Here is a 61,181-nt window from a genome sequence, read left to right on the forward strand (position 1 = left end):
GGCCTTCCATGGGAGATCTTCAAAGTCTGTCATACCATTTGGAGCAGGGCCTAGACCCTCCCCCGTGTGTCTAGGCTGAGAGAGTATCCCTCTATGTGGAATGGGCTCCCAAAGTCTATTTGTGTACTAGGGATAAATAGTGATCCACTACCAGTGGCCCCATAGATTGTCCATACCTCCAAACTGACTTCCTCCTTCAGGGGATCTGGAACAGTCCTATGCTGGTTTCCCAGCTATCAGTCTGGGGTCCATGAGCAACCTCTTGTTCAGGACAGCTGTCCCTGTGAGTTTCTCCAGTCTGGTCCCGACCCCTTTGCTCATCACTCTTGCCCCTCTGCAACTGGATTCCAGAGTTCAGCTCAGTGTTTAGTTGTGAGTGTCTGCCTCTGCTTCCATCAGCTACTGGATGAAGGCTCTAGGATGGCATATAAGGTAGTCATCAATCTCATCGAAGAAGGGCATTTAAGGTAGCCTCTCAACCACTGCTTAGACTGTTAGTTGGGGTCAACCTTGTAGACCTCTGGACATTTCCTTAGTGCCAAAATTATCTTTAAACCTGTAATGGCTCCCTCTATTGTGGTATCTCTTTTCTTGCTCTCCTCAATTCTTCCCCTGACTAAATCTTCCTGCTCCCTCACACCCTCCTCTCCTTTTCTCTTCCTCCCCCTCTCTTTCTTCTAGTTCCCTCTCCCCTCCCCCATGCTTCTTATTAGCTCAGGAGATCTTGTCCCTGTCCCCTTTTTCGGGGGAACATGTATGTCTCTCTTAGGGTCCTCCTTGTTTTCTAGCTTCTCTGGTGGTGTGGATTGTAGGCTGGTACTCCTTCGCTCTATGTCTAAAATCCATATATGAGTGAGTACATACCATTTTTGTCTTTTTGTGACTGGGTCACCTCACTCAGGATGGTTTCTTCTAGTTCCATCCATTTGCCTGTGAATTTCGAGATTCCATTGTAGGTTTTTGAAAAGTAAATATCATGGCCAAAAGGGAAAGTTAATTTTTAGAAAATAATTTGTGAGTGAGTAATTCAGCAGTAGGAGCTTATGATTCATAGGTGGGAAACGAAGAGTGAGCAGAGCTCTTGTACAGCAGGAGAGAGTCCAGGTACGGGCTATTGCCAAGGATCCCTATCTGGGGGTTAATAAGATGTTTTTTTTTTGTTGATGGATGGGGAGCACATCAGACCATAGACCTCTCAGGTCACTGGTCCACCTATAAGGTGTCTAGGTGCCTCCAGTGTCTTTTGTTTGTTTGTTTTTTGGAAATTTTTAAAAATAAACTTTTATTTAAATTAAAAACAATTTTATTTTGTATACCAATCCCAGTTCCCACTCCCTCCCTCCCATGCCCTCCCAACCCCCCTTCCCACCCCTGTCCACTCCCCAGGGAGGGTGAGGCCTCCCATGGGGGATCATCAAAGTTTGACACATTCATCATTTAGAGAAGGCCCTAGGCCCTAACCTGTGTATCTAGGCAGAGAGAGAGAGAGAGAGAGAGAGAGAGAGAGAGAGAGAGAGAGAGAGAGAGTATCCCTCCATGGGGAATGGGCTCTAGTGAAGCCACATTATGCAGCAGAGCACCCTTCTGCCATTTTTGACCTCTAACCAGGACAGAACTAAGGTCATTGACAGATTCTGGTCAAGGATAAGAACCAGAATATCTTGCTTTCAAGGTTCCTCTCCCTCATTTTGCCTGACCAATTATTCTATTCTCATCAGCATCACCACAATGTCCCCATCCATCATGGATGACAACCTCATGGAAGCTGCATCAGTAGTCCAGTTTCAGTTACCCTCTGCTTGCTCATATACTCTAATATCTTAGAAGATTATGTGCAGTTGTTGGGGTATAGAAAGGAGTAAAGGCTCGAATCCTAGGTTAAAGTCCTGTTAACCCCTGTCATCCCTTTATTATGGCATGTCAACAGTTCTATTACAGTTACTATTGACCTTGCTAGCTCTGTATCATTCTGCTTATTTATGGCTGTGGCTGCAGAGTCAAGGTTATCTCTGCTCTGATAATAGATGTTTAAGTTGTGCCCAAAGAAAAAGTCATACTACAGCAACTGAAATTTGAGCATTCTGATGTAGAGGTGGGAGGATTACAAGAAGTTGCAGACTAGTCTAATCCATTTAAGTCAAACCCTGACTCAAATAAATAAAACACAGCTAGTTAGCTAGATAAACAGACAGATAGATGGGAAAAACAAATTAAACAATAGTAGTAGTTACTTTTCTATTGCTTTGGTATAATATCCTGATCAATGCAATTTAAGGAAGAAAGAATTTATTGGACTTACAGTTTCAGAGGGAGTGGGGTACATGGTGGCAGGAGTAGGAAGCTGAGAATCACATTCTCAACCACAAACATGAAGTAGAGAGGGAACTGGAAATAGCAAGCTATGAACACTTAAAACCCATTCTCAGTGATGGAACTTCCTCCACTGTGGTGGAATTAATTTAAGATGTGTTACATTTATTTATGCTGTAGAATATTTGTTTAATCATGCAAAGACATGTTATATTTGTTTGATTAAATAAAATTAACCTGGGGTCAGGTGGATGAGTCAGCAACTAGCTGACAGGAAGTAGTAGAGAGGAACCATGGAACCATGTGTTGCTAGGGTTCTTACGTGGGGGATGAGCTGAGCAAATTAGGAGCTGAGTAGTTAGGGAGACAGGAGCTTGGAGAGAAGGTGAGCTACTTGCTCTTCAGCCTCTCTGAGTTAGCAGAATTTCACCTCAACCTTTGAATCCTGAGTTCTATAATGGGGTAGAGATCTAAATAAAGTTCCCTTTAGGGGTTTGTGATTGAGCTATTGCCTGAGGGAATAGAATTCCCACCTGGATGCTACTGGCCATTGCAGAGTTGCAATTACCCATTAGGTCAGCAGTTGCTTAATGGGAAGCTACTGAATTTAGCGAAAAACAACACTCCATTAAATCAGTGCTACATCCTCAAACAGTTCCACCAACTATGGGCCAAGAACTCAAATATCTGAGTCTATGGGGGACATCTTCATTCAAGATGCCACTACCACCACCACCACCACCACCACAACAACAACAACAACAACAACAACAAAAGTGTTATAATAAGAAATATTATTTTGAGGAATTATAGTTTGTAGAATGATGTAAATAATGACTAGGCTGGATTTAGCTGGGTTGGTTCTACTCATTAAGAATATAGAAATGCATCTGGGTGGTTGTGGCATGCCTTTAATCCCAGCACTTGGGAGGCAGAGGCAGTAGAATCTCAATGAGTTTGAGTCCAGCCTGGTCTAGAAAGTGAGTTCCAGGCCAGCCAGGACCGTTACACAGAGTCCTGTAAAAAAAAAAAAAAAATAGAAAGGGCACAAATGAAAAAGGGAAGTCACAAAGTTGGTGCCTGATGGTGATAGCGAGGTCTAAATTTGACAATAAATCCTGGCAGGGAGTATTATGAACTAAGAGTGAACATGTTAGCAAAAGTGGCATTAAGAGCTCATAATGGGATAGTATCCAACTATCCCATTATGGAATACTTTAAGTCAACATAGGCTCAGTAGCAGCGAGACTGGGGAGATTCAAACAGAACAAAGAAGGATAGAGTGGGCACAGGGGCCATGGCCATAGAGATTTCAGACTGAAAATTAGGTGGTATTTAGGGAAAAGTCATCCATATCGAAGGCAAAGGAAGTCAGAAAAATCAAGTGCAATGTGATATCAAAGGCAAGGTAAGATGCTCTGGTTGCATCAGGTTTAATTTTCACTGATGACCTAGATTTACATGGTAGAACCCTTGTTCAGTTAATGCTTCACAGTCTTTCCCTCATATTGTGAACTGCAATTGCCAGAAAAAGGTACACTTGGGGGAAAAATTCTATAAGTTTGATTAATTGACTTCGGAGATCTAGAATGTTACAAGTTTGAAGCCAAAATTGTCTTGGGCTAAACTTGGCCCTCTAAATAGACATTTATTGTCTATCTCTGTGTCCTAGAATCCTTGTGACTGTTAGGTTAATCCTTCTGGAATGAACAAACAGCAGTCCAGTTTCTACCAGCCCTCAAGCTAAGAATATATTCAGATAGTGTCTGAGGCCTGTGACAGATTTCTATGCTTTGCTTTAACCTGCCAGTTGATGTTTCTACCAAGGTTTTTGAAAAATGCTTTGATTTACAACCTTTATTCTGTTTCTATAAAAATATCACAAAACTGTTACCACATTGGAATATAATATGAAGGTAACTTGAGTCTCAGCCCTAGGCTATGGTCACTTATATGTGGCTCTAGAATGAACTCCATTTCTTTTGAAGTGAGAGTTATTTTTTGTATCAATATGAATCTAGTTAATAGAGCTTATTACATAGACTTTTAAAAAACTTAAATGTATTTAAGTTTTTTATATCACCATTTTAAGTGAATAACATTTCACTATAAAAGATTATAACCATTTTTAGGGGATGAAAGCTAAGTCACACCATGTAGACCAATTTGGCTTCTGATTCACCGACCTCTTTCCTCTTGGATTCCTGAATGCTGCAGTTACAGTTATCCACCATATAACCATCCTATGACATAACTTAGATAAAGACAAAGCAATGTTATTAAGTTGTCTATCAAAGCTTGTGCTTTTGGGAGACTCTGGTATTGGTATCCACCACCCATTTATTAAATATTAGATGATCTTGGTTTTGGATCACTAGTGATAAACACTAATAACAAGTAGACTCTATCTCTTTAATCAGAAGAAAATGGAAAAGGAAAGATAACATCTTGTTACTATTTAATGTTATCTACTCTCTGGTTTAGACAAAGTATGAAAATTTCTCATATTGCACTCAAGATCATCTCATGTTCCTCACAAAAATTGTCTTATATATCACATTCTGAGAGATGCTACTCTATAACAAAACCTGGGACCATGATTTCTATATTTTTTAAGTCACTGTTTTATGTGATGTGTATGGGTGACTTGGTTTCATGTGTGTCTGTATACCATATATATGCAGTGTCTGAAGGTCAGAAGAGGGTGTAAAGTCCCTTAGAATGGGAGTTATCTATGAGATCATGGGATCTCCTATGACTGAAGTTATAGAAGTTGTGAGATACCATATTAGTGCTGGGAACTGAACCCTGGTCCTCTACAAGAGCAGCAAATGCTCTTAACAGCTGTGCTATCTCTCTCTCTCTACACACACACACACACACACACACACACACACACACACACACACACAATTTTTCTAGATTTTTTTTGGTAAACTCTTGATCTGTGAAGGAATTATTGCTGGTCTATGATATATTTAAAATTAAAAAATACATAAAATTTCCCTAATGTCAAGTTCATTCCAATTATGATTATTGTGAAGGTTCTCTTAAAATGTTTACCCATGAAATAATAGTAAATGAAGGTATTTACCTAACTTTATGAGAAAAGACATTTAAATGTTTTAAAAACTTACAAATGCCCTTGAGTCTGTTTGTTGTTGACATTTTTGATTGGTCCACACTAGTTTTGGAAATCATTGTTTAGACTTTTAACTTTGAAAATCTGTAGATTATCTGGTTTTCTTTGTGTTTCCTTTGGGCACTGAGGTCTTCTAACCAGGTTTAGAGAGAGCTTCAGAGGAATACTCATTTGTCTGTAAGACTCCCTCCTGGGGAGTGTGGACACTCATGTGTGAGGCAGTTCTATCAGGGTTTGCTGGGCACCTCTGGTGGGGTTTCAGGTTCTTGTGTCTTGAAACAAGGAATGAGAGACACTTAGGTAGCAGCAAGAAAAGTAAGAGCATTTATTAAGAAAGAATAAACTTTCAATAGAGGAAGCAGGGTAGACCAGGGGAAAATGTCTAGAATCTTAAAGGGATGTGCTATAAAAACCATGGGAGCTTTTATGCCTACAGACTTTGGGCTCATTTGCATAGCATGGGCTTTTCCATGCATTCTTTTCATGATACATATAATTTTACATGAATTTATATTTCAATCATTAATTGTCTCAAAGCATATTAAATCTCCACCCAAGGAGGTAAATTTTTACTATTATTAGTCATAGGTCACCTTTAGACACTTGGAATGTCTCTGTACCTGCGCCAATGGCTCCAGCCAGTTCTAGTGGGTCTTGAACTGGGAGTTTCCAACCTTCTTCTTTGCCAACAGGTTCTTTTAGATGCTAGTTTTTCAGTCTTCTTTTAAAAGTTTTGGAACCCCACTCCTCATCCTCCTATCTTCCTCAGTAACTTCATTGCCTTCTGTGAATTTGTCAAGGAGGGTATTCCATACCTCCACCTGTATTGAATTCAGGGCACTTCGCATGACAGGTAAGCAGGCCATTGACTGTGGATGCTTCCAGCCTGTGGTCCATTTCTTTTAAATGACTGTGATGCCTTAGACTTTAGTCTCAGATCACATGGAGTCCCAGAGACAGAGAGTCTGTGAGCAGAAATCATTTTTTAATTAAAAAGCCATTTTATATTCTTCAAATTATAATCTCATGATGACTAAAGCTATAATTCGTGTTTCATTTAGGAATTAAAATAGAAATCCAAAGGCAGCAAGTGAGGTAATGCCAACTGTGTGTTGGCATTGGCATGATTTCATGTGTGTTGGCATGAAGGGAGTTGTAATATTCCCATCTTATTCTTCAGTCTGGGGGTTCTGCTGTTGCTTCCTCATTCATTCCTGGCTCAGGCAATTAGTTTCTTTTCTTTCTTCCTTTTTCTTTTTTTTTTCTTATGAGAGTAACTAAAATTTGATCAGTTGATCAAATAACAATTTTTAACCTATTTTCTCTGTTTTTCATATAGGTGCTTTTTCATGGACTTTCACTTTGGTTATTATTATTTGCTATTTTCTACTTAGCTTTGGTCTGATATTTCTAGTTTCTTCTAAATTCAGGGGGCAGAAGATGTTTGAATATTTCTAAGTCATTAAAGCCACACATTTTTCTCTAAGCATAGAATCAACTTATTCCTGCATTGTAAATATTTTTATTTTTCTCTATGTAATAGTGTGTTTGACATCTTATGAGTCTTTTCTATGTGGGTATAGACCAGTCAAGCTTGTATTTGTTACTCTACTGACAATACCAGAATTGCCATTTGAGACTTTTTTAAAGAAAGAAATGCATTGACAGAAATCATACACCAAATATTTCACTCTTTAAAGCATGCAATTCAGTATTTCTTTTAGTAATTTCATAGCTTCTCAACCATCACAACCGCCAATTTATGTCATTTATGTCATTTTCATTGGCAATAGAGAAATTCTATTATCACTCCCTAAGACCCTTCCCTATCCCAACGATCCTATGGCCACTTGCTTTGTCATTAGCTTTGTGTGTTCTTAATATGTAAGCAGAATCAAATATTATAATATTGTGAGCAACTTCTTTCACATGTCCAAGGTTCATCTATGTGTGTTTCAAATACTTTGTTTCTTTATTATTGAATGATATTATAAGAACACACTGTGTATTCTTCATCCATCCATCTGTTAATGAACATCTGGATCATTGCTATTTTATTCTAGATATTACAATTGATGTTCTAAGAATATTTTCATGCAAGTTTTTATATGGACTAGTATTTCTCTCTTGAGTGTATGTGTAGGCGTGGAATTATTAGGTGATAACTCCCATGTTCCACTTTCTGAGAACTGCAAGATTGCCTCTCAGCACAGTTGAGCCATTTTATAGTACAATAAGCACCATGTGTCTTTTGTATGCATTGTACTTCTGTATTGAGATTCCCTATTTATCAAGCTGAGGCAGCATGAAAAGGCAGGGAAATTGTGGGGACATGGGAAGGGAACGAGTCCTTCATCCTGGAGTCTGATTAAAGCTTGGGCCAATCAAAAGCGAAAGTCTCAGCACAATGAATAACATTTGCTGTGAAGGCTGCTGAAATTACAGTCCTGTCATATATAGATATTATATATTAAAGTAACAATGAACCAGGTTTAGGGCCTGAATGTATATGGTATTGGGTAAGGTTTCATTCTTCCTCAGTTATCTCTTGAGAATCTCACACAAAATTCTTGACTTTACAGTGAAGACATCTTGCCTCCCTTATCTCTGTGTGTGAGGGTTTTACCTTATCAATAGTAATCCTGACAGACATTCCTTAACTCTGGAAACTCATTCAAGTTTCTTCCCAATCCTTTAAAGATAGCAACTTCAGTCCCTACCAACATTATACAAGTGACTTCTGTAAACACTCGAACACATATACAAAAACAAAGAGCTAGAACTTCACAGCGAGTTCATGCTCATCCTTGGTTGAGAAACCTATACTTATCTAGCAACTCTGTTTCATAAACTGTCCAGTTTTGAAATTATTTTCTGCAGTGAAGCCATGACTGCCACTTTGGCTTTAGTTAAGGTCCCTAAAAGTCTAGGAGTCTGCTCAGGCTGCTGAAGATGACACTGTGGAGATGTCTCCTGTCTCCTGTATATGTCACCTAAATATTGACAAAGTCACTGTCATCATCACATTTTCAATACCTTATTTTAGTGTGTGTGTGTGTGTGTGTGTGTGTGTGTGTGTGTGTGAGAGAGAGAGAGAGAGAGAGAGAGAGAGAGAGAGAGAGAGAGAGAGAGAGAGAGAGAGACCTTTTAAAATCCTTTTTTTACTAACTCCAAGATCTGGGTCCACTCAGCTATTTTTTTTATTGCCTTTTTTGTCCCCCTGAGAAGAATCCACACTTTGTTACTTCAAAGTTTCATTTATTCTTAGTGTTGAAATATGAACTTACTTATGTCAAGAATTCCAGCAACTCTGGGATCTGAGCTTATTTTCCTGAGGGTTTTTTTTTTTTTTTTTTAAGTTTTATACTAGGACTTGGTGTTTGGTAGCTGATGTCTCTACTTTTCATTTTATCTTTGTTGTGTCAAGTGTGACTGTCCAGGTGTCGCCCCACTGTACGCACAGCTTACTGTTCTGCTGGAGTTCATGAGGAGTTCAGGTAGAACATGCAAAGCTAGCTAGCCCTGCTTTTATCCACTGGACACTAAGTAAGTTCTCTTTTCTGTTTGAGCAGAGATCTATGAAGTGCCTAACTCTCACAGCTCTTCCTGGAAACACTTACCTCCTCTAAATTCCATCAACTTTGAAAGGTAACTGTCTTTATTTTTGTAGAATCCACATGATGTTTAATCACATTCTCTTCTTGCTGTCTTTTTTTTTTTTTTTTTTTTTTTTTTCTTTTCTGAGACAGGATTTCTCTGTTTAGCTTTGGAACCTATCCTGGCACTCACTCTGGAGACCAGGCTGGCCTCAAACTCACAGGGATCCGCCTGCCTCTGTCTCCCAAGTGTTGGGATTAAAGGCGTGTGCCACCAACGCCCGGCTGTCTTGTTTTTTTTTACCCAGTTACATAATAAGCTGTTTGAGTACGAGAGTCTGTCCCTCATTGTATCTAAGGCTGTATCTGACGTACTAGGTATCCATGTCCACTTCAGTCAGTTGTTTCTCTAGATTATCAAGAATGAATGAAGATGTAAAACAGCAGCTCTGGGGGACACAAAGGCAAATCTCAGTTCTTTTTGTGTCATGGCTTTCCTAGAACTGACCAAGTTTCTACTTTTCAAATCACCTCCCAGTCCATCTATCCCTGCATGCCTTTGGTAACTGTCTTCAGGGATACTTTTTTTTCATGTGAAATTTTCTTTGAAGTATGATTTTGTGAGGTTCCTAGCCAACAAATAACTTGTTCATCTGTTGACAGTTCCCTGTAAAATGTCTCCAGCAGATGCATACATCACCAACCGTTACTGTCCAAATGGCAAGAATTTCCTGGATTCTGGAGAAAGAACACTATCAGGACAGATAGCAAAACTTGATTCCGTATTATCTTTTGTCTAAATCAACTCCCAAAATCTCATTGAAAGTCGGAACAAAATCTTTGGGTCTTACAAACTTTAGACAGAACTTTTTGGACTTTCCAGCCTAGCAAGAGTTAATATTTCTCCTAAGGATGTATTTTGAAAAGGAAAATGAAAATTAAGAAGGGGAGTGCCTTGGCCCTGCCCCAAATGATGTGACAGACTTTGATGATCCCTCATGGAAGGCCTCACCTTCCCTGGGGAGCAGAAGGGGGATGGGATGGGGGGTTGGTGGGGAGCATGGATGGATGGGAGGGAGAGGGAACTGGGATTGATATGTAAAATAAGATTGTTTCTAATTTAAATAATAAAAAAGAAGTGGGTCTTTGTCCAGCATTTAAAGGCCTGTTGTTCCAACCTGAGAGAAAGAGAACCCCAACGTGTATTTTTTAGACGTCTTGGCTGTTTCTTGGAAGTTCTCTGAAGATTTTAACTTAATTTCCCTGGAGATTTTAGTTTGTGACTTTAATTTCACCATGACCTTCACAGATCCTTATTTCAACAGGGAAGCTCCTTTTTTACTAGTTATTCTTCCAAAAAAAATAAATAAATAACAGAAGACTTATGTATTTAACATGTTGCCTTCTCTATACACACACACACACACACACACACACCTACACATAGACACATATATACACACAGACACATAGACACATGCAAACACACACATACACAGAGACACATATACACAGATACATACACACACACATATACAGACACAGACACACATACACACAGAATGCTTCACTATCTAATTATATATATATATATATATATATATATATAATATATATATTATATTTGAAATCTCAAACAATACTTTTTGATGATTTGAACTATGGGGTGAAAGCATACAAAACAAATATGAAATAAGCACATTCTTAATGTCTTTAGGTTTTAATTTCCCCATTTACAAAAAATAAAAGAGCTAGACCAGAATATCTAAGGAGGTTGCTTCTACTCCATGGTTTTATGACTCTTCAGAAGCAGCTGATTAGAGCCGACACAGTGGGTTGACATCATACCAGGCAGTATGAAATTCTTGACACCCTCAGTGGAATTTTCTTGTGTTAGCTAATATAATCATATCATATACTGATTACACTGTTCTTTCTACTCCTCCCTGCCCCTCATAAACCCAGGTTGTTGCAAATTACCTTCCTAAGGTTTAGACTATGGCTTGGCTGCCTTCTTAGTGACTCATTTGAATGCTGTGTCATTACCTCATTTCGTTCATTGCTCATTTAATCAGGTGCTTCTATGGGATGGCAGTCTCTAGAATGTAAGAAGAAGATTAGCAGTCAGAACAGGAAGTAGATAAATAGGTGCAATCTGCTTAGCTCTGCCAACAATAGGGCAAGAAAAAAAAAACAAAAAGCTATAGTCAGGTTTCCAGGGAGCACTGAGCCCTACCACAACCTGGGGAGAATTGCTGCCTCCTCTTCATGACTTCATCACTTGCTTTCATTCTCTCTCTCTATAAAGCAATAACCATGTCAATACTCTCTCCCCCTCAGGCCTTTAAGAAGTTCTTGCTTTCTGCTTGCTTTGATCACACTCTTCTCTTCTACTCTTTCAAAAGAATATTAACATTTTCTTTTTTAGTTAAAAAGAAGACAAGAAACCTTTACTGGCTTTACTTCTACTTGTGCCCACCTCTCTCACTGACTACAAATTGTTGGAAGTGATGCAGCCTGATGAAGACAGCTTGAAGACTCTTCTGTAGCAATTGCCTCCAACTGAGACACTCCCTCCAGGAGGGAGGAGAAAGGTACAGGAGACTTGGCAAGTAAACAAATGTCCAAAGTCTGGAAAAGCTGCAGCACAGTACACAAGACCCTTTGCCAATGCCACCCAGGTTAGAGATGCTTAAACAGTTGGTAAGAAGAGACTCTTTTCCTATGACCGGTCTGCCTGTGGGAGACTTCCCAGTGTGTGGAGCTTCCTGCAAGCCCTACTGCGAGCTTCGAAGATGTTGATTGTGAGCTGTTAGCCAGGTAGGAGTGGACTTTTTGGTGGTGCTGCTGTCTTTGAGTCATCCACACTCCTAGAGGCGTTTTCCTATTCATACTCCTGTAAGTAACCCCCAAAGAAGCACATTGGTTCACACAACATACTCCATATTCATTTGTAAACATACTTCTGCCAACCAGTCACTTGTTACTAAATATTTCTTAAGCATCTATTGGGTAGTGAGCACCGTGGCTATGGAAGCAAAACAGACAGGCTCTCCCAAAGGTACATTCTTTAGGGAATCACCAGATATAAACTGATTGACAAGCATAAATAATACCAGAAGTGATTAGCATTATTCAAGGTTCTCACAAGAAACAGAGATAATGGAATAGATAGATAGATATTTTTATGATTTAAAGGTTCCAGAATATACCATCATCAATCTAGAGACCAAGGGGAGCCAGTGTCATCACTCAAGCCTGATACTGGGGGGCTCAGTTTTAAGCACAGGAAAAGGATGGATAGTGCAGCTAAAGGGAAAGAACCGTGTTTTCTTTCTTTGTTTCAGTTTCCTTGTGTATACAAAGATGCCTGCCAACATCACTGAAGATGACTTTCTTTACTCAGAATCTAATCCAAATGTTCAACTCTTCTAGAAACACCTTCACAGTCACACCCAAGAAGAAAACTTCATTTTCTGCCTGGGCAGAAATATGTCCTTACCTTCCAATAATTAGTATCAAAGGAAATAATTTAAAATGTTTAGTAAGAGACAGAGCAACTAATTGGACTAAAGAATTCAAGGGTGTGCCTTTAATAAGATCCACATAACTTTTAAGGACACACAGTATAAAAACGAAGAGATAAACAGAAATATTCTATGCAAATGATAACCAAAGGAGAACATCAATTGTTGCACACATATCAGCTAAGTTAAACTTAAAGTTAAAGATGGTAAAATAGACAAAGCTGCCATTATACAATAAAAAGGGGGTCAAGTCATTAAGATGATAGGCTAGTTGGAAATACTTATATTCCCAGCTATAGCTACTTGAAATATACAATAATTAAATAAGTGAATATTATGAAAATAGAAGAAGAAATAAACTCCAATCAAATACAGGAATAAACTCCAACAATAGAGGCAGAATTTAATACTCCCCCCCAATGGTGGACAGACCATTCATACAAAAATTCAAGGGTTAAATAATGAACTTGAACCATGAACCAAATGGACCCTATGGTATAATGCAGAACATTCCATCCAACTTCAACAGAAAATAAAATATTGTCAAGCACATCCAGAGCATTTTTCAGAATAGATAATATGCTAGTGTACAAAACAATCTTTAAATTCAATAAGATTGAAATTAAATCAAATGTCTTTTTCTGATCTCGAAGATGTGTAACTAAAAGGTAGTGACAGGAAATAAATTGGAAGTGTTGCAAATGTGGAAAATAAACAGTATACACTCCCAAACCACCAATGAGTCAGATTAAAACTCAAAGGGGAAGTAAAAAAACATCACTAGACAAATGAAAATGGAAATGCAACATAACAATACAGGACACCGCACAAAGTATCCTAGAAGGGATAATGTGTACATGAAGAGACAAAATTACTTCAAACATACACCCTAGCTGAACAACTCAGAAACTAGGAAAAGGAAAACAAACTGCAGCTGGAGGTAGCAGAATAGAAGAAATAATGATGTTTAAGGAGGAACAAATGAAACAGAAAATAGGAACTAGAAAACTTAGAAAAAATGAACAAAACAGATTTGGCACTTTGGAAGGAAGGAAACTGAAAACCTTAGATGGATGAAAAAATATGGATGTTTAACATAAAATTGTAAACTAAAGAGAAGGCATTGCAATTAATAATGGAAATAAAAGAGACACTACTGTCAACAAATACCCACCGTGAACTATCATCTATAAGAAATGGATACATTCCTAGAAATGGACAACTCACTAAAGATAAATCTTAAACAGAAAATCTGAACAGACAGCAAATATTGGTGAGTAACTAGATGGCATAAACAATAACAATGATAATAATAATAGTAGTAATAATAAAAATCTCTGAAAAGAGAATCTAGGTTCACAATACTTTGCTGGTGAGTTCTGTCAAACATCTAAAGAACTAACTCTTACCCATATCGAACCCTTTTAAAAGCTTGAAGAAAAGGAACTATTTTACAATTCATCCAGTAGGCTATTAGAAAAAGTTAAATGAAGACATTACAACCAAAGTTACAGACCAGTGTTCTTAGGAAACATGGAATACATGCAGAATGTTCTTAGTTGCAGCATGCTGTCCACCAGCACCAAGACAAGCTGGAAGGTAGATTATAAGCAAATACGATCTACATCAGAGATGAAAGGATAGTTCCACATGTGCCAGTCAGTAAACATGATGCAGTTCATTAACACAATGGAAAAGCCATATGATCATCTTCAAAAAAGAAAAAAAAAAAACCCACAAAAAATTCAGTCTCACAACAAAAACTTTGATGGAGACTGTACCTCAGAACACTAAAGACTGAAAAGCTGTATACGGCCAGCCTACAGCTAGCATCGCATTCTCTCGAAAAGCAGAAAGCTTTCCCTCTACAGTCAGGAACCAGAGGACCTGCTCTCACTGATTCTAATCTGTATGGTTTTGGTAATCCCATCCAGATCAACTAAGAAAACCTAAGAAAAACATTCAAATAGGAAAAGTGGTATGGGTACTTAGTGTGGTGGAGAGGGATTTGAGCCCCAACACTGAAAACAGAATAAAACAAACGAACAAAAAGTACTAAGTATAGTTGTTTCTCTTTAGAATGACATTGTATGAGATATAAATAATCTTGAAACTCCACCCAAACACTGTAAGAATTAATAAATCCAGTAAACTTGTAGACTAAAATAACATATACAGTCAGGCAAATGCTTATGTACTAACAGTAACTGCCTAATAATCGAATAAAGAAAATAACCCCATTTATAGTAGTGTGAACAAAAATAAAATGTTTTGTAATAAATTGAATTAAATTCTTTTTGAGTCAGATTTATTTATTGAAAAGTATAACATTGATGGAAGAAAGTAAATAAGACACAAATCAATGGGAAGGTGTTTTATGCTCAGGAATTAGACAAGTTAATATTGTTAAAATATCCAGTGTACCCAAAGTAAACTATAAATTTCTCAGTAGTTCAAGGAAATTCCAGTGACATTTTCCACAGAATAGAAAAAAATCTCAGTATGTATAAAAGTCCCCTATAGCCACAGAAATCTTGAGAAGGATAACACAACTAGAGGCTCATTAATCTACTATCTAAAAACACATTACAAAGCTATAATGATTGGCACAGTATGGTGTGTGTACAGTCGACCAATGGAGCAGAATTGGTCATACAAATAAAACTACCATTTTATGATCAACTGATATTTGACACAGCTCCAAGAATACACAGTAGAGAACAGATAATCTCTGCAGCAAGTAGTGTTGGGAAAACTAGATATCCACATGAAAATAATGAAATCGGATCCTTGTGTTATACATTCATGAAAATTAAAATCAGTTCCAAGGCTTAAAGCATAAGTACTGACACCATAAAACTCCTAAAAGAAAACCAGGAGGAAGCTTCTAAACTTTGATTTTGGCAATGGTGGTTTTATTTTTGAATTTTGTTTACTACAACAGAAGCTCAGGCAGCAAAAGAAAAATAAGCCAGCAAGACCCTTGCCCTGGTTAGGATTACTATTGCTGTGATGAAACACAACGACCAAATGCAGCTTGAGGAGGAAAGTTTAGTCAGCTTACACATCATAGTCTATCATTCAACTCCAGCAGGGCAGGAACCTGGAGGCAGGAACTGACACCGAGGCCATGGAGGAGTGCTGCCTACTAACTTGCTCCTCATGGCTTGCTCAGCTTCTTCTAGAACCCAAGACCAGAGATGGCACCACCCACAATGGGCTGGGTTCTCCCCCATCAATCACTAATTAAGAAAATTCCCTATAGGTTTGTCTACAACCGGATCTTATTGAGACATTTTCTTAACTAAGGTTCCTTTCTCTCAGATGATTTTAGCTTGTAGCATGTTGACGTAAAACTAGCCAGCACAGTCCTGAAAACTAAAAGTTTCGGCACTGAGAAAAAAAAAAGATGTAAAAAAAAAAAAATAATAATCAGTGGAGTAGGTGAAAATAATTGCAAACTGTACATCTGAAAAGGGACTTTTGTGATGGCTAATTCTGAATGTTAACCTGATTGGATTAAAACACACCTAAATGGCTTAATGAAATACACAATGAATGTGACTGTGGTGGTGTGGCCAGAGACAATTAGACAGACACAATGGCCTACTCAATGGATTAGTCTTTTGAGATACAATATGATGACATTTTTGAGAACTGATGGGAGACAGGACTTAGGGGAAGGAGGCTACCAGTGATATGTCCTTAGAATTGTAACTCTGGCTGGTTCCTTCCTGTGTCCCCTTTTCTCTGCTTCCTCTCTGATCCAAGCCATAGCACCTGCCACCATGATACTCTGTCCACTACATAGGACCAAGCAACTAACATCTCTGGATCCATAAGCCAAAATAAATATTTAGGAACTTCCTTTAAGTTATTCTTCCTGGTATTTTGGTCATGGTGACATAAAGTGATGTATGAAACCCTCATGCTCTACACCTGAAACACTTAACATTTTTTCCCCATTGTACCTCATAAAAACTGGAAAAGAAACAGGCATGGGTGAGGGAGGGGTGAGAGGAACTACGGTTATTATCAAGAGCAGTCTCAAGACCCGAAGAACTCTGACTTCTCTGATGATGGTCTTTTCTACTTTCCAATTACTTGTGAATTGTTCCCTCACCCATTGAACTTTCTTAAGTAGGCTGATGAAAATTTTGGTTTCAAGCGAGTTCTATGATGAGCTTGATTAGCCTCAGAACACAAAAGAAAAAGGTGAATTGATGTGATGATAACCTGTGTGTGAGCAGAGAGAGAATGAGCCTGGAGGAAGATTTAAGTAAAGAAGCAATGCATGGGAGACTGCTACAGAATCGTTGGTGTATGACATTCAGGGGGACATGTAAGTCAAGGCTGAATTGTCAGTGGAAGCTGGAATTATACCTGGAGCTTAGAAAGATGTAGTACCCTCAGATCCCAGGCTATAAATTGGTTAACTAGTCTGAGAGTGAAAGGGATTGAATTTGTGCAAGTGTTCCAAGTGATGCTGGTTAAAGCTGAATGAAGTCTTAAGTGGATACCATAGATAATGCAGTAAGTTCATCTCTAGAGCAGATTTCTAGATAACATGGCTAAACCATAGCATTAGCATGCTAACACAGTATTAGAACCTCAAATATACTGTGTGTTAATCTTCTGATTCCTAATCCTGTTTTGTTTGTGGTATCCTGCTGCTGAACTGAATTTAACTTGTGTTGAAGACAGCATTCTAGTCTAGACAACAAGGTTGGAGCAATCCATAAAGCCTATATTCTACATCATCAAAACCAATCTCTGTGATATCAAAGCCTTTAAGAATATAAACAAACAAACAAGTAAACAAATAAAGGAGGGTGTAAATGTTTGGAGTTTTAAAAATGAATTTGTGTTTGAATTGTTTTTAGGTAAAATATCATAGTGAGGAATACTTTTAAATGAACACAAATAGAGGGGAAATTGAATATATTGAGAGGATGAAACAGTATGTCTCAACTCAAAAGCTGAGGGATACTAAGAAGCAATTTTAATCACTCTTGGTCTATTATCTACCCATATTCTTTCCCCAGTGCAGCTAGCTATTTAAACTTTCCATTCTAATGTATTAGCTCATTTTCTTTTTCCTTCTCCTTTTTTTCCTTTCCATTTTCCTTTCTGTCTCATCATCCCTCCTGGCTCCTTCTTTCTTCTCTTTCTTCTCTTGTTTTGTGTGAGAGGATTTAAATACTTGTCAGTGTACCCACACACGTGATAAATAAAAGGAATGGATAAACATGGCTTAGAATATCTGGGAAACATGTCAAATAAATTCCAATGTTCACTGAAGTTTATTCTTTGCCACAATAATTATGTACTACCTACATTCGGGCACTCTACTAAGAACTAGGGACAGAAAGGAATATAACATTTTGTATTGAAAGAAATTGTATTCCAGCACATTTAATTCTGATATTTAATGACTGCTCTCTTTTGCTGGAGAGAATTGACATACTTTTATTTGTGGGCTTTCCATCTAATGCTTGCTGAATTTCCTGGGGTAGCATTAGAGAACTAAAAGAAGGTCTAGCTAGGATGATAGCTATCGTTCTCTTGCTTGGAACAGGAAGTCTTCCTCAGAGGAACACCTTATATACCCAGCACAAGCTTGGCATTTCAAATTATAGCATGATGCCATAATTAAACTTTATCCTCCTGCAATCAAGAACAGAAAGGTAAGACTAAGTAAGGCCAAGGCTTCCCTTCTTGTCCTTATTGTAACTATCCCCATCCTCAACATCTCACATAGGGGGCCCAAATATGGAAGCTCAGGGTAGATTTTCTGTATTTGTCACTCTTCACTGTGCTAGGATGAGGTAGCTGTGGTGGAAGTGATCCTCAGAACCAGAGATGTGGTCAAGGTGTTGACCGCTGTCATCAGAACTTTCTACCTCAAACACTGTTTCCTCAGTTTCTTTCTTCTCTACCTTCTCTCTCTTTAAGTAACAACTACTGACAGTCTTTTGCAAAAGAGGCACCATGCAATGGTAGTGTTCCATTCCTCTGGGAACAAATATCTCAAGGGCTTCCAGAGCGTCTGAAAGCATATCATGGAAAGAATTGTGTAAGTTACCATATTATCTGTTAGTTTCCACATGTACATTTTAAGTTCATTTTAAGTCAGTGCTAAATATAAACTTTAAGAAGTCAAAGACTGATGAAAAATACTGGCAATTCAATTTTCTCCCCTCTCATGCTCCACCAAGGCAAATTCTTTCAACATGTTTGAGCTTTTGTAATTTACCTTCACATTTCCTTTCTTCTTATGGTTATTTATTATTAGTTATTTAATTACTTGTCTGTCTGTGTTTGTGTGTGAGTGTGTGTGGCACCATATGTGTGGAGGTCTGAGGACAAGTTGTTGGATAGAACTCAGGTCTTTAGGCCTCAAACCAAGCACCATTACCTGACGAGCCATCTTGTTGACCACAGTTAGCTCTGCATGTCTCACGTGGCCAAAAGCTGCTGTGGTTTCCTTCCTCCACATTTATTGTTGCTTTCATTAGCTATTGATCTAGTACTTTGGAAGTCAAGTATGTAGCACTTGCTCTCTTTAAATTTTTATTCTTTTTCAAGAATTCCACATATGAATACTGTATTTATATCATTTCTAGCTCTCTCTCCCCATTAATTCCTACTGTGCCCCTCTTTCCCTCTTAAATCCATGATCTCTTCTTTAATCATCATTGCTATATTGAATATTGAAGTGATTAAAGCAAATATATCTTGGCCTGACTCCATTTTGTTCTGCTTAGATATTTTTCAGACCTCTACCCCTCCAAGAGTAACACATCTGGGATTTCCATGACCTTGACCATGGTCAATACTTATTAACCTGAGCAATTAATGTTTCTACAATTTAAATAATATAACTGAAGGTATAAGTCAAAATTTATTGTCATATCACATCAGAAGTAACTACTATGTTTTGTTAAAACATAATTGTGTGGTTTTGTGGACTGTGCATTTAAAAATGTATCCCTGAGCTTCAGCGCCAAGAGACTTTGAGGTATGAGCTTAACTTATGGTTGCTGACCAAAATCAAAGAACTCATACTCTTAACTGGTTTAACACAGTGTTGTTGACTGTGTTTTTCTCTAGTGAAATTATCACAACATGTAATGTGTCTTAGTTAGACTTTCTACCGTGATCAAACATGACCAAAAACAATTTGGGGAGGGAAAGGTTTACTTGGCTTATGTTTCCACATCACTATTCATCACTGAAGGAAATCAGGCCAGGAACTCAAACATGGCAGAAACATGGAGGCAAGAGCTTATGGAGGAATGCTATTTCATGGGTTTTCACCCAGGATCACCAGCATAGGTGTAGCAGCACTCACAATGGGCTGGGCCTTTCCCTATCAAGAATTAAGAAGATACCCTACAGACCTGACAACAGTCCAGTCTTGTGGAGGCAATTTATCAATTGGGACGCCCTCCTCTCCAATGACTCTAGTTTGTGTCAAGTTGACAGCAAACAATTTGCCAGCACAATATGTATGCATAAAATCACATGCACAATCTACTGAGTCTATTTAGCGCTGCTCATATGTAGATGTGTTTGTGTTTAGCACTGACCACTTGAGATTGGATAACTTATCACATGGGGCTCTTCCCTAGAGAAAACTGATATTTTTGCTCTAAAGGTCTACGGTTGCCTACAGCTCTTCTTTTAGGGGTGAGACCTTATGGGATGCCCATTTCCCCCAGATTTCTACTCTCTTTCACGTCAGTCTTCCCAGTTCTGTGTTGGATCAAGATGTTAGCCTTTAATGGTGGGCACCGAGGAAAGGTCTGTGGGGAGATATATTAGACACAAGTCTCTCAGCCTACATCTTTGCTTTAGTCTTTGCTATTACAGATGCCTACTAGCATACATCAGATGCAGTCCTCTGCACTGTCTGTCTGAATTTCTCTTCCCCTGTGTCCCCGTGGAATCCCTTAAGTAGCCTGCTCAATGTTTCTGGAGTTGAAGGGGAGGGGCACAGAAGGAGCTCCCAACTCCTGACTACTGTGGGAACAGGAGCCCAAAGACAAATTGCCTCCTTTGTCTTATCTGATAAACCCAAAGGTCAAAGTACCTGGTATTATAGGAACCCGAGTGAAACAAAGTTACAGGTGCCTGTGGTGGCAAACGGCATATTGACTTTCCCTTCCATTTCACTCATCTTCACTCGCTCACATTCCCATAACTGCTCCTTGGAAGGCTGTGTTTTGGTTTCACAGCATCTACTACAGATGTTTGTGGACAAATGATTGACTCTGTTTCAGTTTCATTTCTGGTGCTATGATAAAATACCCAAACAAAAGACAATAAAAGAGTTTATTTTAGTTCACAACTCCAGGTTGCAGTCAGTCCATACAAATAGGGTAGTCTGTGTGTGTGTGTGTGTGTGTGTGTGTGTGTGTGTGTGTGTGTGTGTGTGTTCCAGAGAGAGAGAGCGAGAAAGAGAGAGAGAGAGAGAGAGAGAGAGAGAAGAGAGAGAGAGAGAGAGAGACAAAGAGATGGAGAGTTTTGTAGGGAGCCGTCCCTGCATTCTCCATTACAATGATGGTGCCTGCAGGCACTGAATGTAAATTATTTCGCAGGCGCTGGGTAATCTTCCATTTCCTTGATCTCTGCCTATCCCATGGCTCATATGGCCTGAGGAGCTGAAGCCATTCATAGGGTGACACGTCCCAGGCGGGGCTGCCAGCCTTTATTAGGGGACGGGATTCTTGGCTTGGGGTCTCCGCTCTGGTAAGCTTATGCTCTCCTCTCTCAAGATGCATTAAAGCTTTCCTGCAGAAGGATCCGAATGTCCTATGTGTTTCTTGCCGGCGAGAACATAGCGCGCGGGACAGAGTTTCTTTTTCTTTCTTTCTATTTTTTGTAACAGGGATTCTCTGTGTAGCTCTGTAGACTAGGCTGGCCTCGAACTCACAGAGATCCATCTGCCTCTGCCCGGAGTGCTGGAATTAAAGGCATGGGCCACTACCACCCAGCTGACAGAGTTTCTTATGCTTTTTCTTTTTTGTTGTTTGTTTGTTTTCTAAAGACAAAGAGAAAAGGGGGGGCATGGAGTTTGATAAGTGGGGAGGTGGGGAAGATCTGGGAGGAGTTGGGGGAAGGGGAAACCATGATCAGAATGTAATTTATGAAAAAGTTTAGTTGTAATAATATAGTGTACACACACACACACACACACACACACACACACACACACACACACACTCACACACAATCTCAAAAAAACAAAAAACCAAGAAGGCAAGATGGCAGGAACTTGGAGCTGCTCATCACATCACATCCACAGTTGGGAGCAGAGAGCCATGAATGCACACAAGCCTAGTGTTCAGGTAGCTTCACTATCCTTATCTAACCCAGGTTCCCAAAAACGGATTGCTGCTCTCTACCTTAAGGTCCTGTGTTCATTTAGGCCATCAACACCCTCCCTCCCTACACACACACACACACACACACACACACACACAACCACACACACACACACCCCAGCAGGCCAATCTGATCAGGACAGACCCTCACTTCACTTTCTATGTGACTCTAGGCTGTGTCAAATGAACAATTAAAAACAAGCATCACATATACACAAGGCAAAATCTGCTCCCCCTTTTTCTTTTCTTTTCTTTTTTTTTTTCAGTCACTGAATTGAAGACATGGCTTTTGGAGCTGTAAAAAGGGAGGCCAGAGAATTCCAGAGTCAAGGAATCAACCAGGAATCCCAAGGGAGAGGTCTGGAATGGTAAACCTGCCTTATTAATCAATGCTAGAAATATCTCCTTTGGGTTGAAATCAGAGTACTATCAAATTGCTGCTAGCCAGGAGTATCTGATTGCAGTGAACACATCCAGAATCACCTTGTGATCTGCCTTGGCTTTCTGCCTCCCGGGTGTGCATAAGAAATGACTTTCTCTCAAATCCTAACCTTTATTTGCATACAACTATTTCTGCTGCTTACATCGGCTTTCCGTTTCCTTCCTTTGCTTGCTTTCCTGTGTTTTATTCTCATTCTTCCCTGAAGACTCAAGATCCACATTTGGTTTGGATAGGCTGCTCCTCCTTGCTAGCTTAGTACCTTCCTTAGTGAGCTTAGAACAGCATCACCATCTGCTATCTGTCATTCCATCTCCTCAATAGACATTAACACTCCCGAAGATGACATTCTTTTTAGTCCCTGACATTTGATTTTAGATCCACTGCACAACTGGGTGTAACTATTATGGGGGTGGGGGGTATTGGAAGAATGATAATATGAGCAATCCATGGATTGGATGCAAAGTCAAGGTCACTTGACCTACCACTCCTACTTCAAAGAAAGAAAACAAACAAAGATTGCATATAGATAATGAAGAAACTTTGCTGTGTCAAAATAACCCAGATACTGTATAAAATGAATAAGATTGAGTTGTTTTTTATTTTTCCAAGCAAAGAAATAAATTTTTTCCATTTTTTTTCATACCAGAGACTGGCAAAGAAGCCTTACAGTCATGGTTTCTTGGCATTTACTGAACTTTTAAAGTGTCCTTTGTTACCTGGTTGAACAGATACATGGATGGATAACTGTTAATAATCTTGGGCCAGAGGATGGCTCAGCAGGTGAAGGTGCCTGCTCCCGGCCTGTCTACCTGTGATACTCTTCTCTGGTGTTTGTCACAGCACCAGAACAGTAACACATGCTCTAGAGCTGTGGTTCTCAACCTTCCTAATGCTGTGACCTTTTATACAGTTCCTCATGTTGTGGTGAACCCAAACTACAGGATTATTTTCATTGCTACTTCATAACCGTGATTTTACTACTGTTATGAACAGTAGTGTAAATATCTGTGTTTCCTGGTAGTCTTACATGACCCCTGTGAAAGAGCTGTTAGACCTCCAAGGGGGTCTCCACCCATATGTTGAGAACCATTCCCTTGCATTCTCTGTGATGCGTGGCTAGGGTCCTCCGGACAATGCTGATGTTTTCCAGCCTGCTTCATCTGCTCTGCTAATAGAACACTAAGAGGGAGGGAGTGCTAGAAGGGAAGAGAAAGGAAAGGGCTATGCTCTTCTCATTGGTTTCCTCTTCCTGTTCCTGCCACCCTAGCAACAGAATGGGTCTTTGCTGCAGCAACAGCAATAGCTGGTTCTAGTAGCAGCTTATTTCATTTCCTTTTTTCTTTTTCAATACCATCAACTCCTCTTCCTCATAGATCCCCACACCTACTGAGTCTCCACCCTCCTGGGACCTTCTTCTAGTATTCCCAAGACACTAGTACCAGCCAGGCTCCATCCCTTCCTCTGACTTTTGTGTTTTGGTTCTAAAAGTCATAACTGTACTCATTCTGCAGTTGTCATCCCTTTGTTACTTCAGTGCTCTCTTATTTCCAAACTTTCATTCCATTTTCTTGTTTAAATTATTCTGTGTGAGGCATACAGGGTCCTTGAACTGAAGCAGTGAAAGCGTGAAACTTGTGCCTAGTCTCAGTTTCTGGTTGGTAGGTTAAATGGACTTTCTATGATTACACAGGGCACCAGTTTGGGTGTGTTTTAACTGAAGGAGGAGACAAGTATTTAACTCTTATATGCCCAAAGTCATCCAGAAGAAAATTAGACAACATGGCAAGTGAGTAAATATCGGTAGATCATAGACCAAGAGATTTTGAATGATCTGGTATTAGAAGTGATTAAGAGAGATGGAGAGATGGCTCAGTGATTAAAAGCTTATACTGTTCTTCTAGAGGATCCATGTTCAGTTCCCAACACCCACACTGAGTAACTTACAACCAACTTTACCACCAGCTCCATGGTGATTCAATGCCTCTGACCTCCACGGGCACCAAAATCTGTGTGGACAAACTCCTACAGAGATGCCTCCACCACATGATTAAAACTCATTAAATAATTCTTTAAAAGAAGCAATTGAAGACTGTAAGAGGAACCCACACCCTTCTCAATCCCCAAAAGGAATGTTGGAGGCGTAAATGAGGTTAGGATTCAAGAGAAGTTTTTTTTTCCAACCAAACTTGTTTATTACCCCTGCCCTTGTTCCCTGTGTCCTAGAAGAGTGCACAGAAAAAGATGTCTGCTCTCAGATATATAGAAACAAAGCTATATGTCACCTCCCATATATGGTTTGTTTCTTATAGCTTTCTAATGTGTAGTAGAGTTAGAAAGTAAGACTAAAAAGAAGAGTTTCTGCCAAAAGAAGTCTCAAAGCATACTTGGATCCCATGACCCAGTGATGGGGTGTAACTGCTTAGGGCACGTCCTCTTATTCTTTAGTCTGTACTGCTAAGTTGGGGCAAGAGGAAAACTTCATAGTTTAATTCAAAGTTAAATTTGATTTGCCCAAGAGACATGCTTAAGAGTGCCTACCCATAAACTAGAGAGTGAGTATAAGAAATTAGGTCAAAGTAAGACTAAGAAAGTGAGTAAGGAGATAGGAAAGCATCCTTGCTGAGCATCTACCATGTTTCAGTCATGGAATTATTTAATGAAGAAGCTTTCAGTTTTGAGATAATTACAGATTTATATGCTGTTGTAAGAAAAAAGAAAAAAAAACACTGAGAGACTTTTTGCAATGTTTTGCTGTTTCTATTCTTTCATGAAACTTAGAATAAGTAGGGGATGATATGAAATAAACCTGCGTCACTGAAATCAATGAAGTGGCTCAGTGGCTAAAGGTTCTTGCTGCCAAGGCTGACAACCTAAATTTGATATCCAAAGTCCACATGGTAAAACAAGAGAAAGAACTCCCTCAAGTTGAACTGACTTGTCATGTGTCTTTCTGACCAACATGTTCTCTCTCTCTCTCTCTCTCTCTCTCTCTCTCTCTCTCTCTCTCTCTCTCTCTTTCTCTCTCTCGGTCATTGTTCTATTGCTGTAAAGAGATACAGTGACCAAGGCAACTCTTTTTTTTTTATTTTTTTTTATTAGTTCAAATTAAGAACAAGCTTGTTTCACATGTCAATCCCTTTTCCCTTTCCCTCCCCTCACCCTCACCCCTCCTCCCCCACCCCAACCTACCCCCCACCCCATCCACCCTCCACTCCCCAGGTAGGGTAGGGCCCTCAAGGGGGGCTGCAAAGTCCACCACATCATCCTGTGCTGGTCCTAGGCCCTCCCCCATGTGTCCAGAGCCAGAGTGCATCCCTTCACATGGGATGAGCTCTCAAAGTCCCTTCTTACACCAGGGAAAAATAACTAATCCACTACCAGGGGCCCCCTGGAGTGCAGAGACCTCATCATTGACATCCATGTTCCAGGGTCTGGATCAGTCCTGTACTGGCCTCACAGACAGCATCTGAGGTTGATGTGCTCCCCCTTGTTCAGGCCAGCTGTTTCTGTGGGTTTCACCAGCCTGGTACCGACCCCTTCGATCTTCATTCCTCCCTCTCTGTAAGTTCCAGAGTTCAGTACAGTGTATATCTGTGGATGTCTGCCTCTGCTTCTATCAGCCACTGGATGAGGGCTCTAGGATGGCATAAAAAGTAGTCATCAACACATTTTAGGGGAAGGGCATTTAGGTTATCCTCTCCACTATTGCCTGGATTGTCAGTTTCTGTCATCCTTGTAGATCTCTGGAAATCTCCCTAGCCCAAGGCAACTCTTAGAAGAGAAAACATTTAATTAGGGGCTGGCTTACAGTTTCAGAGAGTTAGTCCATTATTATCATGGCTGGGAGCATGTCAACTGGCAGGCCACTAGAGCAGAAGCTGAGAGCTAAATCCTGATATATACATGAATGAGAGAGAGAGAGAGAGAGAGAGAGAGAGAGAGAGAGAGAGAGAGAGAGAGAGAGAGAGACTCCTGGGTTTGCCATGGGATTTTGAAACCTCACAGCTCACCCTCAGTGACACACTTCTTCCCACAAAGCCACACCACTAATCCTTCTAATCCTTCTCAAATAGTGCCACTCCCTGGTGACTAAGAATTCAAATATATGAGTGTATGGGAATCATTCTTGTTCAAACCACCTGTCTCTCCCTCTTCCTCTCCTACTCCCCCAATTTGAAACTCTTTTTGATATTTAAAACAAAATAAATTGCAAATGAAATCCAAATCTCAAAAGGTATTAGAATAAGGACTTATTTCTAAAATATTATTAGAGGCAAGATGACTTTAATAATATAAACAAAAACCTACTGGCTCTGTTGGAAAGAAGGATGTTTGACTACCTGTAAATTAAAACTACTGAGTGGGAAGTTGCATCAAATACTTAAAAAAAAAAAAAAACCATGAAAGGAGACACATATTGGCACCTTTTGCTGAAGAGAGTTGATTTCCTTTGTAAGATGTATTGAATCAGGAAGGAAAGGACCAATGACCTGTAGAAAGGGAATTGAACATAAACAACATCCCACATATAAATACAAACAGAGGTATGAGATAATTCTTAACTGACTTCTAACAAAGAAATTGCTAATTAAAATGTTACTGGGTATCACATTTATTCTCTCATGTTGGTATAGAATTAGATACAACCATTTTGAGAGAGTGTGAGGGGACCATCTCCCCATTTCGGCAGCCATGACAGTAACACATACTTGCCATGACCTTGTCCTAGTCACTAGAAAGTCAGATGCCTGCCTTGTGGCAAGGAACCAATCAGAAGTTAGCTGGTGGCGCTATGCTTTACGGCTCTGGGTGTGCTTTATGGACAAGTGCACAGCAATGACACACAGAGCATAGCAACTGCCCTGGGAGGGCCTATGGGTCATAACAACCAGTTGGCCAATCAACACAGTGCAAGCCCTCCAAGCCTGGAGGCACACCAATCATGAACCTGTGTGTACCCCTAGACACTCCCCTTATGCTGCCCTACAAGATCTCTATGCAGCTGGTTCGAGCTGTCTTTTGTAGCCATCCACCATGGTGGATGGATGAAAGACCTGAGCTAATATGGGGTTAGCTCGTTAAACAACAATAAAGCCTCGTGCAGTTTGCATCAAGCTTTCAAATGCGCCTGGTGATTGGGGTGACCACTGTCCTGGGCTGAGATCCCGGAAGCCTGAGCTTTCTGGGGGGTCTTACAAGTGGAGAAAAGAAACTTATTCATGAAGATACTAATTGGTACATAAAAAAAAAAAAAAGACAAAAGTATGACATAAGTGTGCCTTTGCTGACTGGCTCTTTTGTGGATGCTGGAATTTGAATTCCAGTCCTCAAACTTGTGCAGCATGCACTTTCTCCACTGGGTTATCTTCCCAACTTCCAATATCCCTTTTTAAAAATAATATACTACTGTACAATAGAAGTACCATAGAAGTGCATGCATTACTATCTAACTATCATTAGAAGTAGTTGTAAATGGAGGGGGAGCTTTTCTTTTGTCCCAACCACCTGGTCACAAAGAAACACACAGAAACTTACATTAATTGCAGAATGCTCAGGCTTATTACTAACTAGCTCATACAATTTAAATGAACCCATTTCTATTAATCTATATTTTGCTACATGGCTTGTGGCTTTACTGGTCCTCTAGCATCTTGCTTCCCCAGTGCCTGCTTGCATCAGTCTCCCAACTGTGCCCTCTTCCTCTCGGTATGTTCAGTTTGCTTTTCCAGCCTAGCCTCATTTTGCCTTGCTATTGGCCTAATCAGGTTTATTATCAATCAGTGATTGTAATACACATTCACATTATACAAAAGAATTATCCCACAACAGTTGATGAATTCAGTGATAATTTCCAGGTGTTACTGAGCCTTCTCCATTCGGAGGTCATGTGTGTTATGTTCAGAGTTACTTAACCTTTCACCTGTTCAGAGATCTTTCCTGCCTAGGTTTCCTTCTGCCATATCTTAACCATTACAATTAATCTGTGCTACTTTATCCATAATAATTACTGCAATTAGGATTCTGACCTACTTGTTTACATGTTTACCTCTTGTCTTTTCTCACTATGAAATCAACTTCATGTGAACAAAACTTAGTACCTTGCTATCATTGTATCCCTTCCTATCAATAGAGTTTCTGGTGCATAGAAAATATTTGTTGGATGGTTTAATGAATTGCAAGTAACATTAAAAAGAATTATGGTTATATATTGACCCACTTTGCTTAGAACACATATTGAGTTTCTCCAGCTTGGACACTTGGCTTTATTTAATTCAGTGCACAGTTAGTGGATGTTTTATAGCAGACCTATGTAAATGACAACAAGATACTATTTATTCTGTCATCATGCAGCTTATAATTAATTAGCAGGGGCAGAAACATGGGTCTTGACTAACCAATACACTATTTACTGAGGACTCCCTCAACCTGGAGAGGTTAAGTTAGGGCAAGGGGAGTAGTGATGTCTAGATAGCTGGTGGGGTGCAGGGAGTTCCTGCTCCCCCATTGAGAGACAGGCTCTTGGAAACCCCTTCACCTCCTAACTACTGGGATATACCCCCACACAGAGAGGAATTTTGTATGCTATCTGTCTTCTGCCGGGTTTTCTCTCCCATATGGTTTCTATGGCTCCCTTGAAGCTCTGGTGCATGGAGGGACTGTTGCCATAAATGGCAGCTGGCTCGTGGGCCCCATTTTCTCACCTCCTTTCTGCCAACCCTGTTCAGAGAGCTGGGCCTGATTCCCACTTTATTCAGCCTTATTTCAGAGTACATTCCCCTGAACACAGTCATCCTTAGAATGGGAAAAGGGATGTAATCAGGATAGAGCATTTTTTCTAATAAGCTCTGAACCTTTGGCCTGGAAACCATTCCTCCCAGTGACTCATCTCTTGGAGTTAATGCATTACGTTCTTTTGGTATTCTAATGTCTCTGATGATAAAGGGGGCATATTGAAATATTAAAGTAATAAAGAAGGAGAAAACAAAGACATTTAAAATCGCAGTGAGAAAATGTGAATCAGGTACTAGAGTATTGCTTTTGGATTATAGATGACCCCACAAATGAAGGGGATCCTGGTGCGCGTGCGCGTGCGCGTGCGCGTGCGTGTGCGTGTGCGTGTGTGTGTGTGTGTGTGTGTGTGTGTGTGTGTGTGTGTGTGTGTATGTGTGTGTGTGTCCATTTTATTTTGGCAGGATAGAGACAGTGCTCCCACAGAAAGAGGAGTGGCTTGCCTGAGGTCACGATCAAGTTTAGTGAATCCCACCCTCCCTGCCCCTGGAAGTGAAGAACAGAGCCTATTGAGTGTTAAGTGGACATTGTTAGAGAGGCCATCAGCAGGCTGGGTTACTGAGCACTTCGGTTAGACTCAGGAAGACCATGTTTTTGATGCCTCCGTTTACTTGTGTAGGGGTTAAAGTTCTTGGTTCTGGTTAGGGCAATATTGACTTGCTCCTTGTTTTATTATCAGGCATGAAACGATATATCTTTAAGTAGCAGTTTATGCATTCCTGGAGACAGATGGCAAAAGTATCTGCTTCATAGAATCATAAAGATTAACTGAGCTAAAGTCGTAAAGCACATAGCAAACTCCTTGGCTCATATCAAGAACCTGATAAACACTGGCTATTTAAAGTGGGGTTATTAAGGGAAAATTTTTTCCTACAAAATGCTGTTGTGAATGGCTCTCCTGATGGCTGAGATGCTGGACCAGCCAGCATCCTCTCAAAACCACTTTTCTCTTCCGTTATATTTTCATTTCTTCAAAATAAACTTGACAATTCCTTTTACCTACCTTCTTCCTAAGAACAAATTACTTCAAAGAATAAGACAATTAATCTTAGATGAGGCCCTGAGTCCTGGGGTATCTTCGGGCCCTAATATTTTTGGAGAACATGAGAGATGTAGAGAAGATGCATGCAGGTGAAACGTTAGGATTTTGTGATCCTTCAAGATATTGCCTACCTCTTTCTCTTGATATGGCCTGGTGTTCCATTGGCTGGAATACAGCAAGCATTAGAAGCTCAGCCTTTGAAAATCACAGTGTTCCTTAACATGTCTAACCTAAGATTTGGAGAACTTACTGAGTGGTTCTAACACACTGTCTAGCTCTTCTATTCTTAAAGGCTAAAGAGAGGTGCCAAAATTTTCTTCCTGTCTTACTCCAACAGCAGATACTGGCTCAGAACTTAAGTCAAAAAAACTGAGAAAGTCATAGGATCTAGTGATGAAGCTACTACTATTGTTTAGCTAAATGTATACAATATGTCCACCAAATTAGCATACTAATAACTGTTTCTGTCCATAGATTAGTGATTCTGTCAACTTTGTACAGAGAAGCTTCCATTTGTAGTGTGCAGTGATTAACACAGAGACTCATAACTGGCCAAAGCACCTCCTTCAAGGCTCAGGGAGCACCATGAGAAAGGGGACAGAAGGAGTAAGAGATAGAGGAAGAGGTATGGAACTCTGTCTTCTGGGGATGGCATGGAAACTTTACTCATGAGCTCACAGCTGCATAAAACCTGCACAAGACTGGACCTGCAAACTCCCATCATGGACTGGGAAAAGGCTCAGGGTTTGCCAGTTCTTCCTGAGGAGTTACTGGCTGCTAATGGTTGATGGGGGAAAGAGACATTTAATTTACTGTAGTGGCCACTAATAAGTTTCCTATGCTCCTATAAATAACCCATCACCCATGATTATGTAAGTAACTCTATTTAAAAATCAGTGGAACACTACAACAAACAAAAGACATGAAAAGAGAAGGGGACTTATGGAGAAGAGAAAAGAGATTAGTGTAAATTAGAGGGGACAAGAGGGATGAATATGATCAAATACAGTATGTGCATACATGAAAATATTATAATGAAAACTACTATTGTATAAAATATATCCTAATTAAATTCTTTTTGTTTGTTTGTTTTTCGAGACAGGGTTTCTCTGTGTAGCTTTGGAGCCTATCCTGGCACTCGCTCTGGACACCAGGCTGGCCTCAAACTCACAGAGATCTGCCTGCCTCTGCCTCCTGAGTGCTGGGATTAAAGGCGTGCGCCACCAACGCCCGGCTGCTAATTAAATTATTTAAGTGAAAAACAAATCTATGTTGCAGAGAAAAAGCAGTTTCAGGCAGCCGGGATAAGATATACTGTCATAATAAACTACCCATATGATTTTTTTTCTAGTCCTTTAGTCCACTCCTAACACTATAAGACTTTCAGAAGATCCATGGAATCATCTGGAAAATCTAGAATGCAAATTCCTTAGTTCTGCCCATAAAGAGTAAAATATGGCAAATTCAGAGTAGAGCCTTGAAATAAGAATTTCTAATGAGCTCCAATGTGTAATTTTGCATTAAAGTAATTTGTAACAGATGGAACTATATATACTGAGCTACTGGCACATATATCAAGGTGTCAGTTACAAAGTTAACAAAACCTATCTCTCTTTTGTAGTTTTAATTCTGTTTTGGTACAAATATCTCATTTTCCTACAGTTGAAATATGATTTAAGAGCTTTAAAAAGATATAATAGGACAGAGAATTTACGAAGTAGCTTCCATTGTTGCAATATTATGAGTGAGGGACAGTGAAATGGCTCAGTAGGTAAAATGCTTACTGCCAATCCTGATGATTTGAGTTCCATTACTGGGACTCACATGGTGGAAGGAGAAAACTGACTCCTACAAGTTGTTCTATAACTACCACACATGGGCCATGGCATGCACACATGTCATACATACACACATGAAGTGCACACACACACACACACACACACACACACACCACACAACACACACACACACACACACACACACACACACACACACACGCACACACAAATAAATTAATAAAATAATCAAAATATATTGTATGACATTCTCAAAGAATAAATAAAAACACCGACGATGTAATAAAAATTTAAAATATGATAAGTAAAAAAGGAAAATACTATAAACTTTTGGAAACTGTAGGAAAGTAGAAATAAAAGGCACACACACACATATTAAAATACCTGCAAAAGGGAACACAGAAACCAAAGACTTTGGTATAATATTGAATATAGCTATGTAAAGTAGAAACAATAGTGAAGGGGAGGGTATTTTTTTTCTGTTTAGTTTTTTAAATATTCTGACTCTTAAACTATATTAATATTTTAATTGTTGCTTAATAATTAAAAGACCTAGAGACTGATATTTGGGTTCAAGCTTCAAGCTGAAGATCAGAAAAACAGAGCATCCAGGCACTAGCTCTCACTGCCTCCGACTGAAAGGCAATCCTGACTCCATCAAACCTCAGACTGAAGCATCTCCCCAGCATGGCTGAAGAATCCTGAGACTTCAATGTTCTTATCCTCAATGTGGCTGGATAATGAATGCTTGATACTGACTACTGAAGACCTTGATTCTATTTTTTTATACCCCTCTAATGCTGGGATTAAACACATGTGATCCCAGGTGCTGAGATCATCATTGTGTGAACTGTTTCTCTTTAGAACTGGATCAATCTTGTGTATATCTGGGTGGCCTTGTACTCAAAAAGATCTGGCTACCTCTTAATCCTGAATCCTAGGACTAAAGTTGTGTAGCCCCACCTCCTAGATTCTGGCTGCTGGGATTAAAGATGTGTATCACCACTGACTGGTCTCTATAGTTTGAGGCTGATTCTGCTTTCTGAATCCTCAGGTAAGCTTTAATAAACCATAAATAATATATCGCCACATTTGATGTTCTAAAAAGAATATAAATTTGGCAAGTGTAAACTTCTAGAATTGAATACAAGTGGAAATGTTTGAGTTGAGCTTTAGATTCAAGTTAATAGTGAGAACATAAAGATTCCAATTGAGAAAAAATTTGGAACTGTATGCCATCACTGGAGGGGTATTTTCTAAAGATAAAATCTTTTGTTGGTAGTGACATCATTTGAAGCCATTTTCTATGTTTTACAGACCTGGACAAATGGGCAGATATGTGGGTGTTTTAGAGAACAGAGTTTCCATTGGAGGAGAAACAAATGTGGAAAGAGGGAAAGAAAAGAACTCTATGATATTAGATTTTAATGGAAAGTATCAGTATGAACTCATGATTTCAGTAGAACTTTATTTACTTGTTGGTTATAAAGAAAGGCATGAAAGATATTATACCCAGTAGCAAGGAATGCCCTTGTCATCCTTACCCTGGTTTCTGAGTTCTACAATCCATTCAAAGGAACAAGGACTTGATGAAAAACTGGTATGTGACGATGAAGAGCAAGGTGCACTTCAGCAAGAAGTTGCACCAAAAAGCAAAAATGTGCTCAAACATTCATAAAAACATATGTTTAAAAACAAACAAAAACCACATATCCAGAAGCTAGGTTGAAAGAGTGATTTCTAAAGGCTAAATTTGAGATGTCAAAACAAACAACTGTGAGAATGAATTACAAGCCATTCATTGTTCAAAATGCATGCTTGTAATGGTACCAACAATGCTGGAGATGAATGGAGAGGAGAAAGATAAGTCTACGTCTACAGAGAATCATAAAAGCAGAAATAATGGGAAATTATAATTTTCTAGGCCTATGGATCAAAATTACAATAACTGATTCAAGCAAGTCATCAAAGCATGCTAAAATCATTGAACAAAATATTGGTCTTTGGCTGGGGAGGAGCTCAGTGGTACAGTGCTTGCTTAGCATGCATGAGGCCCAAATTCAATATCAGCACTGCACAAAACAAGTCTTTTGAATTATCCATTTTCAAAACTATTTTTTTTAGAGAAAGTATGTGCCATATCTGCAATAGAGGAATCAGGCAGCATCACTCGAACCACATGATTAAGTTTACAATTGCTACATTTGACAAATCAATAAAACATGCCTCCTGATATACTAGGAAGGACATAATGTCTTGCTGAAAATGTTTAATCACATGATAGTCACAATGAAGTGATGAAATAAATTCAAAGTGACAAGTGGTTTGAAAAACAAGTGTTCTTAAAAGAAACAAAACACTAAGACACCGTTTTAAAAAGTTACTCCAAAGACAAGGCAAATAAATATGCAGAATTCTTGACTGGTGTTGGATTTTTAAAAAAGTCATCAGAAGATATTATTTGGAGAATTTGGAAAATTAATTAGGAAAATATGTCATAGAACAATATATATCAGGACTATAATTTTCTGAAAATGATAAATTCTGTGACTAAATGTAAGAGAATGAAGAGAATGACCCTATCCTCTTGAAGTCTATTTCATAGTATTTAGGGCCAAACAATTCTGATGTTTGTCATTTAATAGTTCAACACAAAGACAGAGAAAACAGGAAGCTGTACCTGACAAAATATTAAAAACAACTGAATCCAAGTAAGTAGTAGCACATGTTTGTGTTATTACTGCTGCAACATTTTGGGTATTTGAAATTTTTCAAAGTAAAAAATGTGGGCCTCAGGGAATTGTTGGTTACAACCTATGTTATTACCAGAATACTGGGGTAGACATGTGTCTGTTAATATCTGGCTACATTGCTTAGTTACTTTCTGTCTCTGTGGTTGCCTGTACCCCATCCCCCAGATTTCACTAAGATGTCCTTGTGTAGGTCCTGTAGCAAAGGAGCTAGCTGGGGGTTTTGTGAGTGTTCTATGTCTTATCCATAGCAGAAGGATATTCCCCACGTCAAGCACATCTCCAGAGAGCTAACAGCCAACAGAGTAGTATTGCAATCCTAGGATAAGATCATTTTTTTATGATAGTAATTTGTTACACGAGTTTACCACGTGTCTGCTGCTTCCTTGTTAATCCAATAATCTATATGAGAAAAGCAATTTGACTTACCTCCTTCCATCTGCTGCCCATCATCCAATCTATATCTTAACTATCAGTGATTTATTAGTGGTGTCTGTGCATCTCTGTCCCACTGGCAGCCCCCTTTTCAGGCTCCTACTTGGACACACTCACTGAGTGTTAGAAGGCAAACTCAGCATGGAGATGAAAAGCAACAAAGGGAATGACAACCTGAGCTGAAGTCCCAGAGGTAGTTCATGTCAAACAATTAAAATTTATGCACATGGGTGTGCTAAGAAGGCCCATTTCAGATCTACTCTTAAAAGTTTGAAAGAGGATATTTTTCATCACAAGCTTGATTTCTTTGGCAGGCTGGAATTGTTATTGGCTCCAGTGCTGCACTTTTCTCCTGAAACTCTTGGATGCCCATTCACATGAAGTGGAGGCAGTGCAGGAGCCCTGAACCATAGTTTCTTTCCATGTGGGGGAAGATGCCCCAAAGCTGATTTGAAGAAGAGACTTTGTCTTCAAGAGTGAGTCTTGTTCTCTGCACATCAGAGTATTGCCTATGGTTGCTGGGCTTCCCTTTCCTCAAGTCACCCTGGCCCACTCAGAAAAATAATGGCTCTAAGATGACACTCCCAGGGGAGGAACCTACTGGTCTCGTCCAGGGAGAAAATGGTGTTCATAGCAGTCCCTTCCTGTCTTCTGTGAACTGAACATGCCTTTCACTTAGATTTTATCTGTAGAAACTTGCTGCACATGGCCCAACACAAAACTATGGTAATAAAAGAAGCATGAATGTGGATGGATATGCAGGACCCACCCCTATGTCTATGTGCCGCTTTCATGAATTAGAAGTCCATATTGGATAGTGGTTAAATCACTGGCTAAATTTGAACTTTGTACAATTTCCTATTTTTCTGTACCATATCAAATTTATCTATTTTTTCGTGTCTCTAATAACCATTCAACTGTTCATTCATTGTTTTCATTCTCCATTTCTCATTAAATGTTCTCTGAGTTTTAATTCCACATTTATACTCTCATTTCCATAAGCAACATTTTTCCCCTTCAGGTCCTAGGATCCTGAGATCTCTTGCTTTGACTTGGCTTTTATATGGCTTGTTTGGCTGTTTCAAAACTTCTATCCAATAGTAATTCTGTTATTGTCATGCCACACAGTGACTCTCGAATCCCTGCTGAGTAAGTGTCACAGAGTTGATGGTAAGAATGAGCTGCTGATACATTCAAGAGTGGTTTCTAGAGCTTATGGGTTTTAGGGGATAGAAAGTGAAAACAGACAATCTTTCAAGTTCTACCATTAAACCTCCATCACTCTCTTTCCAAAAATCACCTCAGGTTGTCATCCTATAAGTACCCTAGAAATGTGCTGTGTGAGGCAATCGTTCTTTCTGAACCTCATGCATTCCATTTTTTGAAGTGGCTACAAGTTGTGATTTTGCACAGCAGTTGGTATAAGTAGCTTGTTCTCATGAACTAAACGCCAATTGTCTAAGGGTGGAAATTGTCAGGCTAGGTTCCTACTCCCCATGTGGTTTTAGCACAGTGCATTGTATTCAGAAAGTGCTCAATAAAAACTGGAGAAATTTTGTGATTACAATCTTACATTTCACTATGAATTCTTTTCCTTGAGTCATTGTCTTCCAGAACTCTGTATTATGAAAACTTTTCTCCTGTCCAAGAGTTGCATTTCTTCATAAAGATATCATCTCCCTCCATCTTTGCTTAATTAGCCTTTTTCCAGCACTTTTTCCCTTCTCTCTGACAGTTTCCCACTATTGTCTGTTTGCAGCTGTTCACAGTTGAGAAACTGAGTAGACAAGCTAATGAGAGCCTGGTGTGTGGGAAGAGCACCTCCGATTTCTCCTGGACTGGCCAGGCAGCCTGTTCCTACTTAATCTTTCTAAAATAAGCTTTGCTTGGCAGCCGGGGGGCTGGGTTATTTGCAGTTTTATTTTGTGGAGGAAGTTCTTGCTTGCGCTAGTTATCTGTGTTTCTATTTAAGCACCAACAAACACTCTCAGGCTCCAAAATGCCTCCTGTCTACACCACACATCAAATGACAGAGCCAACCTTGCTCATGAACTTGCCCAAATGACTGGGAACCAGCTTATATTACATGCTTTTTCTATTAATCAGCGAATGTAGTAAGCTCTCCTACTATTTTCTGGTCTGTCTCCATTTCTTTCTACATGGTTTCCAGTTGTACTCTAATTGTGTCATGCAATAGATTGTGGTCCTTGTAGTTGTCTTTAGAATTATGGCTGAAATGGAATATTTCCATTTGGGAATGTTGAGCACTTTGCCATTGTTTATCTATTCTTCTCAGAGCTTTGAGACAAGGATTGACAGCCAGGAAAGGTTACAGGGGTGTCTGAATTTCCTTGTGTCTAGGATGACAGTCTGCAACACTGATCTGAGATTCTCATTCTGAGTCATGTATTTCACAGAGTAGAAGGAAATCAAGCTCTAGTTAATCCCCCTTCGATATGTTTTGCAGCTGTTAGGACGCTGTGACCTTTACACAAAGACACAGAGAATCTCACTGATCAGAGAGCAAGCTGGAGGGGACAGGTTGGAGGCCTGGAGAGATAGTAGGCTTTGAACAAGATGCAAGGTGGCTGCCAACTGTCTTGTTGATTTGGGCAGTATCTCAGTGAGCAAGAAATCTTTTAGTTTCCAAGTCCATCCCAGGAATATTCTTTTTTCCATGGAACTTCGGAGATGGATGTCTGACAGGAGTGGCGGCATGAACTCTTTGTGTGATTTTTGAAACATAACTACTTTGTTCATTAAAGATGACAAAAACCTACAGAAGAAGGTGAAAATAGAGGGTTCCTTCACACTTAGCATGTAAAAACACAAACATCACATCTGTGTTCCTCTTCTGTAGAGAAGGAAAGAAAGATGGAAGGATCACATTGCACATACTTGTTTTATGTTTGTATACTGCTTTTTGGCCAGGGTAGTCTCATTCCAAGGAAAAAAGAAAGCTTTTGTTTAAGGGTAATACTTGGCATCTTCCCAAAGCAGTTTCATCCATATATATGATAATAGTGCTAACTTCCAATAAATCTTATTACTATTATGGGGTATATTCAACATAAGGAAGGCACCAATTTCATGTATATGTTCTAGGAGCTGTGGACTTCCTCACTGTTTCAGAATACCACACCCCATTTCTTTACCTGACTTCTACCCCAGGGCTCACAGATAGCCCTGCCTGCTATGCTGAATAACCATTCAGGTTAAATTACTGGTGAGTGATAGGCAGATGTTTATCATTTTCCTCAGCTCCAGGAGTTCTTTGTTGAGTAAACTAACAGGCAGAGTAACTCTTACAGCTGGAGAAGTTGGAACTGTGTGCTAACATAATCAGAACAATTAGTCAGGTCTGGTGATCAGTAGGTGATCCAATAATTTTGACTTTGAAAACAAACACTTTATCGAATGGAGTAGGCTAAATGTTTCTAAGAAGAACACATCCCTTTATGCTGAAGGAGGTCATCCTGGCTAGAAATACCAGGCTATTTTGATTCCTTTGTATTACATATTGATTTTACTCACAGACTGTGAAACTAGATACAGATGGTTGGCTCAATAAGTTTTCCAGTATGTCTATGATGCTGGCTAATCTGTAGAAAGTATGAGAGAGAAAACTTGAGAATATATATCAGACCAGCTTCCAGTGGATATTTACCTATCACCCAATGAGAGTGTGAATATGCTGGCTCTGGTATTGCCAACAATCAAGTCAAGGTAGAAATACCAACAAATGCCTTCTCTCTTTTGGTAATCTCCTTAGTTCTGGCCCAGCTTCTCTTTGATCTGTTATCTAAATAAGTCTTCAGCCATGTGTGGCTTTTCATTGACAGCATCCTTTGGAGTCCTTTTAGAATTACATCTCCCCAGACCCCACTCTGGATGTACTGAATCAGACACTTGGAATGCAGGGGTCTGTGAAGATAGCTTAGCAAGTCCTTCAGATGACTTTGATGTGGGCCAACTGCGGTCTACAACTCTGATAGCAATGCTGTGTTTTACAGAACAAAAGCAAGGAGTTGTTAACAATCCAGAATCTGCAGCCCCTTCCCTGCACCCTACATTTTCACCAGATCCCAGGGATTTTTAGGACCGCTAAAGTTTCAGTGGCACTGGACTATGTCCTTATTCATAAACCAGTTTGGTTTATATCCCACCTACTTGCCAGACCTTCAACTCTTATGAAAGTCCCCTTATGACTTCAAATCATGACCCTCAATGACTGTTTTCCCGTCAGCCCTCACATCTTGTTCCACATTCTACCACATTTCACACAGCTACTCATTCTTTCCTTTGAACATAGCATATTTTTGTGAAAACATTTAATGTTGCTTCTTTGGTTCCTTCATAGGTGCTTCCCCTTTTTGAATGTTACTAAATGCCAGTAACAGCCTTCGACACTGCTCAACACTGTCTTCACCTCAAGGCTCTCATATGTGAATATATGAATATTCACATCTACATTCTTCCTTGGTCCTTTTTATTCATGCCATTCTCTGCTAACTAATTACGGGACATTTAGAATGAAGGGACCAGCTCCCCATTTTGGCAGCCATGACAGTAACACATGCTCTATGACCTTGTCTTAGTCACTAGAGGTTAGGTGCCTGTCTTGTGACAAGGAACCAATCAGAAGTTAGCTGGTGGCACTATGCTTTATGACCCTGGGTGTACTTTACGGACAAGCACACAGCAATGACACACAAAGCATAGCAACCACCCTGGGAGGGCCTATGGGCCATAACAACCAGTTGACCAATCAACACAGGGCAAGCCCTCCAAGGCTGGAGGCACACCAATAGTGAGCCTGTGCGTACCCCTAGACACTCCCCTTATGCTGCCCTACAAGATCTCTTGGGAGGCCCTAGGTCTTGTCTTTTGCGAGCCATCCGCCATGGTGGGTGGGTGAAAGACCCCAGCTAACATGGGGTTAGCTCATTAAATTACAATAAAGCCTCATGCAGTTTGCAGCAAGCTCTCGAATCTGTCTGGTGATTGGGGTGACTGTTATTCTTTTGTTTAAGCTGCAGCTGCTAATATAAAGAAAGGAACAACAGATAAACAACCCACATGGAGTTTATTTACCAGAAGAGGGGAAAGGGGGGATGGGTAGTCAGCCAACCCAAGAGGAGCCGAAAGGAAGAGAGCGAGGGGTGGGTGGCAGGACCTTTTAAAGGAAAGGTTGCATATGCGCAGTGGGGCTTTGCCCCTCAGAGGTTGCAAGGCATGGCGGGTGAGTGAGTGCCCCGTTGTTAGGGGGCGGGGTCAGGGTCATCCAGGTGTTTTGTTCTTACAATCCCAGCTGTTGTTTATTATAAAAGTTGGAGAATTGGGCGTGGCAGGTTAGGGAAGTAGGGGCGAAGATGTCTTAAGGCTGCTTCCTGCTGGCCTGGGGCGTTGACCGTCTTTGGGGGGTTGGGGTGCTGCCACGTCCTGGGGTTGATTGATGTTTCATTGTAGTCCGGGCCACTCTGGTGCCTTTTACACCTGGCAAGATGTTCGCAGAGTAGAGGACAAGGTTAAGTTTAGACAAAATTTTTTTCTTAGGTCCTGTCACTTGAGGGGAAGATTGTAAGATGAGGGAGGGGTTCCCGAGGTGTCCCAAGATGAGGGAAGGGAAATTGGGACTGGGGAAAGGTTGGATATTACCTGGAGTGAATCTGACCTGTTTGGATCTGATTCGGCTCCCTGGAACTTACAAGAATCCTTAGAGTTTGTGGAAACATAAGTATTAGACATGTTAGAAGCATATTTACATTAGAAGCAACTTGGCTGAAAGTATTACCATTTTAAAACAGACAGTTTTTTTTTTTTTTTTTTTTTTTTTTTTTACAATGACCAGCATAATGCCTGAACCTTTCAATGACCTCGGTGGTGGCCTGGGACCCTGGATACCTGAGTTTTCCAGGGGTCTAACAAGAAATATCTTGCAGGCATTGTAAACTAAACATTCAAGAAATACAACTTTACATCGTTCCACTCTCAACTTCCTCCTACTTTTATAGTTTTTTTCACTGAGTTAGTGTTTACCCGATCTTGAAGGCTGCAATTTATCCCTATTCTTTATTTTCTTTATTTAAAATGTTTTTATTTTTAAAATAAGCTTACAAAGTTAACAGGTTTTCCCATGGCACTTCATAATACTCCATTTTGGTTGCTTTTCCACTCCACCTCATCCCTCTGTCTCCCTTTTTTAGTTCTAAACTTTGCCCTCATTATTCCCTTTTCTGCTTAGTTCTTTTGTGGGGCAGACAGTAGACCATAAAGCCTCTTTTTCCCCCTCCAGTTTCATGGTCTCCTCTCTAGTGTTCTAGGTTTTGCCCATAATTATTAACACACAGATATACATATTTAACAGCATAGTCTAGAATGAAGGAGTAGAAAGAATATAGATATTTGTCTTTCTGAGCCAGGATTCCCTTTCTTCATAGTCCCTTCCAGTTTCTTGTAAGTTTCCTTTTTCATTTGTGATTGAATAAAATTCCATTGTGTATTACTGTGAAGGTGCATTGAAATTTGTCCAATGTCTTTTTAGGCAATTTCTGTCATTAAATCTATTAATATGTGTCCTAGTTAGGGATTTTATTGCTTTAAGGACACGCCATGATCAAAAAGCAAGTTGGTGAGGGAAGGGTTTATTTGGCTTACACTTCAGTATCACTGTTTAACATTGAAGGAAGTCAAGCCAGGAACTCAAACAGGGCAGCATCCTGGAGGCAGGAGGTGGTGCAGTGGCCATGGAGGGGTGCTGCTAACTGAGTTGCTCCTCATGGCTTACTCAACCTGCTTTCTTATAGAACCCAGGACAATCAGCCCATGGATAGCACCACCCACCATAGTCTGGGCCTTCTCCCATTGATCACTAAGAAAATGTCTTATAGCTGGATCTCATGAAGGCATTTCCTCAACTGAAGCTCCTTCCTCTCTGATGACTCTAGCTTGTGTTAAGTTGACATACAAAAACTGACAGTACAATATGTATTATATTATGTTGATCTGTGTGAATGCTGAGCTAACTTTGAATTCTTGGAATGAAACCAACTTGAGCATAATGTATGACTTAACACAATCTTGAATTTGTTTTGTATTTTGCATATATATATTCATTAGGAAGGTTGATCTGTAGGCTTTTGTTGTTATTGTTTGGTTGTTACCTTTATCCAGATTTGGTATCAGGTTGTTCTGGCGTTGTGGCCCGGGCCATCTCAGCCCTAAGCCACCGCAGCCATGAGGGGGGCCTGAGTGGGGGAATGCGGGCTTGGAACCTCCTAGCAACCCAGAGGCAGGCGATAAAGACCAAACACAGGCATCTTGACATCTTTAGAGAGCTCTCAGTTCCATGCTGTAAAACCAGAGTCTCTTGTTTATTTAGCATGTTCTTGGCTGTTTCTTAACAATGCTTCTATGGCTTCGAGGAGGCCATTTCTGTCCTTCAGTCGACTCCTCCCTGTTCAATTGCTCCTAACTCTCTGTCCTCACTTGTAACTTACACACCTAGAACCTCTGCCCAGGTGCAAGCCTATTCAAATGCTTTGTTCTGTAGAGATGCACACTAGGAGACATTCATACACTGAGGCTATGCTAAACAATAGCAGACTTGCTTGAATTAGCAATACAATAGTGGGCCTGAGCTCCCAGTTGCTCCTGTTAAGTGAAACCGGAGGCTGGACCTCAAGACATTCCATAATGGAACTATTTGGTCCCCGACATTCTGGTTTTGTGAAATGAGCATGGCAGTGTTCCTTCTTTTCTATTTTATGGAGTGGTTTGAGCTCTGGCACCTTCCTTGAATGTTTGGTAGAATTAGACAGTAAACCCATCCAGCTCTGGGCTTTTCTTTGTATGGAGACTTTTGATTAGGTTCAGTCTCTTGCTTGTTATGGGTCTGAAGGTTGTTTATTTCTCTGGCATTAATTTCAGCAGGTCATGTGTGCATGGAAATTTGTCGTTTCTTAAGGATTTCCCAACTTGTTGGAATATACATTTTTCAAAGAATTCCCTAATGAGCCTGTGGACTTTGCTGGAATCTGCTGTTACAATTCCCTTTTTGTTTCTCATTCTCTGTATTGTTCTTTTAGTTCTATTTTGTTAACTTCTGTCTTTGATCCTTATTATTTCTACTACCTAATAACTTTGGATTTGACTTTTCCTTGGCATTCTTTTAAAAATTTTATTATTATTATTATTATTATTATTATTATTATTATTATTATTTTGTGGTGTGTGTGTGTGTGTGTGTGTGTGTGTGTGTGTGTGTGTGTGTGTGTGTGTGTGTGTGTGTGATAATGGGTGTCTGAGCACAAAGGCCGCAGTGTATATATGGGGTCAGAAGACAACTCTGTGGAACCTGTTCTCTTCTTCCCACTTCATGTGGGATTTGGAGATTGAACTCAAGTTGTCAGGCTTGTTTGGCAACCTGCTGAGCCACCTTGTTGATACTCTTTGGTTTCCTAAAGGTTTGAGTCATATTAACAGGCTATTTATTTCTGGTATCTCTGATTTCTTTCAGTGTTAACACAGCTATAAACCTTACTTTTAGGACTGCCTTGATTGCTTTGGGTATTTTATGCTTTCATAATTTGCAGGGTATTTTATGCTTTCACTTGCACTTGACTCTAGGAAGCTTTTTCTCATTCCTACCCTGGTTTCTTCCACAACTCTGTTCACTTAGAAGCTTATTGTTCATTCAAGTATCTGTATATTGTCCTGGTTTTTTAATTTAAATTAGAAGCAATCTCATTTTACATATCAATCCCAGTTCCCTCTCCCTGCCATTCTCCCATGCCCCCCACTGGCCCCCATCCCATCCCTCTTCTGCACCATAGAAAGGGTGAAGCCTTCTATGGGGGGGATCATCAAAGTCTGTCACAATATTTGGGGTAGGGCCCTAGGCCCTCCTCCGTGTATCTAGGCTGAGAGAGTATCCCTTTATGGGGAATGGGCTCCCAATGTCCATTTGTACACTAGGTATAAATGCTGTTCCATTACCAGGAGCCCCATAGACTGCCCAGGCCTCCAAACTGACACCCACATGGGGGTCTGGGTCAGTCCTATGCTGGTTTCTCAGCTATCAGTCTGGGGTCCATGAGCTCCCCCTTGTTCAGATCAGCTGTTTCTGTGGGTTTTCCTATCATGGTCTTGACCCCTTTGCTCATCACTCCTCCCTCTCTGCAACTGGATTCCAGGAATTCTGCTCAGTGTTTAGCTGTGGGTCTCTGTTTCTGTTCTATCAGCTTCTGGATAAAGTCTCTATGATGGCATATACGGCAGCCATCAATTTCGATTGGGGAAAGGCATTTAAGATAGCCTCACTAAAAAAAAAGCCAGCTTGGTGGCAAATGCCTTTGATCCCAGCACTCAGGAGGAGGCAGAGGCAGTTGGATCTTTGTGAGTTCCTAGTTAGCCTGGTCTACAGAGTGAGTTCCAGGGCAGGATCCAAAGCAATACAGAGAAAACCTGTCTTGAAACAAACAAACAAACAAACAAACAAAAATAGCCTCTCCCCTATTGCTTAGATTCTTAGTAAGGGTCATCTGAACATCCCCATACTGCCAGAATTCATTTTAAACCTATAATGGCTCCCTCTATTTTTTTCTTTTGCAGATTTTTTTAAAATTTGAATTAGAAACCAGATTGTTTTACATGACAATCCCAGTTCCCTTGTCCCTCCTGTCCTTCCCTACCACCTCCCCCACAACTAAAACCCTACCTATCACATATCCTTTCTGCTCCCCCTGGATGGTGAGGCCTTCCATAGGGTGTCATCAGAGTCTATCATATCCTTTAGGATAGGGCCTAGGCCCACCCCCGTGTGTCTTGGCTCAGGGAGTATTCCTCTATGTGAAATGGGCTCCCAAAATCCACACCCGTGCTAGGGATAAGTACTGTACAACTACACGAGGTCCCCTAGATTTCTGAGGTTTCCTCACTGAAACCCATGTTCCTGGAGTCTGGATTAGTCCCATGCTAGTATCCCAGCTATCAGTATGGGGAGCAAGAGTTCCCTGATGTTCAAGTCAGCTGTTTCTGTGGGTTTTACCAGCCTGGTATGGACCCCTTTGCTCTTCACTTGTCCTTCTCTGCATCTGGATTCCAGTTCAGTTCAGTGATTAGTTGTGGGTGTCTGCTTCTACTTCCACCAGCTGCTGGATGAGGGCTATTGGATGGCATATAAGTCAGTCATCAATCTCATTATCAGGGGAGGGCATTTAAGGTAGCCTCTCCTCTGTTGCTTAGATTGTTAGCTGGTGTCATCTTTGTAGATCTCCAGACATTTTCCTAGAGCCTGATTTCTCTGTAAACCTAAAATGTCTCCCTCTATTATGGTATCTCCATTCTTGTTATCATCTAGTCTTCCCCTGACTCAACCTTTCTGCTCCCTCACGTCCTCTGAATCCCTCCCCTTCTCATTCTTCTACCTCCCTCCCCCCTCTTCCCGTGCTCCCAATTTGCTCAGGAGATCTTGACCCTTTCCCCTTCTCCAGGGGACCATGTATGTCTCTCTTAGGGTCCTCCTTGTTTACTAGCTTCTCTGGCAGTGTGGATTGTAGGCTGGTAATCCTTTACTCTATGTCTAAAATCCACATATGAGTGAGTACATACCATGTTTGTCTTTTTGTGACTGGGTTACCTCGCTCAGAATGGTTTCTTCTAGTTCCATCCATTTTTCTGCAAATTTCAAGAATCCATTGTTTTTTTTCCACTGAGTAGTACTCCATTGTGTAAATGTACCACATTTTCTCTATCCATTCTTCAGCTGAGGGGCATCTAGGCTGCTTCCAGGTTCTGGTTATTACAAATAGTGCATCATTGAACAGATGTCCTTGTTGTTTGAATGTGCTTATTTTAGGTATATGCCTAAGAGTGGAATTGCTGGATTTTGTGGTAGACTGATTCCCATTTTCTTGAGGAGTCGCCATATTGATTTCCAAAGTGGCTGTTTAAGCTGGCACTCCCACCAGCAGTGGAGAAGTGTTCCCCTTTCTCCACTTCCTCTCCAGCTTAAACTGTCATTGGTGTTTTTGATTTGGCCATCTGACAGGAGTAAGATGTTATCTCAGAGTTGTTTTGATTTGCATTTCCATGATGGCTAAGGATGTTGAGCACTTTCTTATGTGTCTTTCATGGCTCCCTCTATTAAGGTATCCCTTTTCTTCTGTTCTTCCCCCAACTCAATCTTCCTGGTCCTTCATATCTCCTCCCCCCCCCCCCCGTCTCTTTTCCACTTCTCTTTCTCCTAACTCCCTCTCCCCTCCCCACCCCCATGCTTCCAATTTTCTCTGGAGATTTTTTCCCTTTCCTCTTCTCTTGGGGACCACGTATGTCTCTCTTAGGGTCCTCTTTGTTTCCTAGTTTCTCTGGTGGTATGGATTGTAGGCTGGTAATCCTTTGCTCTATGTCTAAAATCCATATATGAGTGAATACATGCCATGTTTGTCATTTTGTGACTGGGTTACCTCACTCAGGATGGTGTCTTCTAGTTCCATCCATTTGCCTGTGAATTTCAAGATTCCATTATTTTTTCCCACTGAGTAATTCTCCATTTGTAAATATAACATATTTTCTCCATTCATTCTTCAGTTAAGGGGCGTCTAGGCTGTTTCCAGGTTCTGGCTATTACAAATATTGCTTGCTATGAACATAGTTGAACAGGTGTCCTTGTATGAATGTGCCTAACAGCGGAATTTCTGGATCTTTTGGTAGACTGATTCCCATTTTCCTGAGGAACCACCATACTGATTTCCAAAGTGACTGTGTGAGTTTGCACTCCCACCAGCAGTGAAGTGTTCCCCTTTCTCCACATCCTCTCCAGCATAAACAGTCCTTGGTGCTTTTGATTTCAGACATTCTGACAGGAGCAAGATGTTATCTCAGAGTTTTTGTGATTTTCATTTCCCTGATGGCTAAGGATGTTGAATACTTTCTTAAGTGTCTTTCAGCCATCTTAGACTCCTCTACTGAGAATTCTTTATTTAGTTCTGTACCCCACGTTTTATTTTGGATTATTTGGTGTTTTGGTGACTAGCTTCTTGAGTTCTTTGTATATTTTGGAAATCAGATGTGGGGTTGGTGAATATCTTTTTCCCATTCTGTGGGCTTCCGTTTTGTCTTATTATCTGTGTCCTTTGCCTTAGAGATGCTTCTCAGTTTCAGGAGGTCCCATTTATTAATTGTCCATCTCAGTGTCTATGCTACTGGAGTTATGTTCAGGAAGCTGTCTCCTGTACAAATTTGTTCAAAAGTACTTCCCACTTTCTCTTCTAAGAGGTTCAGTGTGGGTGGATTTATGTTGAAGTCTTGGTACATTTGGACTAAGTTTTGTGCATGGTGATAGATATGAATCTATCTGCAGTCTTCTACATGCCAGCATCCAGTTATGCCAGTGCCATTTGTTGAAGATGCTTTTTTAATTTCCATTGTACAATTTTAGCTTCTTTGTCAAAAATCAGGTGTTCATAGGAGTGTGGGTTAATATCAGGGTTTTCAATTTGATTCCATTGGTATACGTATCTATTTTTGTGCCAATACCAAGCTGTTTTCAGAATTATAGCTCTATAATAGAGCTTGAAGTCAAGGATGGTGATGTCACTGGAAGTTCCTTTATTGTACAGGATTGTTTTGGTTATTCTGGGTTTTTTATTTTTCCATATAAAGTAGAATATTATTCCTTCAAGTTCTGTGAAGAATTGTTCTGGTATTTTGATGGGGATTGCATTGAATCTGTAGATTTCTTTTGGCAAGATTGCTACTTTTTTCTATGTTGATCCTACCTATCCAAAAACATGGTAGGTCTATCCGTTTTCTGCTATCTTCTTTAATTTCTTTCTTAAAGACTCCAAGTTCTTGTTATACAGGTCTTTCACTTGTTTGGTTAGTGTTACCCCAAGATATTTTATGTTGTTTGTGGCTACTGGAAAAAGTGATGTTTCTCTGATTTCTTTTTCAGCCCATTTATCATCTATATATAGTAGGGCTACTGATCTTTTGAGTTAATCTTGTATCCTGCCACTTTGCTGAAGGTGTTTATCAACTGTAGGAGTTCCAGTGTAGAGTATTTTTTTTGGGGGGTCACTTATATAAACTATCATATCTGACAATAGTGGAAGGTTGACTTTTTCCTTTCCAATTAGTCTCCCCTTGATCTCCTTTTGTTTTCCTATTGCTCTAGCTAGCACTTCAAGTACAATATTGAAAAGATATGGAGAGAGTGGACAGCATTGTCTTGTTCCTGATTTTAATGGAATCGCCTTGAGTTCCTTTCCATTTAGTTTGATGTTGGCTGTTGGTTTGCTGTATATTGCCTTTATTATGTTTAGGTATATTCCTGTTATCCTTGGTCTCTCCAAGACCTTTATCATGAAGGGGTGTTGGATTTTGTCAAAGGCCTTTTCAGCATCTAGAGAGATGATCATGTGGTTTTTCTTTTTCAGTTTGTTTATATGGTGGATTACATTGATGGATTTTCATATGTTGAACCATCCCAGCGTCCCTGGGATGAAGCCTACTTGATCATGGTGGATGATTTTTCTGATATGTTCTTGGATTTGGTTGGCCAATATTTTATTGATTATTTTTGCATCAGTGTTCATGAGGGATATTAGTCTGTAGTTCTCTTTCTTAGTTGTGTCTTTGTGTGGCTTGTATACCAAGGTAATTGTGACCTTCTAAAAAGAGTTTCACAGTGACCCTTCTGCTTCTGTTGTGTGAAACACTTTGAGGAGTATTGCTATTAGCTCTTGTTTGAATTCTTGGTAGAATTCTGCACTGAAAGCATCTGGCCCTGAGCTGTTTTGATTGGAAACTTTTGATGACTGCTTCTATTTCATTAGGGTTATAGGTCTATTTAAATTCCTTATCTGTTCTTGATTTAATTTTGGTAAGTGATATCTTTCTAGAAACTGTCTATTTCCTTTAAATTTTCAAATTTTGTAGAGTACAGCTTTTCAAAATATGACCTGAAGATTCTCTGGATTTCCTCAGTGTCCATTGTTATTTCCCCCTTTTCATTTCTGATTTTGTTAATTAGCATGTTCTCTCTCTTCTTTTTGGTTAGTTTGGATAAAGGTTTGCCTATCTTGTTGATTTTCTCATGAACCAACTCTTTGTTACATTGATTCTTCGTATTGTTTTCTTTGTTTCTACTTTATTGATTTCAGCCCCCAATTTGATTATTTACTGGCATCTACTCCTCCCTGGTGAGTTTGCTTCATTTTGTTCTAGAGCTATCAGTTGTAATGTTAATTCTCTGACTATTCTCCAGTTTCTTCATGTGGGCACTTAGGGCTATCTCTTTTCTTCTGTATATAGTATTTTTATGAGAACTTCCTGCAGTGCTGGATGAACTATTATGAATTGTCTGAACTGTATTTATCTTGAAATACTCTTATTTCTCCATCTATTTTAATAGACCATTTAGATGCATATAGCAATTTGGGTTCATAATCATTCTCTTTCAAGGCTTGGAATGTACCATTCCATTCTTTGTTGGTTTTTAGGGTGATTGACAAGGGGTTGAATATTATTCTGATGTTTTTGCCTCTGTATGTTAGCAGTAATTTTTCTCTAAAGCTTTTAGCATTGTCTCTTTGCTTTGTACTAGTGACCCCTGTGAAAGGGTCATTTGAATCCCCAAAGGGGTTGAAACACACAGGTTGAGAAATAATAAGCTAGAGTCATTTGGATAGAGGGAGTCAATTGAGAAAAATCTCCATCAGATTGGCCTATAGGAAACTCTGTGTATCATTTTCTTGACTAATAATTGATGTGGGAGATTCCAGCTCAGTGTGGGCAGGGCCACATTTAGGTAGATGGTCCTGAGTGGTTAAGTAAGCAGGCCAAGCAAGCCAACAACCAGCTTTCTTCTGTGACTTCTATGCCAATTCCTGCTTCTGGGTTTCCTGTGTGAGTTTCTGTCTTGATTTCCTTCCATGATGGATTATAAACTGTAAACTGAAGCAACTCTTTTCTTTTCAACTTGCTTTTGTCATGGTGTTTTATCACAACAGCTAAAACCTATGACACCTCCATCCCTTCTTGGTCTTGTTTGCTATGCTTCCAGCTGGTAATTTATTTATTTAATTGAGGGATTCTTTTGTTTCCAGAATTTCTATTTCTTTTCTTCCTTGATGACGTTTTCTTTCATAATTTAAGAACTGCATACTAAGATAACAATTTTATTATCTACTATGGTAACTGCTTTAGGATTTTATGCTATGATGAAACACCATGACCAAAAGCAACTTGGGGAAGAAAGGGTTTATTTTGGCTTACTGTTTAACATCACAGTTCATCCCTGAGGGAAGGATGGACAGGAACTTAAACAGGGCAGAACCTTGGAGGCAGGAGCTGATGCAGAAGCCTTGGAGGATTACTACTTACTGGTTTACTTCTCTTGGCTTGTTCTACCTGCTTTCCTATGCCATCCAGGACTATGTGCCCAGTGGTGACACTGCACTCAGTGGGTGGGGTCCTTTTACATTAATCATCAATCAATAAAATGTCTGACATAATTGCTCACAGGCCAGTCTTGTGGAGGAATTATCTAAGTTAAGATTTCCTCTGACAAGATATATCTAGGTTTGTGTTAAGTTTCTATGAGTTGGATTGACTTTGTAAGTTTCCTTTTCATATCTGAGTTAAATATCATGTCCACATTGGTTCTTCTACTTGGCCTTTGAACTACTTAAAAAATTGGACTCTATGCTGAGACCTGAATGGGACATATATATCACACCCCTTCCCCTCAGGGTACATCATTGAAGAGGGGGTAGAAAGGCTGTAAGAACCATGGATGTCAGAGGACCACAGGGAAACAGTCTTTTCTGGGCATAACAGGGCAGTTTCACATATGAACTCAAGGCAGCTGTGACAGCATGCTCAATATCTATATTAGCTAAAGCCAGACAGAATTCCAGAATGGAGGCAGGTTGGTGGGCACAAAAATGCCACCACTACCTGAGGAGCTACTGGTAATTGATAGCTGCTGGGAGAGGGGGAATAATTTTTCTTTAAGGGTGTGACCCTTGGTAGGTCTACCACCACCAAGAGTATTTGGGAATCACTGTGGGGGACCGATTAATTCTGTTATGGAATATTTTGGGGTCCAGCTTCCAGCTCCTATAAACAGGGGCACTGGAAAGCTCTCACCATTGTATTGTTAATTGCCAGTAGGGCTACTATTGTTTACCATGGCCTCAGGGTAATATGCCTTCTAATTTGCATCTCTGGACCTAAGCATCTGAATAGGCCCTCACCTAGGCAGGGAGAGCAGAGGTGTGTGAGTAACTTGTGAGGATGGAAGGTTAGGAGTTAGGGGTGAGAGACCAGAGAGGAGAGAGGAGAACAAAGAGAGATGGTTCCCTCGTGGTCATGACAGGACGGTTAAGAAACAGCAGAAAAGATGGCTCATAAAGAAATGACTCTAGTTCTACAACATGGAACTGAGAGCTGAAAAGATGGCTCATAAAGAAATGACTCTAATTCTACAACATGGAACTGAGAGCTCTCTAATGATCTAATGATGACAAGATGCCTGTGTTTGATCTTTATCGCCGTTGGGTTGCTGAGAGTTTCCAGGTCCACTCATGGACAAAGGCTGAGACGCACGGGGTCACGACAAATCATAAACTGGACTTATGAGAGAGAGAGAGAGAGAGAGAGAGAGAGAGAGAGAGAGAGAGAGAGAGAGTTGGGGAGATCTGTGAAGAGTTGGGATGAATACAATCAAAATAGGTTGTGTGAAATTTTCAAAACATTAATAAAAATATGATTTCAAAAGAATAGGCTCTGAAATCTTTTCCTGGCAGTAGTTCTGCTATCTTGTTATCTTTATTTGCTGGTGTTAAGATGTTGTCACAGTGTAGTGTTGTCTAATTGTCTCATGTGTTTTGTCATTTTTGCTGTGTTTTGTGTATCTGTTAGGATGTATGAACCTTCTCATTTGTAGTTTTATTATTTTCCCACTCTTTGTTTTATTTTAAGGATGTCTTCCTGGTAAGTTGACTTCACTTGGATTTATGTTCAGTGGAAGATGGATGCAGTAACAACTATGATGGTCTGACAGAAGACCCACTGTTACCTGCAGGGGAAGATATTTCGCTTTTATCTCATGTTCTCTATAAGGTTTGGAGATGGCAGTTCTTGGATCCTTGTTGGAGAAAGCACAGTATAATTACATAGTGAAATGAAGAGTGGACATGAAGGGAGTAAGAAGGGATATAGTAACAGTGTGGGGGAAATATATGTTAGAGGCATAAAAAGCATAAGAGGAAATAATGTATATTAGGTTTGAATGAGGGAAAGGCCGGACAAGGAAACATTTCCAACAAGGTATTTGTTACAACGTATCAATTAAGCAATTAGGATATAAGTGTACAGGGCTGGAGAGGATAGTTCAGTGGTTAACTACACTTGTTGCTCTTGCAGAGAACCCAGGTTTTGGTTTCTAGTACCCACACAGTATGTCAGAGCCATCCATATTTCCATTTCTAAAGTATTTGATGCTATATTTTTTTACATATGAGGACACCAGGCACACATATGGTGTGTGTACATGAAGACAAAAGACTTACACATATAAGTAAATGAAATAATCTAAAATAATAAAAATAAAAGTATGCATACTAACAAAAATAAAAATATGAAAAATGAAAGTATTTAAAAAATTTAAATAAGACATGTATATAAAAAGAGGAAAGTAAAACTAGTGCCAGGAATAAGTTTTCTCCTTTGGTGATGGCCTTAAATCCAGTAAGAAAGCTGTTGGTTGTTCTCATGGCATTCATGCCACTGTTCATCAATGGGATTATTTTGCCAGGCCAGTCATGATTATAGCTTGCAGTGTTCATAACAGTGATTACTGTGGATTACTTTACTCCTACAGCAGCCCAAAGAGCAGATTCTGGCTCTAAGAAAGCTAGCTAGTAGGGAGCAAGTTTCTAGGTCAGTACTGGAGTGATTTCTCTATGTTCTGTGGCTTATATTTAAGACTCATTACATAGGATGCAACTCAAATCTGATATTATAAACCTCAACATGGACACCTGCCTAGGAAAGTCCATTGGCCCTAAGGGAGAATCTACTAGCATTATTTTTGCCTAATGAACATAATAACAAATTGTCTCTAAACACTTATTTTTATACCCATAGATTAATGTGACTATCAACCCTCATCAGAGAACATTCTTTTTGCAGTGTGTGCTGGCTAATTTTATGTCATGTTGACACAAGCTAGAGTTATCTGAAAGGAGGGAACCTCAATTGAGAAAATAAGATCGCCATAAGATCCAGCTGTAGGACATTTTCTTAATTAATGATTGATAGGAGAAGACCCTAGGTGGTGCCATCCTTGGAGTGGTGGTCCTGGGTTCTAGAAGAAAGCAGACTGAGCAAGCCATGGGGAACAAGCCAGGAAGAAGCAGCCCTCCATGACTTCTGCATCAGCTCCTGCCTCCAGGTTCTTGCCCTGTTCGAGTCCCTATCCTGACTTCCTTCAATGTTAAATAGTGGTATTGAGGTATAAGTCAAATAAACCTACTCTGTCTCCTTTAGTTGTTTGGCCATGGTGTTTCATCACAGCAATAGTAACCCTAAGACACAGTGGACAGAAATTGATAGAGACTCATATCTGGTCAAAGTGCAGAGAATAAGTGATTGTGAATTGTTTATCCATAAATGGGACATCTATATCATAGTCCCTTTCCTGAAAGTATCAAGAAGCATTGTGGAGGTGGGGGAAGAAAGATTGCAGGAGCCAGAGATTTCATCAAACTGCTGAGAAACACTGTTTTCTGGGTATGGTAGGGCCATTGTTTGCATTGTAGTTTCCTAAGCAGGAGTGTGAGCTTTATCACAAGATCAAGCCAGTCAAAAGTCCATCATTAATGGAATAAAGCTCACACTCCTGCTTAGGAAACTACTAGAAGATGGTGGTTGATGTAGACAGGTGAAACTTTTTTTTGATTTTGTTTTTTTATTTTTTGTTATTTGGGATGTGGCCCTAAAAACAGCTCTATACTTGTGTACCTATTGGCCGCACTAAGTAGTCTCAGTCGGTACAAAAAGAGTTCATGAAGTAGGGAATGAGACAGTGTTTAGCAGGTGGGTGTTGGGACAAATTGGAGGGGAGGGCATGGAGGTGGATAATTAAAAACATATACACATGCATATACGTGTATTTTTTCAAAGATATTGAATTTGATATTTTCAAAGAGTAGGCTAAATTATGAAAAAGAAAGTAAAAATAAAAATTAAATGTTTAAAAACTATGTAAACACAAATGAATAATAAACTAAAATTGGTATATTCAATAAACTAAAACAAGTATTATGCTTTCAGCCAATGCCTCTTCTGGACAGAGAACCAACCTCTTGCATTTAGATCAGTTCTGTTGTGGGGAAACTGCACCGAGTTCTATTGTAAACTTCCTGTGACCCACGTAGACCCTTCCAGCTAATGTCAAAGTTCCTGGCGTTCTGGATCTGGCTCAGACTTCCTTAACTCACTTCGCTATCTCCACAGTCTGTGTAGCTTGGGGTCTCACGCTCTTTGAACCGGAAGCAGCAACATGGTACCTGGTCTGCCGCATAGCATGCTTTCTGTGTTTCTAAAGGGTCTGTTGCTCCACAGGACTCTAGCAGGGACATAAGGACATGCAGTGTGAGTTTCCTAACCCCAGGGTCCCTTACTCTTCCTTTGGAGCTCTGTAAAGTGTTGCTGAGCTGCTCTTTGCTGGTGAATTTCCATGGAGTCAGGTCAGCTAGTGCCTACTTCCAGTCTCGTGCAGCCTGGACCATCCCTGCAGTACCTTTGTGACACTGACTACGACAGGGGAAGGCGATTAGGTGTGTTGAGAATGTCTCAATTTCAAATTCCAAACCCCTCATTGGTTACTTGTTCTGCCAAGGATGGTTCAGTCTTCGAGTTGGGTTCCCAGCAGCACTTGGTGCCGTTGTAAGTGATGGATCCCTTACAGTTCTTTCCACTATGGCCAGACACGCAGCCCAGAACCAGGTCTGGGCTCAAGGAACCTAGCACAGTGCTGGCTCCAGGATCTAGGCACCCAGCCTTGAGCTGCCTGGTGGGGTTCATCAACAGTCACTCCCAGTGCTGTTGCATAGGGCATTCTGAGCACCTGTCCAATTTCCGTGTTTTTAGAGTATGCTTTCTTTATTCCCAATGGAAACTGTTAGTTACCATCTGCTTCGAAAGTAAGAAGGCAAAATGTTTATTCTAGGACTTAGGATAAACTCTGCATTTGACAATTTCCCTTACAATCAGGGCTATCTGGGTGTTGCGTAACAATTTCCCCTCAGATAAAAAACAGTCTGAGAAGGAAGTTTCTTAAGTCTCAAGATACTCTTTTTGAGACAGTGTCTCACCATGTAGTTTTGGCTGTCCTGGAACTCACTATGTAGACCAAGCTGGCCTTGAACTCACAGAGATCCATCTGCCTCTGTCTCCCAAATGCTGGGATTAAAGGCAAGCACCACAATGCTTGACATAAGACTTGATATTCTGAAGGGACGTTCACTAAGACTCAGGAAGTAAACCACCCAAAAGCTTTAGGAAGTTCAAAAGACTGACCAGATGTGCTAAGTTCCTTCCTCCTCAAGCTTTTGTAAAAGTAATGACTACAAAGACACTTTCAGACAAGCTGAACTGCCTGGAAGAGGCAGAAACCAGCAAAGCTGCCTAGGAGAGGCAGAGACCAGCTGGGCTGCCTGGAAGAGGCTGAGACCAACTGAGCTAGCTGCCTGGAAAAGACACTCTTCAACGGGTTGAGCTGCCTGTGGGCTGTGCAGTGTGCTCCAGATTGCCAGCTTTTGTGAGCTTGTCACCCATGCTAGCTTTTGGTGTAGCAGCATCTTTGGGCCATTTTTGTTCTCATGAATAACCCCACATCCATATTCCTGTAAGTAACCCCAATAAAATTCATTGGTTCACCAACTTGGATTTTTGTGATATCCTAACTTTAGTTAGTTGTCACTTCTCTTTCTGGAGTGAATAGACATCTGTTCATGCCTCCTTGGGAATAGTGTCAGACAACACTGATGAAGTGTACATGCAAGTCTTGAAGGAAGTTTCTCTAAAATCCTGAGCATACTCCATTCTTACCATTCCTTTGTCCTCCCATCCGTACCATAGGGGCATGGACCGGATTCTAGGAGTGATATAATTCAGGAGGTGGACATCCCTAGCAGTGAAGAGGTAGAAGAAGTTGCATCCCTCTGAGAGGAAAGCCATTGTTTAAAACTGACTCCTGTACTGTGTAAAAGAAGTTACATTTCCTTGTCACAATTATTTCAGGTCTTCTGTTCTCAGAGTTGTATTTAATCTAAGATATGAAATCCATGTCTAATTATCACCAAGACTTACTGATTTTACCTCAAAATATGTTTGGCTAAAAGAGAAAATTGCAAAAAAAAAAAATCTAGCTTTACAGATCTTAATTGGCTTTTAATTGAAATTTAAAAATTGGGCAGCCGTCTGGGCCAAAAATGGTTTCAGATGCTCCACCCTGCCACATGGACAGATTATATTTATAGTCAGAGAAGAGGAAATGACATATGGAAAGTGGAAGTGAGGTACTGAGATAGTTTGATTGGTTAAAGTTTAAAGTTAGCCTTACTTGAACCAGATTTGAACAGTTGGCTGCCTCTGGTTGGCTGAAGGTTGGCTAATTTGATTGGCTGAGTTTCAGATAATTGGTATAAGAATACCTTACAGTCTGTTAACACACCAAGTTAGCTTACAGTTCATTATGTATGGAGAAATATTTAGGACAAATTTTTCTATGGAGGCAACTCTAGACCAAATGAAATTCATTTAACAGTCCCAAATGTGTCTTCTCTCTTCCACACACTATGATCCAGCCCTAGTTAAGACCCTTGCCATCTTGGTAAGTATGAAAATATAACTGCTGCTCAAGTCTCCAGTTGTATACTCTGCCAATTTACCCTCTACTAGGTAAATAGTTTAATTAAAAAACAAAAACAACAATAAAAAACCCTCTCATCTTTCCATTTCTTTGCTCACAATGCTTTCCCCAATGTTTAGATTTCTAGTTCATTTTCTCTGGAATCCTTGTGTTCATTACACTGATGAAATATCTTCTAATTTGCAGATTAATCTCTCACTTGTCATAGATTGAGATTGCTATTTTTGTTCTGGAATGTTGTGTTGCTTCTGTTTAGGAAGCACATTCTTGGTTATCTTTTAAGATACAGCTTAAGGTTTTATTCTATTAAAAGATCACTTTGGTTGCATAATACATGCACCAAAAAATGAAGAATATGAAGCACAGGTTTAAGTGTGCTAATTTGTTACTCAGAGTTTTATACTTGTACTATTGTATATACAATTCCTATGTACACTTAAAAGCCTATTTAAAAAAAAAAAGTTTAGTTTCATTTTTACTCTTGTGGATAGATGTCTTCAGAGGAGAACACAGAGCTTGAGATACTAGTTTTCTAGTCTGTAATTTTATCTTTGATGCTCCCAACTGAAGCAAGGTTGATCTTTATCTCCATTTACTATTTGCTATCTCTATAGCAATACATTGTGTATTTCTCCTTCTAGTTCATAAAAATCAATATAAACTTTATATCTATCTATCTATCTATCTATCTATCTATCTATATCTATATATATCTATATATATATATATATATATATAATATGATGCATCTTTTAAAATTACAATCACCTACTGTTTGAGTACTATTAATGTATATGTAACCACTGATTCAATCCTTATTTGTTGGATGTCTGTTGTATACTAACCTGGTACTAGATCCTGACGACTGAGCAGTAAATTTATCAAAGTTCCTACATTCACTTAGATTATACAGTAGGGAAGAACACAAAGGATGAACAAACAGAAAGCATAAATAAAGTGGTAGGTGTGATAAGTTCAATGAATGAAAGTATTTTGTTGTTTTGAGGCAGCATCTTGCTGTGAAGTTTTTAACACCCTGGAACTCATTATGTAGCCCTGGTAGGCTTCTAACTCAGGACAGTCCTCCTAACAAGCCTACTGAGTTCTGGGGTTATAGGAGTGAGTCATCTCACCCAGCAAACAAGGACAATATTGAATTGCTATAATTTGAAATAAACCCAAGCTATACAATTGTTTTGTGCATTCTGATATATTAAGCAGCAGTGTGGATCTGTGTATATACCTAAACACATACATATATATCAGTTTCTCCCTCCTTCTCTCTCCTCTCTCTCTCTCTCTCTCTCTCTCTCTCTCTCTCTCTCTCTCTCTCTCTCTCTCTCTCTGTCTCTCCCTCAGGAGCTGGGAGCTGAGAATCCTTACCAGAACAATAAACTTCTTGAAGGGGCAGGTTTATGAAGCAGCTTTCCTTCCTTGCCCTGCTGCCTTACTCTTCTATTAGAACACGGGGCTATTTTGTTCTGCAATTGCCTATATAAATCACTATTTTCTTGGCATTTTCTGTTCTCTATTGCTTAAGAAATGCTTCTTATGTGCCTCCTGTACCTGCTCCTCTCATTTTTGTGCTCAACTTAACCCTGCATGCAAATCTCCTTCCTAAAATAGTATCAGCCTCCTTATTTGGTTCAGCTGTGACCTCTGAACGCCATGTCTTGTATTCTGTCTATGCCTGAAGAAGAACCTCTCTTTGGTTGTAAATTTCCTTTTGTCTTCAAACCTTTCTTCAAAAATTCCATGAGTGATTTGGAATTTTCTTCCAGGAAACCATTTCTCTCCCAAGCTTCCAGTGAAAACAAGTTACTTCTCACCACCTTCTCTTTCAGGTCCAGGAAAAGAAAGATATTTTATCTTTGCTTCCCCTGTGGTCTCTTCCAGTCCACCATTCCATGGTACTATCTTCAATAAGGTGTTTCAGTTGGGTTGTGTTATTTTCTTTCCTTCATTATTATAAAATCTAGTCAGTAAAGCAGGAAACCTTTCCACCTATGAGTCTGAGAAGTGATTCATAATTATATTTTTCCTTGTTTTTTGGGGAAGGTTTAATTTTCTTGCTTGTGATTTAGTCCTTTACAAGATTTTGCTATCCATGTGACTGAGATTTTATAATAAACCCCTTGGTCCTTAACTATTGACTTTAATGTCTTCAACTCTTGTTTTCTTATGAAATGACTGTGTACTTAGACTGTTGATACTTGGCTTCCAGTTCTGATTTTTCCCTTCTTTGGATTTCATTCTCATAAATTGTTCTTTGTCTCTATTATTTCCAGGCCTTCAACTTTTCTCCTAACAGTAAACTTTATCCTCATTTACCTAATCCCTTTCACCCTTACAATGCATGGAGGATGGTCTCAGTAATGTCTCCTTGTTCTTGCCTCTGTACTGTACCTAATTATCTTCACTGTTTTACTAACCAGCCAGCCAGCCAGCCAGCCAGCCAGTCAGCCAGCCAACCACTTGCAAGTGTCATCTTCACCTTGAATATATATTTCTACCATCCTCTCCTTCCATTATTTCAATTTTTGAGTAGGAGATATTTTCTTCCTCTCTGCTAAAACCTAGTCCTAGACTCTTGACTCAGAATGTTGTCACAGTGTCACAGGGAAAGCACTAGTTTCTTAGCCGCACAGCAACTTGTTTAAGTTCCCTTTACCCTAGCATTTTCATTGTTAATTTCCTACCTAGCCCCACAGACACATTTTAAGCTCCCTGTACCTTGGACTTTCACTGTCAATGGGAAAGAAAAACACTTCCCACAGTGTTTGTATGAGAGCAAAGTAAAACACAAGTGCACCTTGTCCAGCAAAGGGTCAAAGCACATCGTAAATAAATATTAGTTCTTATGCTTTTCTTAATGCCATGTCAAGAATATTTACCCTTCTTGGGGCTGGAGAGATGGCTCAGCCATTAAAGGCTAACTCACAACCAAAAATATAAGAATAATTATCCTGCTTCACATTTTCATGTGTGCTATTCAGTTCCTTTGGCCTTGTGTATGTGTGTGCTTACATATGCTCTGATGTAAGCTATAATCAAGCTTCCCTCCACTCTTGAATAATACATCAAGTAGACATTCTTACTTTTGGGCCTCACACATCTCTAGATTGAATTTGATAACATTAACTTCCTTGCTCATTGTAAACGTTCAGCTTTCTCAATTATTATAAGAAAGTTGCTCTCCCACTTCTTATTGCTCTTGTGCTTTTCTTTTTGAAGGTTCTGTTTCCTCTTTAGATTAGATTGCTCCTTGCCGGCTTTTTATTTCTATACTTTTTGGCTTTTGAATTTTCTGACAAAAGCAACTGTATTCTGGCTCACAGTTTAAGGCATGTGGAAGTCAAGGGAGCTAGAGCTTCAAACAGTTGGTCCAGTTACACCTGCAGTCAAGAAGCAGAGAATAAAGAATGCATGCTGGCGATCAATTCCTCTTCTCTGTTTTATACAGTCCAGGATTCCAGCCAGGGAATGGTGCCACCCACAGTGGGTGAGCCTCTTCACCTCAATTAACCATAATCAAGAAGATGATGCTCCATGGGCTTCTCCAAAGGCTTGCCTCCTAAACAGTTCTAGAGTCTGTTGACATGCAACACTAACCATCACACTGGATAAGCTATGAAAGCACAAACATTGAGGTCCATGGTAGAAATATACATGCACTAAATAGCCATATTCATTTGTTTGCCCTTTGATAAATTTAGTAGTGTGTGAGTTATATATCTGTGCCTGTGTGATTTTTTTTTCAAATGTTATCTCTTTTAGAAAGTCACTCCACCCCCTTACTCCTAAGTAGCATATGTCTGTCATATTATAACACTTTTTAACTTCATCTTCATAGTGTTTCCAGGATTAACTTGCATTGTTGCATGGTGATAGCACATACATAAACATTGGATAAATGACTTGAAATGTCAAAAGTATTTTATTTTTCTCTGACTAGTTGATTGGTGGCCTTTTGATTTTAGACACATTTTGCTCATCTCTGACAAATGACTTTTAAAG

The 61,181-nt window shown here is 39.8% G+C and overlaps 1 long non-coding RNA gene across 7 annotated transcripts; it reads left to right on the plus strand.

The window, feature by feature from the left end:
- The first annotated feature begins 848 nt into the window (after window positions 1-848).
- On the plus strand, window positions 849-36,115 carry LOC103164274. 7 transcript variants are annotated; one of them, XR_004769923.1, is made up of 5 exons: window positions 849-9,100; window positions 22,231-22,332; window positions 32,584-33,087; window positions 34,679-34,744; window positions 35,533-36,115. It is a non-coding gene; the product is annotated as an uncharacterized LOC103164274 (long non-coding RNA). The 7 variants fall into 7 exon arrangements; XR_004769922.1 differs by having other exon boundaries at window positions 32,584-34,744; XR_003484836.2 differs by lacking the exon at window positions 34,679-34,744.
- Window positions 36,116-61,181: the final 25,066 nt, after the last annotated feature.

Source organism: Cricetulus griseus, chromosome 4, assembly GCF_003668045.3.
Source record: "Cricetulus griseus strain 17A/GY chromosome 4, alternate assembly CriGri-PICRH-1.0, whole genome shotgun sequence".
NCBI lineage: Eukaryota > Metazoa > Chordata > Mammalia > Rodentia > Cricetidae > Cricetulus > Cricetulus griseus.